Source organism: Pongo abelii, chromosome 6 (assembly GCF_028885655.2).
Source record: "Pongo abelii isolate AG06213 chromosome 6, NHGRI_mPonAbe1-v2.0_pri, whole genome shotgun sequence".
Taxonomy (NCBI): Eukaryota; Metazoa; Chordata; class Mammalia; order Primates; family Hominidae; genus Pongo; species Pongo abelii.
This window is the reverse complement of record NC_071991.2, coordinates 131,997,924-132,070,012: the sequence shown is the minus strand read 5'-3', so window position 1 is coordinate 132,070,012 and position 72,089 is coordinate 131,997,924. Positions and strand designations below refer to the sequence as shown.

Genomic DNA, 72,089 nt, shown 5'->3' with positions numbered 1-72,089 from the left:
CCTTTAGTAGATTTCAGGATGCTGATAGGCTAAGATCAAATTAGATGGTGTGGTATAGACCAAGTAGAAATGACTTTTCTGTACCAATTAACATATGTGATTCTTTGATAGTCCCTAGAAATAGGCCTTTTAATGTAGAGTAACTAGTAAATTTTATGCTAGAGTCCTTAAAAATAAAAAAGATTACAAAAAACCAGTCATAATTCTTGATGGTATGATTCACTAACTTCTATCCTTCTGTATTTTGAACTTTTAAATCCAGGCCATATAGCAGTGGTTCCCAAACTTGTCCGTAATAAAGTTTTTACTGGTTCACAGAGCAGTTAGAAAAATTAACACATAGAGTAAATATAATAAATAAATATATAAATGTATTCATGAGTTGGGATATGCTAGTTAAGCTAAATAATAATGCACCTCTAATATATAACCCTCAAATCTCAATTGCTTAACACAATAAAGGTTTATTTTGTGGTTCTATCACAGTCCATGAATGTGAGGACTTCTCCAGTGGTCATTCTGGGACCTGAACTCCTTCCGTTCAGGGGCTCTGCCATCTTCTAGAACCTGGGAAGGGAGGGTAGACAGGACACACCTGCACCTAGCCACCTGACCCAGAGGAAGCATGCATCCCTTCTGCACTCCATTGCTAAGAACGAGTCACATGGCCCCACCTAAATGAAGGTGGGGGGTGAAAAAATGCAGTCCAGCAGCATATGCTCGAAGGAAAGTATGCAGACATTAGCCAAAACCTAGCTGGAATATGCCACAAGGTTAAGGCTACCTATCATCCTTTCTTGGAAAGGAGGCTCTTTTATCCTTAGTCTATGTTTTTATCCTCCTTTTGTTAATATGGAAAAAGTCCTTTCTTTCTGCAGTGGAAAACTGCAGCCTCAACTTGGGCTCAAGAGATCCTCCCGCCTTAGCCACCTGAATAGCTAGGACTTCAGGCACACACCACCAGGCCCTGCTAATTTTTTTTTGTGTTTGTTTTTTGTACAAATGGAGTCTCGCTATGTTGCCCAGGCTTGGCCTTTAGCCCCTGGCCTCAAGTGATCCTCCCACTTTGGCCTCCCAAGTATTTGGATTACAGCATGAACCAGGGTGCCTGGCCCCTAATTTTAAAATGAATTTCAAAATACTAGAACCACTGGCTTACAGAACACTCCAATATTAGAAAGCTACTGCCTGAATTTACTGACTCACTTCATAAAACTACTTAAAACTTTGAATGGTATAGCATTTGGCCACAGGTAATCTTTGAAATTGCAAAATATTTTTCTGCTATTTCTTTCTAGAGACTCCAACAGCTACATAAGTGCAGGAGAACCAAAAACAAAACAAAGCCCTTTTTTTCATTGTTTGGTTGGCAGGAATAATTCATTGTTTGGTTGGTAGAAATAATCACATCATTGTAATATTCTAGTATTCTCCACTCATCAAAACCATGTGCTCCCCCAAGGGATCTGGACACATTACCAGGAAAGTGGATCCCGTTGGGATTTAACATCAAATGTTGTAACTTTAGTAAAATTATGTTTGCAAAAGCTTTTCTAATAAATATAACTGTGCTTCAGAAGAATGGTCAACAGTGGAAGCAGCCATTACTACTGGACACTTTTTAGCCGTATTTCTGTCCTCTGCTTACCTGGATCTGTTAGGATGGTCTTTCCCTATCATTACAGACATCTCAGTGATCCCACAGAGTGTCCAATTTTCTATCTAGCACCAGAAGCACCCTCCTGAGAGGGACACAAATCTATACTGGCACAGTTCTCAGCATGTGGTAGCTGCTCACTACATGCTGAATGAAGGACAGCGATCATCTCTTTCTGGTATCGGCAGATTGGCTCCTATGTTCTTGTTTGCTGTCCGTTTATTATTTGTACTTGCAACTCTGCGAGTTGCTTCACTCTTCAAAACAGGCTTGAGTATATCACCACCCAATCTCTTACAACCATCCCTAACAATCATTCTTGTTGTTGATTGGCTGATCTAAAGATTTGTTAAGTCAGAGTGGGATAGAGTGACAATTTGTAACACTTCTTTTCAATTCCTAAAGATCACTGATTTTTCTCTGTATTGGGTTATAGACAATAATGTGCACTCTTCCCCTAACCCACTGATTTGTTTCTACTCTCCAACAACAGTAAAAATTATAGCTATCCTATGTTATGCGTCTTCTATGTTCCAGAAACAATGTTGGGTGCTCGACATATGTATATCATCTCATTTGACACTGACCTTAACTCTGTGTGTGGGTGTTATTAGCCCTGCTTGATAGATAAGGAATCTGAGGTTCAGCAAAGCATGCCTCAGTAACTAAAAGTATCATATTATTTTCATAATTATATTGCAGTGTGGCTTTGAGGTTTGGCAGATGTGAGCTTGAACCCTAGCCCTGCCACTCACTGTAGTGGGACTTTGGATGAGTTGCTCAACTCTCCTGGACCCATTTCCCCAGGGTGCAAGGAGTCCCAGTGAGGGCCAAGCACTCCCTTTGGGTGTAAGGAAGAGGGTTTGCAGGTGCTACCATGGAGCGTCTAGTTCTTGATCTGTTCAGCCCTCTCTAGGGTACTCTGGGAAGGTCAAGTTCTCAAACTCCCCAAAGGCTCAAAATCCCCAAGAATCCCCTTTCTGAAATTTGGGGTTTGCTTATGACTCCCTAGGAGTAGCTGAAGTTTTTCTAAGAGGACAGGAACTTCTCACATTTCCTGAAATACTTTTCAGAGGGGTCTCCAGGGCTCACCTATTGGCAATGAGGTCCCATGGTTTCTCAAAGTTAAATTGTGATAGGTTTGGCCCTTCCACCTGTTCTAATGAGCAAAGGGACTTCTTTGCTTGGTAGTTAGCCCTGTGTAGTGGGTGTATCCCAGGTCCCTACAACATTCAAAGTACTACCACACAGTGTTTACTAAGGTGATCCAGGAAAATTTCTTTAGCCATTATATGCAGAAAAAAAAAAGTGGAATGAAATCGCAGATAGGCTTAGCCAAGAGCACATTGAAATTCACAATACTCTATCAGAAAAGTCTCTACAGAAACAGTACTCCTGTAGGCTCTTGGTTATAAATATTTAAAGGTCTGAACACACGGCATGCCATATTTGTCTATCACCTCTGCAAATAAAACAACCTATTAATTTTCCATTAGTACTACACGTTTCCTAATTTATACATGCCTCAAATTGAGCTGTCCCTCCCTTATACAGCGGTTTGGCTGCTCCCTGGGGTGACCTAAGTGAGTCAGCTGCAAAGGAGACTGATGCTTTTATTTGCAGTTTGTTCTCAGCCTTTGACCTCAGAGAAACTGCTTTCGTAAGAGGGTAGGACTCTGCTTGGTGGGGGTGGCAGGGGGCAAATTCTTTCAGAACAACCCTTCAGTGACGTCTTGTGACCTGCAACGAAAGGCCTATGAGAGTAAGGGCCTCCTTTCTCAGCACGCCTTTCTCCTCACCCTAGTAACACCTCAGACCATGTTTACACTAGAATTAACATATTTCGGGGAAGCATGCAAAAGGAAATCAAATCTACCTTTGCCTGGGCTTTGAGAATTTCCGAGCGATTTCTCACCTCCATTCTGCCTTATGCTTAGCTCTCTGAACACGGTGGCTTAGAAGAAGAAGAAACACTGAGATCAAACTCTACTTCTCTATTCTGAACACCTTCTGTCTGGAAAGAAGCAGAGAAAAAAGAAAGAGCTGGTCCTTGTTTGTCGGTGAGAAGAACGGACCACATCAGTGGTTCTAAACCTGAAGCCTAAGAGTCAGCTGAGATGCTGGTTAAAATCCAGATTCCTGTGTCCCATCCCCAGTGGCCCTGGTTCATTAGTTCAAATTCCCCTGTGAATGGCTTCCAGACTAGCTTCTAGGGAGACATGGTGATCACTTAGTCCACCCTAGCTGATACAGCCTAAGGTTTTATAGGTCATTGACCCCCGCTATTCCTGGCAGCCTGGGGCCAGACAGCCAGTTCTCATCAAGCCTTTAACCAGTCACTGCCTCACTGATGTTAGATGTGACCTGGGCTTCCTGGTCAAATTCCTGATCATCCTGTCTTCCTCAATAATAACATCTCAAAGTTCCTGTGTTCTTCTTCCTCTGTAGTCTGAGATACCTTCAAAGCAAGGCAAAGAGAAACAAGAGAAGCTGGTTTATAGCTGAAGGGAAAGGCTCTTTGATCCATCTTTCTCTCACCACTGCCTGCTCCTTCTGTTCCATTCCTTCCTGTAATAGGCACAGTCATCATTTTTATATTTTTTAAATAAATAAAAGCACAATCATGTCAGGGCTGAGCAGCACCTTTGAGAGGATCTGATCCCCTTCCTTACTGTTGAGGCAAGAAAACTGAAGACAGGGGTTAAGGAACTTGCCAAACGTCACAGCCAGCAGAGGTAGTGGTGGGATTTGAACCCAGGCAGTCTGGCTCCAGCACGTAGGCTTGTAACCAGAATGTTCCACAATGCATAGATGCAATAAGAAAGCTGATCTAATAGCACAAGACAGGCGAGCATAACAATGTCGGGAAGACCGATGCGGACGGCAGGGGAAAGGTTATCCTTGTGCTATTCTTGTAATTTTGTTCAACAAAATTGTCAGCATGTGGGCAGAAAAAGAGGCAAAGCCACACACTATCTTAACCATTTGTAAGCACAGACTATATCACAAAGGAGATTAAAACTCACATGGTCGGATTCTGGCCTCTCTCACTCCCTTCCCCTAACTCACAAGAAGAGTCAGGCAGCCTGGGCTGGACCGGACCTCTCATGGGCTCCAGCAGCCTGGAGTTCTTCTTCCCATGCTGCCTCTTCCCAACTGCAGGGGTATTGTTTCTTCTGTAAATCGGGGAGAGGATTGTTCAAGGGGATTACTGAAGGTGCTTTCCAACTCTGAAGTTGCAGGTGTGTCCCACCCTTCAGTGGCAGGGGTAGCTTTAGTGTAGCTTTCTATGCAGCTGAGGGGGACAGTAAATGCATGATCACGTGCATTTTTACAGACTGGTTTTGTGTCGATTCATACCTCAAACTCCATGATGGAGAGAACTTTCATAGCCCTTGTAGCTCCTCTCAGCGTCTAGAGCAGGATTCTGCCAGTGACAGGTATTTAGCAAATATGGCAGAGTGGCTGTTCCCAGGGCCAGAGCCACCTGTGGGTCACCCAGAATCTTGATAAGGCTCCTCCTTCCATAGAGCTCCTTCCCCACTCCTCCTATCGAAGACTGGATTTAGGGGGCTCAGGATTCTACAAACAAAGCTGAGTGAACCTGTGACCCTGTCATCTCACAGTGACTAGACAAGAAGATAGCCTATCTATCTCCCTGACTCCTTGGAGGCTGCTCCTCCTGGTCTTTATAGAGGCCTGGCTGGAGATAAACTATTGGCCGTTTTGCTTCTTGCTTGTTTTTGCCTTGGGTCTTTCATGGTTTTCAAGGTGTTCAGTCTCTTGAAAGTATTGCCCAGTTCTTACCCTTGACAACAGCACCTCATCACCAATAGTCAGTAAATTTCATTTCTCCCATATCCATATTTCCCTTGCTTCCAGGGTAGGGGAATGGGTTTTGGCCCTGGTTTCATACAGCTGCAGAATGATTTCCAGAATGACGTCCCATGATGGCGATGTGAGAGGAAACAGGCACGAACTGCCACCTGGGAGTGATTTCTGGTGAGACATTTCATCTTCCATGGTGGATGGCTTAGCAGTCAGTCTGGTGAAAGCCAAAAGTTCATCCTCCAGGAACGTTCTGGAGGTTGTGCAGCCTGGAGGTAAAGGGTTATTCTAAGCCAGTCTCAGAACTTTGGACCTTTGATGTCTAATTCAATGGTTAGAACATGGGCTAAATGCTTTTGATCCCTAGATGGGGCCAGTGAGCTTGGTTTAATTCAGTGGCCTAAAGCCCACCACTGACTATGTTGGTGAATTTCAGTGTAGTTATTCAACAGGAAGACCAAAAGGAGAGGCTTCACCTCAACTCCTCACAAGCTAGTGTGCTATCCCAAAGCAATTTGAAATGCCGACATTGATTTGGCAATGACGTATATGAAGGAAGAGTTATGAAGCTCAGCATCAAAGACTGACGTTTCTACTTCTTCCATGCTTTCGTTATGTTAATGTCGCCTCCTCCACATTACCTTCAGATGGAAAGAAAGAACATCACATGAATGGTCAACTACAAAAATTAACTACTTTCAGTCCTGGATTATGTAAAAAATAATGTATATGGCAAATCATGAAGTTCAGTATTTTCCAAAAATATTTTTTACTGCCTTAAAATACCAGAAAAGCAAAAGAATAAAGATGTTCTATTCAAGAATGTAAGTTTATAAATAAGTGGGGAAAGAAAGGAACATGAGGCCGGGCGTGGTGGCTCACGCCTGTAATCCCAGCACTTTGGGAGGCCGAGGCGGGCACATCACCTGAAGTCGGGAGTTTGAGACCAACCTGACCAACATGGCGAAAACCTGTTTCTGCTAAAAATACAAAAATTAGCCGGGCACAGTGGTGGGCACCTGTAATCCCAGCTACTTGGGAGGCTGAGACATGAGAATAGCTTGAACCCAGCAGGCGGAGGTTGCAGTGAGCCGAGATCACGCCATTGCACTCTAGCCTGGGCAACAGAGGGAGACTCCAACTCAAAACAAAACAAAACAAAACAAAGCAAAACGAAAAAAGAAAGGAACATGATCAGGGAACTGGGAGGACCTGGGAGACTGTGAAGCCCACGTGGATGAGGATCCAAGCTCAGAGAGGCCGTGTGTTTTCCTAAGGTCACACAGCTTAGACAAGGGTTAAAATAAGAGAACATTTAACCCATTTATACCTGAGATTGCAATTTTTGAATTTTTGCAATCAGATCTTGGTGATGACTTTAAGCAGTAGTGTATAAATAACTCCCACGTGCTCAGCATTCCAGTAATGGAACACGAAGCATAAATGGGTTTTAAACAAGTAAAAAGAAAAACTCGCTTTTCTGATTCCTAGTATAGTGCTTGTCCCTCTACATAATGTTGCTTTCTGGATTTTTTTTTTAGATTGTTCATCCATTTTGGAAGCCTAATTGGCAACATAATGGAATTTTCTGAAATCCACAGAGAGAAAAAAAGAGCCAACTTCATTCAGTCTTTTTTGTTGGCTTGTTTTGGTGGAATGTATAAACAATTCACCAACAGACATCATTTCGTAGTCTGAAAGGAGTAGAGAATTACAGAGATATTGTGCTCAACCTCTTCAGTAGAGGAAAGCCCTGTGACATCAATGCACAAGGCTATGGTTGAATTATTTTGGATTTGAGGTATGTGTGTGGGATTTGGGGCATGAAAAGAGGTAAGAGAGGAATTAAAAGGAATTGTTGCTTTCTGGAGAGCCCCGAGGTCAGATACAACTACAGTGAGCTGATCTATGTCTCTTCTTATAAGGAAAATACCATCACTCAGCTACATGTCTAAGAAAGAGAAGCTTTCTGTCTAAAAGAGGACCACAATGAGTTTGTTGAACTAAATGACTCTTTGTGAAGGAATGTTGTAACAAGGAATGGCTAAATGTGATTTGAAATCAGCTGGGTTATTCAGAAAACTTGCCTAATTACATGAGTGCATCCAGCCATTCACGGTTGCCCACGTAGTGCAAATCCTTTTGCTTCTCCATCACTGGGACACCTTTCCTTGGGGCGAGCCTCTTCTCAGCCTTCAGGATCCAGCTCAAATTGCACCTAATAAAGTGTAGCTTTCTCATACTGGCCCAAGGCCAAACTCCTCTGTCAGCTTTGCATCTATACCTCAATACAGAATTTACCAAAATGATTCCTTCCTGCCTTTGTTTCTCCATTTGATCATCAACTCCTCAAGATTAAGGACAAGGTCATATTTATCTTTACACCCTAGTGCTTAATACAGTGCCTGTACATGTGATGGTTGATTTTATGTGTCAGCTTGGGGGCACAACAAATGTCATGCACTGTTGTTTGGTCAAACATCAGCCTAGACGTTGCAGAGAAGGTATTTTAAAAGATACAATTAATATTTAAGTGAGTTGACTTTGAGTAGATTACCATACATCATGTGGGTGACCCTCATCCAATCAGTTGGAGGCCTTAAGAGAAAAGACTGAGGCCCTACAAAGGGGAAGGAATTCTGCCTCCAGACTCAAGTCTGCAATGTCACCTCTTGCCAGAACTTCCAGCCTGCTGGTCTGGCCCTGCAAATTTCAGACTTGCAGTTCCCACACTTTCTTTTAAAATGAATCAATCTCTGTCTCTCTATCTTTCTGTCTCTCTCCATATATATGTATATGTCCAAATATATATGTGTATATATTGAATCAACATCTTGTTGATTCTGTTTCTCTGGAAAACATGGAGTAATACAGTACATGTTTAGTAAGAGTTTATTGAACCACCAACTTAATAGCAAGGAAAGGGAAGACGGCAAGTAGGGCTGAAGGCTGGACGGGACAGGGAAAATGCTGGAAACTATATGAGTAGATAGATTGAATAACCAGGGAAGAAACTGCATGCCACTCTTTTTAAAATGATGATGTCTACCTTTATTATGCACCTGGGTACCATATGTGCATGGAAATATTTTAATGCAATTGGATTTCCTTGAATTTTAGAGACTCTCATGTAAATATCACTGCAAGTAAGGTAGAATGAGATTAAGATATTGAAAAAGGGATTTAGGCCAACATAAAGCACATATAATAAAGGGTATTTATGTTTTATGGAGGATTTTCTGGAATCTTTAGAATCTTTGGGGATTGGATTAAGTCCCTGGGATTCCTAAACCCTTAGGAGTCCTCAAACTATTTTCAGTATTTTAAAAGTCACATTGAAGTCCTACCCCTGCCTGCTAAGCCTGCACAGTCTCATTAAAATGTCAAATTTTGTTTGCTTTGGGCTAGAATTCTGTTAACCAAGTTTGATGGTGTTGGTTACGTTTTGCTGCCCAATATCTCTAATTGGCAATTGCACATATCTTGGAATAACTTTTTAAAAATGGAAGCATGGATCAACCAATTTTAAAATACAGGTTGTTTGATAGCAAAGTCTTTTAAAACAAAGGAGGCACAAAAAGTGGAGAAAAAGAGAAAGGTAATGAAAGGAGTTTCTAGTGATGGGCAGGTGAGGAGCCTCATAATGGATAATTACTGAGCTCCTGAAAGGCCCAAGAGTTGAGTAAAGTCAGTGCAGTATCTGGTTAGCCACAAAGTTCACAGTGGTCCAAAGTTAAATGCCCTGAGGTTGCACATCCAGCCAAACTCATGGACAGATGCCACTAGAGAGATGGCTCAGAGAAGCCACCACGGTAAGCCAGAGCATCCAGGTGAGATGCAACATGCTTACGGCAACTGCAGCAGCACTGTTCATTCAGCCTCGACCAAGGGAGGCCAGGAGCTCCACAACTCAGCCCAACTTTGGGCCCCATCTCTGCCCCTCACTAGGCCTTTGACTTCTTTGTGCCTCAGTTTTCTCATTGGTAAAAGAATTGATAATGATGGGTTCCAGGGTTGTTGCAATAAATAGTGTAACATATAAAGCACCCAGACCAATGACCGGAACAAAGCAAGCCTCCAATGCAGGTGGATTCTTGTTACACGTTAGGCACTGTGCCAAGAATCTTGCACACACCTTTTTCTAGTCCCCAGAACAATCCCCCAAGGAAAGCATTATTATTGTCTCCATTTCACAGATGAGTTTAAGGAACTTGTCCAACGTCACTCAGCTCATCCGTGGCAGAAACTAGACTCAAACAAAGCCTTGATGTTACCAACCAGGGTGTGCCTGCCCGGGGACACCAACTTACCTCACTCACTGTTTGCCCTGGGGCAAGTCGCCTGGCCTCCCTGAGTTTGCATTCTTTCACCTGTAAAAGTAGAGGGTTATTTTCCAGTTTCAATAATATATGTATTATGGTTATGTGTGAGGTCATCATTGGGGAAAGCAGGGTGAAGAGCACATATCCACCCTCTAGACTCATGTTGTAACTCCTCCTAAGCTAAAATGATTCCAAGTAGAAAGTTTACAAACCACTGTAGGGATACACTACTTGGCAATTTTCCTTGTGTTGGGCACATACATGGTGCTCAATCAATGCTTCTCGATGTGATTTGTTTGATTTCTAGATGCTAGACTGTGACCAGTACTGACCATATTGTTTTGTGTGACATGAAAAACAGGTCTCTACAAAGTCTCTCGATTTAAGTAGCAAAAACAAAGAATCTGAGTCGATGGAAGCATTTTATTCTTTAAAATAGTATCTCTCGGCTGGGCGCGGTGGCTCACGCCTGTAATCCCAGCACTTTGGGAGGCCGAGGCGGGCGGATCACGAGGTCAGGAGGTAGAGACCATCCTGGCTAACACGGTGAAACTCCGTCTCTACTAAAAATACAAAAGAAATTTAGCCGGGCGTGGTGGGAGGCGCCTGTAGTCCCAGCTACTCGGGAGGCTGAGGCGGGAGAATGGCGTGAACCCGAGAGGCAGAGCTCGAAGTGAGCCAAGATCGTGCCACTGCACTCCAGCCTGGGCGACAGAGCGAGACTCCGTCTCAAAAAAAAAAAAAAAAATAGTATCTCTCATGGTATTAAAATTTTATATATTTAAAATTAAAAAAAAAAAAAAACTAGGAGGTTGGAGGCAGAGATCTTTAAGGCCCCTTCCTGGGGTAAAACCCTTGTTCAGGATAGAACAAGCCACTCGTTGCAGGTCCCCTCCCCAACTCCCCTCAAGCAGAGGCGGGGTTCTGTGCATGCCCCGCCCAGTGCCTGAGGCTGCCAGTCACACCTCCCTGTCTCCTTTCAGTTTAGACACTGACCTCCCTGGTAAACATGTGTCCGTCCAACTTCTACCCTTGAAATTACTGTAGCCGCCTTCGGGAGCAGCTGGAAACCCTTTCTGCCAGGCGTGTTTTGTCTGATCACATCTGGCCAAGGTGGAGGTGAATACAGAACTGAACAGCTCTCTTTCTGTGTCTTGGGGAGCAGTGAAAACCTGGGCTTCTTTTTTCTTATTTTAATCCATGGCCACACTGTAAAGCAGCCCATTTTAAAAACTCAGCTGTCAGAAGGAAGTCAGCAAGACCATACCAGTGGGGCCAGGACCAGGCTGAACAGAAATAATTGACACTGTTCTAGCTTGGTTCCTTCGCAAATAGCTCTCACTGGGAGCTGCTCCTCAAGGCCAGGCCTCCTGGGTCATCCTGGGCGTCAGATGGAAATGATTTGGGCACATCCGGTATGGCCTGAATCTGATCCTTAGGGTAACATCTGAGAAAGAAAAGAAAGAGAAGGAAGAAGGCAAACTGATTCCCTTAAAAACTATGCATACTGAAAACTTGATATTTAATGCTCGTCTCTTAGAGCTGTATTCCTAATTATTGGTTTGTAAGACACAACATGATTTTCCCCCTAATTCTTTCCAAAAATGCATTCCATAAATTGTTAGCATCCCTGCCAATGGCCTCAGTCGACTCACATACCAGCTTTAAAGTCAACCCCTTTTAAACCAATGTATCAGTCCCTTGAGTTAGGGGATTATTTCCAGATTCCTATAGCTGCTGGCTTTTTTTTTTTTTTTTAAGTTGAAAATGATCATGTTTCTTTGTAGCTGTTAATTTTTAGAGAGAAATAGACAGTGGCAGCAGTGCACATACACAATAGTTGTGACATCCTCTAAGGCCCCTTAGCACACTCTAAGACACTCCACCACCAAATTCCTTGTTGCATTGGCTCTTTCCTAAGGGCTTAAAACTCTCTGTGTTCAGAATGTCCAAGAAATTTCCATACATGTTATTGAGGTTTTGCCATTGTGATTTGTCATATTACGGAGAAGTGGTGAAACATGATGGCTTAACACATGGGCTCCAGAACAAACTGCCCAGCTTTGAAGCCCAGCTTTGCCACTTGTCCCTGTGTGACCTTGAGCAACTTACACTGTGCCTCAGTTTTCTCATCTGTAAAATGGGAATCATATTAGTACCTACTTTATACACAAATATGTATAAAGTGCTCAAGCAGGGCTTAGACAGAATTAGTTCCACACAAGTGTGAGTTACTATTACACAGTGTTTTTAGGTAGGGCTTTGCACCATCAGGGACTGCTCTGATGACTTTTAACTGTCAACATGGAAGATGACCAGAAGAATCTGGGGACAAATGAAAATGCATGCAGAGAATGAAAGGAAGGATGCCGAGTGGCTTTGTGACTCTTCTGAGGACATTAAGTTTATTTTCTTTAAAAAAGACTGATGAAGGAGGGAATTATAGACTGTAAGGACCAGGGAGTGCTCAAAGACCATGAGGCTCTCCTCCTTATCGTAGAGCCTGTTGTTAGGAAGTTGAGTGCAGAACTTGTGCCAGCCCCTGGGGTCTCTCAGTCCCCAGGCCCTAGGCCCAGTTCTTCCCATTGCTTGGTGCTGCCTGTCCTGGGGGAGAGACGTAATGCAAGGACCGGGTCCTCAGCTCTCCTAGTGTCGATTCTACAGCACTCAGATGGTTGACCTTGTTTTGAGTTTCGTCTTCTCTGATTCCCTATATATCTTTTTGCAGGACCATTTTCTCAAATGCAATTTTCTCACCCCACTCCCACGCTTATGAGTCTCTAGGGCTTCCCTCCTGTGTGTGGTGTGGCTTTGGACCTGATTCTAATTTTTATGGAGGCTTAAAGAAGCAGTTTCATTACTTCTCATTTTTTTATGTCACTTCTTATACCATCTAGTGCTTAATAATTTGCTTTCCCAAAGAGTAGGTGCTCAGTAAAGGCTTTTTGCCAACAGAAGGGACATAGGGCCACTAAAAAGTTGCTTGACATAAGTATCTCCAAGGCTACTCAGCAATTTAATAGCAGGTATAGGAGAAGATCACAGTTTCCTCTTTGTTCTCTCTTGTATCTGATGGGAATAGGACATGGAAGGGTGATACCTCCACTTAGATAATACAGGAGACGTGTTTATTCTGACCATTTAAGTCATCTATGACACAGTGTCAAACAATATTCATTCTCAGGCTCCAATGGGATGGCAGAGATAGAAAAGAACAAAAGGCAGCCTAGGCTAGCAAGGAGGGCCTGAACTGGAAGTCGGGAAGTTATGTGATTGTTAGTAGAGGATGTAATGATTAGAAGCTATTCTTAATCAAAGAATTCTTCATAAAAATTCCTAGAACTTCCATGTCTTCAGAAGCTCATGCAGCTAAGAAAGAAATTATCCACACCCTGGGGTAACCTAAAGCCCATCAGCTCCCTGGCTGCCACGTGCAACCCAAGAGCGGAATAAGGCTCATGGGACCTGTGCCGCATACTGAAACAAGACTGCCAGCTTCCCAAAGTGCTCAGTGATGCTCCTCCAACTGCAGCTACTCTTTGATGACCTGGAGGGGTGTTTAGTCATCATCTGAGCCAGTGCAGTTCAGATCAGCCCAGGGTTCTGATGAGGCACCACACAGGCAGGGGGAGGATGTGGGGAGCTGAATGGCAGAGTCCTGGGGCCCCTCCTTCATTTCCACTGGGCAACTGTGCTTTCAAAGAAAGTGTTGTGATTTAGAAAGAAGAAAACCTTGATTTAGAGCCACTGCTTTGGGGAATTAAGTCTCAGAGATAAAGTAATGGGCTGCAGGTCATTCAGCCAGTTGGTAGCAGAGCCTGGGGTGGAATCCAAACCTTGAGCGCCTCGTGCCCAGACCCCTTCCACTTCATTCGCTCGTGATGCCAAGTGTCTCATTATACACATACATCTCAAATAACGATGCTAGAGGATGCTCCAGTAACACTTTTTAAAAAAAAAAAAAGCATTACAAAAGAAAGCACCAAAATGTCCACAAAAGCATACACAAGGTTATTTATCTCCAACAGCCCAACGCGACAAGATACCTTCATACCCAGCTTGCAGGTGGACTGTTCTCTCTCCTCTACCCAAACTGAAGATAAAAAAGGCCAGCCCTTGGCATCATCAGCTAGTCAATAACTTAGTTTTCCAGGTCTTTCTTAACAAAGACAGTCCCTCCTCCTCTTTAGCCCTTTTTTCACTGTCAAATCAAGGACGAATGTGCCACCAATAAGTTTACCAGAACCTCCATTAACTGACTACTTTTCCATTGTGAATAAATGTCTTCAGAATTCTCTGTTCCTTAGTGGTATGTGCTGTTAAAATTTTATCTCTAATGATTTCAGTAAAGACATTTTATTAAAGGAATTTCGAACATCCATGACAGAAACAAGGGAAGATGCTTTTTCTCAGTGGTTGGTGAAGACCTGGTGATCATATTAGGTGTTAATTCAAGCTACACCTCAGGTGGCTTAAGAGCAAGTCCTGTTTTGATCTTTTAAAGGCAGAAATCCCTCCCTAGTCATCGGGACCTACGAGTAGAACTTGAAGCATCCTTTGTTGGTTTTTCAACCACAGGCTGCCCGAAAAGCCTCTCCACGCCTCTTGCCAGGATTCTGCCTGGTAGGGAAAGACACAAGGGCCATGATGGCACCCTCCTCCCTGGCCCCTTTCCTATTCTACCAAAAATCTTAATTTCCCCCTGCCTCTGCCAACTCCCCTGTGGTCTCAAGTGTTCCAGGAAATGAGGAGTAATTCTTTAAATCTTGCTTTAAAAGGGGAAAACCATGTGACTCCTCCCTGTGGTGGGTGAGGGGTGGGGTGGGGAGGCTGAGGGGGCTCAATGGTGCCTGTAGAAGTCCAGGTTCAGGTCTCCTCGGGGAGGAGCCAGTTCTGTCCCTTCCACTCAGCATCAGCCAGCCTGGAGACCACATCAGATTGGCATAGCTCCCTGGAACAGTCTCCCCTTCCCTCCATCCTCCACCACCGCGCCCCGCGCCCCCCCACCTCCTGCCCCCACCTTCTCTTAGCTCTTCCCTCCCTCTGCCCCCAGGCTCCTACTTGCATTCTTTATATCTTCTGGCATTTTTCATGTTGTTTTACGTTGTATTTAATAATAGCTCCGCATTCTCTTCTTTATCTGAAATCAAGGCTCATACCTGCATCATGCGTTCACTTTGGGAGTAAAATTTATGGCCGAGCTTGCCATGGGGTTAATTGCTTTTCATTAACTTCATACTTCTTAATTATTACAGATTATTTGCCTGTACTAGAAACAGTTCCATCCTGTGCTCCAAATTTACTAGCCTTCAATTGCAACCAGAAACGGGAAGTCTTGGATTGCCCGTGCTTGGGGAGTGAGGTTCCTGGCTTTATGCATCGGAGTCTGACCAGACTGAGGGTAGGAAGAGGGTGGGTAATTCTAGATCTTTAGACTTCAAAGACCAGATTAGGGCCCGTAGGCCAAATAAAAATTGAATTTAGCTTTTCTGAGCCATAGACTGTTCTGTGTCTCAATTCTCAAATCTATAAAGTGGAGTTAGAAAGACAGAAAGACACGATGTGCATGTTTAATAACAAGTTTACTTTAAAATCAGTTTGAAAAACCTATACTTCACATAATGAGTGGGGTTTCAAAAGCAAGAAAGAGAGAAAAAGTATACCCACCAAAGGGGAGGGCAGAATAAATCCCAATGGAAAATTTATGCCTTTCTGCGGTTGGAGTCATTTGGTCAAGAAATGATGAAATTACAAATTTCTGAAAAGGGCGTGTGTGTCGGAGTTCCTGAGGTCCAGGTCTCAGCATGGTACTTGGGCAAGGCCAGTACTGAACTCTGAGGAAGAATAAAGAGAAGGAAGTGGTCACGACCAGCATTCTTTGCCAAAACAGCAGTGCCTCCATGGCCTCATACTGCCCATGAGTCTCTTCATCTCATGGATTTGGAAGCAAGCTCTCTCAGCAAGCCTGTACACCCATTGTCCCTTGCAATGTGATTCGTCCTTTAACTCTTTAGATGGGAATGGTTGGTAAAAAGGGAATCGCAGCTGGAGGTTTGTGGGAAGTGGCGTATTCAGACTACACAAAGGCCCTGTGTGTGCAGCCACAGCCGCAGCTGTGGGAGCTAAGGGCCTGGCACTGGGGAGCAGTAGGTATTTCTCAGTGCAGAAAAGCATTCCTGTCCGTGCTCACAATCCATCTGGTATTGACTTTGAACCCACACGCAGAAAAAAGGAGAGAAGTCGGCCCAGCAGCTGAGCCCAGAATCAGCTGGGAGGACATTCAAAGTTCCCTGTAAGGGAGCGTGGATGGACAGAGGAGGACAAGGATTTGTAGCCACTTCTGCAATCACTCTGACCATTGCCAAGTGGGCTAGCAGCAGCAGATGTTCCAGCAGGAGGGCAGTGTCTGTGCCCAGCGGCAGGGCCATTGAGTCCTTGCTGGAACCGTCCCACAATGTGCGCTGAGTCTCATTCTCAGCTGACTGGCTTTCCAAGCTTAACTCTCTTGGCTTTCCCAAAGAGTCTGTGAGCCACCCAATATCCTTTAACAAATTCCTTTTCTGTTTAGACTAGCTAGATTGGTCTTTACAGCTTTTAATGGAAGGCCCTGGCACTGATAGCTTTCAAAGGCTGGAGCTCTGTGGCTTTTAATACTCCATGCTAAAGAAAACACAATTTTTTGCTTTGTTTTATTTTCTGCAAATAAAATGTTTTGTTCTCCTCTTCCTATGTGTGTATTTATGTAATTCAGTTAGGCTTTAATACACAAGCTCTGAATTCTCCAAATATCAAAGCAGACAGTTTAAGAAAAGAAGGAAAGCAAACGCCTATTTCTCCCACTTTCAAAAGCACACACTTAAATTTTGTGTGGAAAAAAAATCTAAGCTCTCTAGCTCCACTCGGTGTCCTGTTGAACTGGTGTGGCACCATGTTACTCTTTAAGAGAATGAAAATGAAACTTGCTCACTGTAGCTTCATTGAACCACTTTATTCTTTGACCAATTTTGGATGGGCATTTTAATTAAAAATTTTTTTTCAGCCAGGCGCGCTGTGGGCTCACGCCTGTAATCCTAGCACTTTGGGAGGCCGAGGCAGATGGATCACAAGGTCAGGAGATCGAGACCATCCTGGCTAACACAGTGAAACCCAATATCTACCAAAATTACAAAAAGTTAGCCTGGTGTGGTGGCACACGCCTGTAATCCCAGCTGCTCGGGAGGCTGAGGCAGGAGAATAGCTTGAACCCAGGAGGTGGAGGTTGCAGTGAGTTGAGATCAAGCCACTACACTCCAGCCTGGGTGACAGAGCAAGACTCTGTCTCAAAAAAAAAAAAAAAAAAATTAAACTAAAAACAGTATAGGACAGTAGCCAAGAGCATGGGCTTTGGAGTTGGGTCAACTTGGATTTGAATCTTGCTGCAGCTATATACTAGCTTTGTGACCATGTCTTGCTACTCAGGTTTTGTGAGGCTCCTCTGTAAGATGAATATAATAAAAATGTTCACCTCACAATATTATTGGAGGATTAAACAAGATCCAAGACCTGGCTTAAATTGCCATTAGAGAATGACCCAGGGGAGTTCATTCATTGTAGCTAAATGATAAAATTTAAAATCAAGATTTAAATGCTTTCAGAAGGGGTGCATTTAGAAACATTGAAGTCTCCTTGTTACTCTCTTTTTAAATATGATAAGAATTACAATTCTTATAGAGATTGTGCTACACAATGATCTATGTTTACACAAGAACGTAAATGTTGTCTTGGAGAGATTACATGCTCAGATGGCAGAAGCTCTTCAGTGGCAATGAGGGCTTGGGCTACTGGACTACTCTTCGGCTTGGAAGACCTTTCCTATCTTCCGTTCACCCTACCATGGCTCAATTTGGCTTCTGCCCACCTCCCCAATCCCATCCTACACCACTTCAGCCTTCATTACTGACCTTAGCTGTTGTCTGTTGCCTAAACACCTTCTTCAAGTTGTTCAGGTTACACTGACCTTACCTGTTATCTGTTGCCTAAACACTCTCTTCTGTCTCAGGACTATTGCATTTGTTACTCTTTCAGCCTGGAGCGCATGTACAGGTACACACACACACTTACGCAAACACACACAAAATCATTCAAAGTTCAATATATATGAAACCTTTTCAGAGAAGACTGTCATCACCATCTTTGATGATGCGTGGTGACTTTTAGCCATATAAAATGGCTTTATATATTTTAAAATACTTTTTGTTATGAAGGTATATTTTTCAAGACATAAAAAATATACAAAACATATTTTATATAGCAGTTTATTAGCTTGGTTGAGTTTTTAAATATTTAGACATTGCTCACAGTAAAACATTGAAAGCACCTAATTTTTTTTTCCTGTGGGACATTTAAGTTCTATCCAAATGATGCAACAGTGTTCAGCCATGGAATAAAATTGTTTGAAGTCTATACAACATGGATAAATCCTTATGATAAAGACAAAATAAAATGTGAATATAAATCAAGAATGTCTAAGTGAAACATGAATATAGAAAGAAAGAAATAAAATAGTTCTTAGGATGGGAACATTAGGGAATCTTTCCCACTTATTTTCAAGATGTTTATATGGTTATATTTAACTCTATAATTACAGGTTAAAAACAGGTTGCAACTCCATAAGTAACCTGTTTCCGTACCATTACAGCAGCTGCCTATGGAGAAGGGCTCGGAGCTGACAGGCTCCTTAGCCTCACCTGCCTTCCTGTCCAGCAGTGGTAGGATTTCCTTCTCTGCTTCCATGCATTGGCATGGTAGGAAGAGAGCTGCAGAGAACAGACAGGCCAGATCAAATGCCAGCCAGGAGAAATATTTTAGGCTGGGCACAGTGGTTTATACCTGTAATCCCAGCACTTTGGGAGGCCGAGGCAGGTGAATCACCTGAGGTCAGGAGTCTGAGACCAGCACTGGCCAACATGGTGAAACGCCATCTCTACTAAAAATACAAAAAATTAGCCGGGCATGATGGTGCGTGCCTGTAACCCCAGTTACTTGGGAGGCTGAGGCAGGAGAATCGCTTGAACCTGGGAGGTGGAGGTTGCCGTTACCCGAGATCGTCCCATCGTGCCATTGCACTCCAGTCTGGGCGACAAGTGTGGAACTCTGTCTCCAGAAGAAAAAAAAAAGGAAGAAAAAAAGAAAAAAAAAGCCAGCTGCGAGAAATATTTTAAAGAACAAATCTAAAAAAGTGGGCAATTTGGCTCCCCAAGTGGATAATTCTAGGGAATTCTGGAGTTTAAGTTTGCATGACTTTGGCTGGCACCTAGACTTAAATCCATTTAGTTCTCCTGCCAGTGAAGCGAACAGACAAGCTAACAAGCCAGATCCAGCAAGAGTCAATCACAGGGCTCCACAGGAGACCATTACGAACCCTGAAAGATGAGCAGATATTAGGCAGGCAATGAAAAGAGGGCAAGGTGGGGTGGGTGATGGAGGATAGTTCAAGGCCAAGGGGACAGCGGGTGCAAAGGCAGAGCCTAGGAAGGGTGCTGGACCTCTGAAGGTCTGCACGAGGCTCTGTGGGGCAGAGCCTTGGAGAATTACCCTGACGACTGTCTGGAGGAGACTAGAGGAGAGTAAAAGCGGAGGCAAGGGGATCAGCTAGAAGGCTGCTGAAATGTTGAAAGAGAAAAGATGAGGGCTTGACTCAAGGCAGAACAGTGGGGATGGAGAGGGGATGAATTTGCAAGGTAAGAGGTGACAGAATCAGCAGGACTTCATAACCATCAGAAGAAGGAAAGTCAAGGGTGATCATCAAGATGCTGGCTAGACATCTGGGTGCACTGGTGGGGCCAACATTGCCAAACAAGTGTCTAGAAACAAACGAATACTTGGTATTCATCCGTATTTTAGATGGAAACCTGCCTGCCCCTTTCCCATATTCTAATCCATGGACATCTATGATGTTTATATTTACATCTTATGGTTACATAGGGTAAACTCTATAGTTAATAATCAGAGAAAGAGGTCGCACCAGGGAAGGAATTCCAAGCCTCTTTAGAAACAATCTTTTGTCATAAATATCCAGAGGCATTTATGAATAAATACTGACCCCCAGTGTCTATGTACAGAAACAAAGATTTTAAAACCGATATAAAATACCAAGACTCTTGGGAGAGTACCTGGAATTCTAGCTACAAGTAACATTCCCTGCAATCCAATCCCAGGATCCTAGCAGGCATCCTCAGAGATAAAAATACTGACTAGCTAACCTATGGCCAGCGGCCTTAGGTCTGGAGAACTCTAATGAGTATTCTACAGAATGAGTGTCGGGATGGATTACATAGCCTCAATTGTGGTGCAGAGCTATGTGTTGGCCTTTGCCCCCTCTGCTTCAGAGGTTACATATGTCAAGGTCTAGGTTAAATTACTTCTAAGAGTCTTCCCACTAAGGGTAGACTTTATGCAATTAATCTGACTAATACAAACTCCAGCTCTGTCTGATTCCCCATCCAGTTCAACACAACATCCAGAGAATTTTCCTCTCAGGAAGATACAAAGCAGTGTGGTTGGGCAGACATTTACTTTTCAATACTGTGTGGTTAGGGTTAAGTTCACGAGAATTTTTTTTTGTGTGTGATGGAGTTTCACTCTGTTGCCCAGGCTGGAGTGCAGTGGCGTGATCTCGGCTCACTGCAGCTTCCATCTACCAGGTTCAAGTGATTCTCCTGCCTCAGCCTCCTGAGTAGCTGGGATTACAGGCACGTGCCACCATGCCCAGCTAATTTTTGTATTTTTAGTAGAGACAGGGTTTCACCATGTTGGTCAGGCTAGTCTTGAACTCCTGACCTCATGATCTGCCCACCTCAGCCTCCCAAAGTGCTGGGATTACAGGTGTGAGCCACCGTGCCCAGCCAAGTTCACAAGAAATTTTCGAGTAAACTCTGTAGCAAAAGAACTCCTTCAGCTGGAGTGGCTTCATCATGAGAGAGAAAGTGGCCCTCTGACATCTTGGCCAAGAGTTGCTATAGTTTGCTATCAGATGGCATCTATTTTTTGTAAACTAGAAAACAGGCATAGACTCTTCAAAAATATGCTTATGTCACTGTGCCATTCTGGACTACATGGAGGTTTTTTAAAACTTGGCTTTATAAAGAATTAAATTTATAGGTCAGGTAATGAGGCTGTCTTGAAAAGGTAGAGTCTCCTTCATGAAAATAAGACATTTTTCATGAATTTTGTTTTTAAAAAATGAAATAGACTTCAGTTTAAATAGCCAACTATGACATGATCAAAGGCAAATTTTTAATGCCAACAGAATCCATTCTACTCTGTTGAGAGCAGCAAGAAGCATGCCTGACAGGCCACTGACCTTCAGCAGTCTCGATCCAAGGGTGTGTGGAAGAGTAGAAATGATAACTGCTTTAGTGTCACATGGAATCAAGCTGAACTGTGACAGCAAGCTGAGTGACACAAGGGACACTTTGGAGGTGGCTGCTATAAGGAGCTAAAATCCAAGGAAATGGAGGCCCAAAGATTAAGTTTAGGAGCCAAATGTTGGCACCAAGAAGGGACATCACCCAAAGGTACTAAGGGGAATAAATAGAAGGTTCTGCATCAAGAGAAAGGAATTCTATTACTATTTGTTAACTGCAAGGTGATGGCAGTCATAATCGTGTTTCGGATTTGTTGTTTCAGCACACAAGCTCATTGCTGGTCTGATGCAAGCTGTAGCCTCAAAGATAATAGAAATAAAATAAGTACACAATTTGTTTCTTGACAAGATAATACAGACTTAAGAAGTCTTTCTCTTCGGCCAGGTGTGGTGGCTTATGCCTGTAATCCCAGCACTTTGGGAGGCCGAGGCAGGTGAATCACTTGAGGTCAGGAGTTTGAGACCAAGCCTGGTCAACATGGTGAAACTCCATCTCCAATAAAAATACAAAAATTAGTCAAGCATGGTGGCGGGCACTTGTAATCCCAGCTACTTGGGAGGCTGAGGCACAAGAATTGCTTGAACCTAGGGAGGCGGAGGTCGCAGTGAACCAAGATCACACCATTGCATTCCAGCCTGGGCGACAGAGCAAGACCCTGTCTCAAAAGAAAAAAAAAAGAAGAAGGCTTTCTCTTATCTTTCTCTTACTTAACAGAGACTGAGGTTTCAAGAATAAAAAGTCAAAAACCAGGCACCTCACTCTGAATAAGACATGTTTTAATGACTATACTAAACACAACATTGTTAAACTTATCAATTTTTTCTTCTGTCACTTTATTTTTTCTAGTTTTTTTTAAAAAAATTCAAACCTACAGAAATGCTGAGATGATAGTAGAATAATACAACATTACAAATCATTTCCTCAATTCACCAACTATGACATTTACTATACAGTCATGTGTCTCGGTCATGTGCTGTTTTGGTCAACAGCGGACTGCATATACGATGTAAGATTATAATGGGGCTGAAAAATTCCTGTTGTGCAGTGACTTATAGCCATCCTAAGGTCATAGCATGAGCCATTACTCACGTGTTTGTGGTCATGCTGGTGTAAACAAACCTACTGCACTGCCAGTCATACAAAAGTATAGCACATACAATGTTGTACAGTATGTAATACCTGAGAATGACAATAAATAGCTGATAGTGTTTTTTGTATTTACTATACTATACTTTTTCTTATCTTTTTAGAATATACTCCTTCTACTTATTAAAAAAATTAGTTAACTTTAAGACAGCCTCAGGCAAATCCTTCAGGTAGTATTCTAGAAGAAGGCATTGTTAACATGGGAGATGACAGCTCCATGCATGTTAGTGCCCCTGAAGACCCTCCAGAAGGACAAGATGTGGAGGTGGAAGACAATGATACTGATGATCCTGACCCTGTGTAGGCCTGGGCTAATGTGGTATTTGTGTCTTAGCTTTTAACAAGAAAGTTTAAAAGGTAAAAAATAAAAATAAAAAATTTTAAATACAGAAAGAAGCTTATAGCTGGGCATGGTATCTCACACCTGCAATCCCGTTACTTTGGGAGGCCAAGGCGGGCGGATCACTTGAGTCCATGAGTTCGAGACCAGCCTGGGCAACATGGTGAAACCCCATCTCTACTAAAAATACAAAAGATTAGCCAGGCATGGTGTGGCGCGCCTGTAATTCCAGTTACTTGGGAGCTGAGGCAGGAGGGTCACTTGAACCCAGGAGGTAGAGGCTGCAGTGAGTCAAGATCGCACCACTGCACTCTAGCCTGGGAGAAAGAGCGAAACTCCATCTCAAAAAAAAAAAAAAAAAAGAAAGAAAGAAACTTATAATGATATAAAGAAAGTATTTTCATACAGTTAAATAAGGTTTCTGTTTTAACATGTTATTACAAATGTCAAAGGGTTTTGAAATATTAAAAACTTTTTAAAAGTTACAGTAAGCTAAGGTTAATTTATTATTGAAGAAAATTTTTAAAATAAATTTAGTGTAGACAAAGTGTATAGTGTTTATGAAGTCTACTGTAGTGTACAGTAATGTCCTAAGCCTTTACACTCACTCACCACTCACTCACTGACTCACCCAGAGCAACTTCCATTCTTGCAAGTTCTATGCATGGTAAGTGCCCTACGCAAATGTGCCACTTTTTAATCTTTTATAATATATTTTTACTGTACCTTTTCTATGTTTAGATATGTTTGGACACACAAATACTTACCATTGTATTTGAATTACCTGCCGTATTCACTACAGTAACATGCTGCACAAGTCTTTAGCGTAGAAGCAATAGGCTAAACCATATTTTTTTGTTTGTGTAGTATACGCTATGATGTTCACACGATGACAAAACCATCTAAGAATCCATTTCTCAGAACAAGTCCCGTCATTAAGTGACCAATGACCGGTGTTTGCTTTCTGTCTGTCTCTAAAAATATAGAAACATTGTGTTGGCTGAGCCATTTGCAAATGACTTACTGATAACAGGATGCCTTACCCTTAAATTCTTCAGCAGCTGTCTCCTAAGAACAAGTAGCATACCATTGCTACCTCCAATAAATTTAATATTTATTATCACCTAATACAGAGACAGTTTTTTTTTTTTTGGCAGGGTGGCGGAGGAGGGTGTGTGATGGAGTCTCCCTCTGTCGCCCAGGCTGGAGTGCAGTGGCATGATCTCAGCTCACTGCAACGTCCACCTCCCGGGTTCAAGCGATTCTCCTGCCTCAGCCTCCCAAGTAGCTGGGATTACAGGTGCCTGCCACCTTGCCTGGTTAATTTTCATATACTTAGTAGAGACGGGGTTTCACCATGTTGGCCAGGCTGGTCTTGAACTCCTGACCTCAAGTGATCCGCCTGCCTTGGCCTCCCAAAATGTTGGGATTACAGGCGTGAGCCACCGCGCCCAGCCTACATAGACAGATATTTAAATTTTCCCAAGTGCCCCAAAATGTTCTTTGTAAATTTTTACAAGCTAAAGATCCAATTAAAGTTCACAAATTACATTTCACTATCATGTCCCTGTAGTGTCATTTAATCTGGAACTGTCTCTTCATATTTTTGTGTTTATTTCTTGGCCTTGATATTTTTTAAAAGCCCAAACCAGTTGTCTTTTAGGGTATCCTGTTAGATTTAGATAAGAAGTTTTTGGGAAGAAGACTAAGTGATAGGTACTTCCCACTGATTTATACAAGGATATGCATAAAATCACATACTATCTATTTGACTCATCCATTGGAGATTTTAAGGTTAATCACTTGGTTGCAGTAGTGTCTAAGGGATCTCTCCATTGTGAAGATACATTTTTTCTTTGTAATTAATAAGTTTATTATGATTTGAGATTATGCGAATGTTCAGTTCTCTAAAAGCCCAGTGGTTTTAGCATCCATTAATAGTCCTTGCTTGGATCCGTTATTACCAATGGAAGCTGGCAATCTTCTGTAAAGAAACAGTATATATTTTTGTCTCCTTTTTCTCTCCCCACCTTTAAAAAAATACCTTTATGGTCTTAGGCACTATTTTTTTAATTCAATGTTCTATAATTCATTACCATCATTCTTTTTCTAACTTTATATTGCCCCAAATTTGGTCCTTCAAGCAAATGTCTGGGTCCCATCAGTCTTGTAACATCTTGATGAGTCAGAAAAGTGCTCAAAGTTCACCTTATGCTTCATCTGCCTCAAACCTGGAAGCAGGCATTTCCTCAAACATGCCTGCTTCTGTGGAATAGTGTTTATGAACCAAGATTGAAGGAATTCAGTGTGTTTGTTGTTTCTGGGTTATTGTTTCTAGGCCCTTTCAGAGGACAGAGCCAGAGTTAGTAGGGAGGGGCTTGGGGGAAAGAGAGTGGAAAATACACACACACACACACACTCTCTCTTACACAAACACCTCTCATCCAGAAGCAATATACCACACGGTCCTTCCTTACCTTCCTCCATTCCGTATCTTTCTTCTCCCATAGTGAGTAACCTCACTTACAATAACATCAATACATTTATACTCATTTTTAACGCTACATAATTGTTTCAGAATTACGTAGTAAAAATAGTCTCAGCAACATTTTCATCTTTATGCACTTGAACATCAGAGTTACCAAATTATCCCACATGATCTTGTAAAAGTCGCACATAGCAAGCTAACAGGCTTCTAAATAGTAACCAGAGATAATACAGATTATATACAAGTCGAAATTCCAGGCCAGGAGACAAATAACCACTGTTACTAATGTGCACATTGGGAACTGCATTTTAATAAAAGTGGTCACAACCTGGGATGAGAAATAACTTGAAAATGTTGAGCAAAAGAGTCTGGTTGAGCTTGGAAATAGATCGTCACATTCATCTTCCTTGCACACCTTATCAAGGAAAAATACATTAGACATAATGTATTCTAACTATGGATATTTTGTTAATTTGATGCCCATATTGGTACTACACAATGATAATCCTCTCTTCTGATGCAGTACTGCTCTTTTAGAAAAACAATTCTCAGTGTACTGGGATACGGTACTAGTCTGAGAGGCTTTTTAAAAGTTAAAACTCTGGGAGCAGCTGATGTTGCTATTGCCTTTATCTTGCCACACTGACCCACATGGGACAATCATCTCCGCCTGGGCAGAGGAGACACACATAGCTGGCTCCAGGGAAAGACTAAACTGGCAGCGGATAGGCTGCCCCCTCCAAGGACCTAATTCCTAGATAGGCTTTTTTTTTTTTTTTTAGTAGGGACAAGGTCTTGCTATGTTGCCTAGGCTGGTCTTGAATTTCTCAGCTCGAGCAATCCTCCTGCCTCAGCCTCCCAGAGTGCTGGGTTTACAGGCATGAGCCACCATGGCTGGGTTGGTCATTGTCATCCCTCTTTTTTTTATAGGAGAAAATAAATCCCTAATTTCTGTCCCAGCCTCAGAACAGAAGGATGCCAAGATGAGGATAGAGAATAAGTAGCCTTCAAGATTCCTGCATCAGAAATTCTGGATAAACTGTTAACAATGCAAAGAAAACAGGTTCACTAGGTGATCCTAAGGTTGAAGTGCTGGAGTTGTTAACTAATTTTAAGTGGCATTTAAAAAAATGTCTCGGCCGGGCGTGATGGCTCACACCTGTAATCTCAGCACTTTGGGAGGCCAAGCGGGGGTGGATCACGAGGTCAGGAGATCGAGACCATCCTAACATGGTGAAACCCCATCTCTACTAAAAATACAAAAAATTAGCCGGGCGTGGTGGCGGGCACCTGTAGTCTCAGCTACTTGGGAGGCTGAGGCAGGAGAATGGCATGAACCCGGGAGGTGGAGCTTGCAGTGAGCCGAGGTCACGCCACTGCACTCTAGCCTAGGCAAAAGTGAGTCTCCGTCTCAAAAAAAAAAAAAAAAAAGTCTCTTCTGTTCATATTTTTTCAGCCAAGATCTCAAAAACAGTAAGACCAAATTGTATCATAGAGTACTGTATCAGCAAAAATCATCCTTTTCTTGGGAAGCCTGTGAGATTCTAAAGTGACTGGGTATGACAGTTGCGTTGTGTGCAGAAGCACATCATGCTGCCAGAAGGTTCCCTGGAAGAAGATACCTAGGTGCAGGACAATGGAAGAATCCAACTCTAGGATCTTGAAGTATATTAAGACATGGTCACCCCATGGGCTGGAAAACTGAGGCCAGTTCCAGAGATGATGATATTCAAAAATGGTGTGAATATCACTATGGCAGCCTAGCCATAGGTTTGGAATTCTACGAACATCTGGTAGTTGCATTCTTGACCCTGATATTTGAATTCTAGAGTATTACTTGGTTAATCAACACCACTGAAATGAAGGGGCTACACTAGAGAAACCAATAGTAGGTAATAAATGTAAAGCATCCATATTCCATGTCCTTATGCATCACAGATGTGGCCAGCTGCAGGCAAAGCAGGTTCATTTCTTCTTTTCAACCATCTTCTTTGGCTAATCTTTAAAAGTCTTGCGTTAATAATCAAATGGAGACAAAGCAGTAGCAAAAATACTTTAAAGTTAGTATTCTTCAAATGCCAATTGTACTATAAAGTGAATAAAAATAAACTAATCCAATGAAAAACCATGAAAAAATGGCAAATATCTATAACAGGTATTATAGCTACAAATGTTTTACATGACTTTATCATCGAAATATATGTGACCTGCTTTGAAACAGAGTCAATGGCTTAAAGAAACGATGACTTACGTACCCACAGCATCTAAAAACATAGTGCGGATGAGTATCATTAAGACAGATAAGCAATCGTGTCCATGGCCTACCCTGACTGCTTTGTGCTACATACCATAATCTTTTGCCATCAGTTAATGAATAAATTTATGTCACAAGCCCCAATATACCATTCCCTCTGCTTATGTGAATAAAGTTACATGCACTGTATTCTACCTTCCCTGCTTCATGCTTCAACATATAGAAAATCATGAGTGTCTGTTGTGTTGAAATAAGTGTAATTCTTTGAGTGTTACAGGAAGGTATGAGTCAAAGACTAGTACAGAAGCCTACCTAAAATTCACCAAACACATGGAGACACTTTGGGGATGCCATTTTCAGTCACTTTATTATCAGGAACTTTATTTTTAAATTAATTACAGGTACCCAAACATTAAAGTTCAAAAAATTAAAACAAACCAAAATGAGAACCTCAACAGCCGTAGTTGTTTATTTGCTGCTTATTCTTGTGGCCACAGAGGAATTCTACTAAATGTCAAATGAAGGATGTCTCTAAACTAGAAGACAAGTTAAAGGGCCTTGTTGTCATTTCTGTCATTGTGGTGGTGGTTGTTGGCTTTCTTGGAGAAATATATCTGTGACTTTCTCAACTAATGGGCCTCTGGCCTTAATTATCAAAGCATCCCTTTTCCTAGAGGAAAAGACTAGTAATAAAAACATATGGTATATTATCTAATATCCCTTACTGTTATCCCAGAAAATCTTATTAAAGTGAACTACTGATTGGAATAGTGCCTGTCAATGGTGACTCAATAATGATTTCTTGAATGATAAATACCTTTAACTTCATCTCTACTTGTTGCTCTCCCATCTCAGAAACTTATGACCTTCATTAAGCCCCACTAGTTACTAGTTTGGTGACCGACTAGGGGGCTAGCAGGAAAGCTAACTCATAAGGCTATGACATAAGCACTGAGGCATCCTAGAGCCTTATCTGGGCCACAATAAGTTACCTAGTTACCTCTACAAACTCTACTCCACAGCCTAGCTCTGGAAAATCAGGGAAAAAGAGAGAGAGTTCAGCACCCATAACACACTCCTATGCCACTTCTTTTGCATTTCTTCTTAGCCAACAGTAGAGAAAGACTATTTTTTAGCTTGTTTCACTTTTCCTTGATCTTCTACTTTCTTAATGGCTGCTTGGATCGCCTCTGGGTCACCCAGGAACTGATGAGGCCCAACAGCACGCAGGTTTTCATCCAATTCCAGAAGAATGGGGACTCCAGTAGGAAGAGTAATGTTGATGATGTCTTCATCTGAGATACCTGTTGATCAGGACAGGAAGAGACCAGGTGTTAAAACACAACTCAGGAGGAAGTTCTGTTTAATTGTATAACTGCACTTTAATCCCATTTAACTGTGTGCCTGAAACATGCAGGTACCGAGGGATTCCAGCTATAATTCCTGGAATCCAGGAACTTTCCAGAAATTACAAAAAAAAAAAAAAAGGCTTAGAGATTCACAGCAAGTGCTACATCAGGACAGTAGATACCTTTTGGGACAATCTGTTCCTGTTTCCTATCTAAATCTGAAAGGAAGGAAAATTATTTTCTCTATGCCCACAATTTGTGTTACTAGTTTTCCAAGGAATCAGGTAATCTCAAAAAATCAGAAAGTGAACCAGGAGCGTTGTCTGTATTTCTCCTTTTATGTGCTGTACCCAGGCTGGTACTAAAATTAGGACTTTTCGCTAATCTCTAAATCTAGTTCATTTGCTTAGAATGTGTTTGGTTTTCCCACACTAAGTGAGCTTGCAATACCCTGAGCTAGATCCAGTCCAGCAGGAATGCTTTCCTAGGTGCTTAGAAAGCACAGTCAAGGGAATCAGGAAGGGATTTTACAGCATGCCTGTGAACAGGGCTCACTCTCCTATGGTCCCTGAACATTCCAGCTGCTAAAAAAGGAAGGTATATATAAAACACAAGCCACCTTTGGCCCTTTTTAAAGTACAACTGAATTACAGGTAATTCAACTTGGACCAGAAGAGCTGTAGTTGTAGTAGCAGTGGTAGTAATAATATCCTTTATTATTATAAGTACTTTTAACAATAAACAGCTAACATGTCCTGAGTTCATATTTCATGCCAGGTACTCTTTTAAGCATTTTGTATGTATTAACTCATTTAATCATCATTGCAATCCTATGATGACATATTATTTCTCCATGTAACAAGTTCTGGCACAGAGAGGTTAAGTAAACACTTATCACACACAGAGTAAATGGCAGAGCCTGGATTCAAACCTAGGGGTCTGTACCTGCTGTATAATGTAACTCCTCTCAAGTTTCTGAGTTCAAAGTGAGCAAAGGGAAGGCGTGAGAAAGAGATGAAGTTCAACAAGCTAAAAGACAACTGAAAGTATTCAAATTATCTACTTTAAAAACACTCCTTTATTAATCACATAGACTTCTAAATTCTAACCATATGCTTCCTGTTCTATGTTAACAGAAAGGACCTAGGTGGAACAAGTTCAAGGGAGTCCAAGGATTTGTCTTTACTTGAGGGCGGCAGAATAAGTTGTTATCAGTTAGTAATCAATGCACCTTTTCATTTTAATTAGCCATTGATCCTAACTGTGAGCACCAGCCAAACAGTCACAGAATCGTACCACTGGATCCTTACTGCTGGGGTGGCTTTTTATTAGAATTTCATGTCAAGGCCTAGAAGAGCTACCTAATAATAACTCTTATACACAAACTATCCATACTCAAACAACTATGAAAAATGGAAAGGATCTTAACTCGGAAGACACAGTCTCTTCCAAGTAAGTGTACTGTCCCATCACCCCGCCCCCGCCAGTCCCCCTTCAATGTACTATGCAATTTTAGGCAAGTAACTTCTCTGGACCTCCAATTCTCCTGTCAATTAAAAAAGAAAGAAAAGAAACACACACTCTTCCTTTGCCAGAATTTTAAAGGGTTGTGGGATAAAAGGGGTGGCTTAAAAGAGAACATACATGAAAAAAGGGTAGCACAATAAGTGTCTCTTCTTTCTCCATCAGGAATTCCCTTCTAGGTAGAAGATTTAAAGGGAAGGCTATTAAGATACTCCTTTGCCCTGCCAAGCCCTACCCTCACACTGCAACCTTACAGAAGATTACCATCACAAACTACAGATGCTGAGAACAAATCTATTCAGACCAGACCTCTAGCTGTTTAGCAGGGAGATGACTGCTCTAGATTCTAAGCACCTGGCTTCAACAGGTTAGAAATGTCAGCTAGCCGCACAACAGCCACCACAAACATCCCTTGGAAAGAGCAGGAGGGGAAGTCAACAGCCTGTTGTTTGGAGTCTGGTGACCACTGAGCCTTTCAAATCCAACAGTGCTCACTCCCAAATCCAGGGGAAGCTCTGGAGGTCTCCAAACCTAACTCATTCATTAACTAGTAACTGAGGGCCCTTTATGTTCCTAGTACTCTGTGGAAGAACATGTGTGAGTGACCTTGGCCAAGATTTTACCTCCAATCAACTATTTCTTCATTTATAAAATGAGAGCGGATAGTCTCTCTAGCACCAACATTCCTTTATTTTATTCTTAATGGTTAAGAAAAGCAGAGGCACCTTAGAGACACGAGCATGAGAACACTGAGTACTGTTTATATTCATCTACTGTGCAAGGACCATGCTTTCTGTTTCCAGAGTCTGTAAGCATATTGCTCACTAAATTGGAGAGAAAAATGGATTTTATAGATTTCTCCAAATAATCTAAATTTTCAAATTAGTAAAAAACTGATTTGTTAAAAGATAACAAAAGTGACCATGTTTGACTAAAGTTTACCAGGAGAAGTAGAAACTATGAGTGTACATATCTATCAGCATCTCGGATTCACCACTCATAGATGTGTGCCTTTGCAGTGTCACCAACTATTAATCTTAAGTTCTTGAACCTAAGACTTTATTGTAGAATGACTGAACATTATACTTCTATCCAACATTGTATTTAAGATCCTAGCCAGGGCAACTAGGCAAGACAATGAAATAAAAGGCACCCAGATTGGAAAGGAAGAAGTAAAACTATCTCTATTTGTAGATGGTATGATCCCAACAAAAACCTGTTGGAACTAATAAACTCAGCAAGGCTGCAGGATACAAGCACACTATAGAAAAGGAAATTGGGTTTTTAATACAGTAGCAATAAGCAACATATAAGATTATGGATTAGACGATGTAACACTGTTAAGAGGGCAATATTGCCTAAATTAACATACAGATTCAATACAATCCTATCAAAAATCTCAGCAGACTTTTTTGTATAAATTGACAAACTGATCTTAAAGTTCATATGGAAATCTAAGGTACTCAGAATAGCCAAAACAACCTTGAAAAAGAAGAAATAAACCAAGGGACTCATAGTTCCTGATTTCAAAACTTACTACAAAGCTATAGTAATCAAGATAGACACAGATCAATGAAATAGAATTGGGAACCCAAAATAAACCCTCATATTTTTTATCAATTGATTTCCAACAAGTGTGCCAAGACAATGAAATGCAGAAAGAATAATCTTTTCAACAAATAGTACTGGGATAACTGTATATCTACATGTGAAAGAATGAAGTTGGACCCCTAACTCATACTTTATATAAAAATTAACTCAAAATGAATCAAAGACTTAAGAGTCAAGAGCTAAAATTGTAAAAATTTTTAGAAAAAAAGCCATAGGAGTAAAGTCTTCACGACCTTGAGTTAATTAATGGTTTCTCAGATATGGCACCAAAAGCATACACAATAGAAGAAAAAAATAAACTGGATATATAAAAATTAAAAATGTTTGTGCTTCAAAGGACACTATTAAGAACATAAAAAGGCAACCCAGAGAATGGGAGAAAAATTTGCATATCATATATAGTCTAGATACAAGTTCCTTATCAGATATAAGAACTGTCTCCAACAATAAAAAGACAAGACAAATGATCAAATTTAAAAATGGGCAAAAGGTTTAAACAGCCATTTCTCCAATGATATACAAATGGTCAATAAGTACATAAAAATAGGCTTAATATTACTAGCTATCAAGGAAATGCAAATCAAAACCACAATGAGATGCTACTTTGTACCCTCTAGGATGGCAACAAGAAAAAGTCAGATTATAAACAAGTGTGAGTAAGGATGTGGAGAAACTGGAATCATAATACACTGTAAAATCAGGTATGCAAAAGGCTATAGCCTCTTTGGAAAACAGTCTGGCGATTCCTTTTGTTAAACACAGATCTACCATATGACCCAGCAATTCCACTACTAAGCATATACACAAGAGAAATGAAACATGAGTCTATACAAAACTTGTACACAAACTTTCATAGCAGCATTATTCATAATAGTCAAAAAGTGAACACAACACAAATGTCCATTAACTAATGAACAGATAAATTAAATGTGGTATATCCATACAATAGAATATTATTTGGCAATGAAAAGGAATGAAGTACTGATGCAAACCACAACAAGGTTCTTGGATGAATCTTGAAAGCATGATGCTACTGAATAAAAGAAGCCAGTCACAAAGGACCACTTACTGCATGAGTCCATTTATATGAAATGTCCACAACAGATGAATCTATAGTGACAGAAAGTAGATTAGTTGTTGCCCAGGGCTGGGTGGAATAGGGGAGGGACTGGGGGGGTGATAGCAGCTAAGGGGCACTGGGTTTCTTTTTAGGGTAGTGAAAATGTTCCAACATTGATTGTGGTAATGGATTTACAATTTTGTGAATACACTAAAAGCCATTTAATTGTATACTTTAAATGGCGAATTGCATGGTATGTGAATTACAACACAATAAAGATGTTAAAAAATAGTAAACAGGGCTGGGCGCGGTGGCTCACGCCTCTAATCTCAGCACTTTGGGAGGCCGAGGTGGGTGGATCACCTGAGGTCAGGAGTTCAAGACCAGCCTGGGCAACATGGTGAAACCCCATCTCTTACTAAAAATACAAAAATTAGCCAGGTGTGGTGGTGGATGCCTGTAATCCCAGATACTTGGGAGGCTGAGGCAGGAGAATTGCTTGATCCTGGGAGGTGGAGGTTGCAGGGAACCAAGACTGTGCAACTGCACTCCAGCCTGGGCAACACAGCAAGACTCTGTCTCAATTAAAAAAAAAAAAAAAAAAAAAGGAAACAGATCCAGAGTGGTTAAATAAACCTGCTCTACTCACAGGACTATTAAGGCAGTAAAAATGGACCTTTTTAAACTACCAAATCCCCAGGATATAAACCCTGGTCAGGTGACTTATCCATGGTTACCAAATCCCCAGGATTTAAACCCTGGTCAGGTGACTTATCCATGGTTATTTCCACGACTACCGAGGAGGAGAGAGAAGAATGTTTATATGAATGCTCTGCCCCTGTGAAAGGCTGGGTCCTAAATGGACATCTGCTGATGCCATCCAGTGTTCCCATGACTGGTGAAGGGAATGAATAAGTTTGTCTGATCCCCTGCTAACACACTGCGATTATGATGGGCCATGTTTAGGGGTTGTTGTCTGTGACTTTAGAAACGAGTTCCAGGTCTTCAGCAAGGGGCTGGGGTATACATGGGATTCACTTTTTTGACCATGGCCTCAGATCTAACCAGATCCAACAGGTCCCCTGTTTAATAGCAGTACTCTCAAGTTTGGTCCCTTTTGTGTGGGACCAAATTAAAGAGCCAAATAAACAAAGGCCGCCGTAATATTTCAACTACAAAGGAAGGAGAGTTCAACAAAAATAGAAATGTTTCCAATAAATAAATAAAATCAACATTCCACTTTAATGACTACTCAAGCCATTCACACAGCAGACTAATTACTTACAAATATTTAAAATACTTAGACTGGTTAATAATCAGTCAATGAGACTTAAGTGACTAAAATTTTATTTTATTATTATTATTTTCTTTTGAGATGGAGTCTCACTCTGTCACCCAGGCTGGAGTGCAGTGGTGCAATCTCGGCTCACTGCAAGCTCCGCCTCCCGGGTTCACGCCATTCTCCTGCCTCAGCCTCCAGAGTAGCTGGGACTACAGGTGCCCACCACCACACCCGGCTAATTTTTTTGTATTTTTAGTAGAGATGGGGTTTTACCATGTTAGCCAGGATAGTCTCGATCTCCTGACCTCGTGATCGGTCTGCCTCGGCCTCCCGAAGTGCTGGGATTACAGGCATAAGCCACCGTGCCTGGCCGACTAAAATTTTAAAACAGCAAATTAGGAAAAACCACAGTGAAGCCACTACTCATTACTCAATTCTGGCATAAGTCACATTCATCATCCTGAGAAAGTTAAGCAGGCAGAGCTCCTAAGGCCAGAATAATGCATCTGAACTATATTAAACTAAACTGAATTAATACTATCAGCCTTACGTATATACAGATTTCACATCCAGCAAGTGTAGTATTTTTGATCCAAGTTTTGTTGGGAAAAAAATCCATGTATAAGTGAACCTATGTAGTTCAAATCCATATTGTTCCAGGGCTGGCTGTAAAGGGAAACACCACTGAGTTCTCACCCTGTACCTACCCCTCTCCACAGTGGTGTGGAGTTAAATACAGTTGTCCTTACTTAGCAGACCATATTACTAAATAATTTCCGGACCCTAGCAGCCAAACCATAATAGTGTTACTTACAGTTGAACAAACATTTACTAAATTCTTGCAATGGGCAAGGCACTGTGTTCTACAGTAGGGTGGAGAGGAGCAGGTGCAGGGTGAGAACCCAGTGGTGTTTCCCTTCACAGCTACCCTTGTCTTTAAGGGTCTGCCATTGCCTTTAAGTCTGTGTTAAAGTCTTTAAGTCTTTTAAAGTCTTTAAGTCTGTGTTAAAGACTTAAAGTCTGCCTTTAAGTCTTGAATCTTCATGTAGAAGCACCTAGGAGCTAACTGTAGTCAATTTAAATAATGGGATATTTTAAGGAAGAAATAATGAAAGTTTGGGGTAATAAGTCCAGGAAGTAGCTCAAGGCCAAAATTGGGGAGAAAGTCAAACAACTTTATTTTCTGCATAGAGGACTAACTTCAGGAAGTCAAATTTGCACCTACCAACCCCCTCCCCTAAGTCACCATAGTAGGAACAGGAACCAAAGACAAACTGTTATGTACACTGAACATCTACTAAAGCATCTTCTGGTAGAGGTGCTTGTGCAAATGCTCACTTTTCCCACCAGGATTATAAATTCCTTGAGAGCAGGAACAATATTTGATCCATTTCTGTATCACCCACGCTGTTAGAACACAGTGCTTTACCCACTGCAAGATTTAGTAAATGTTTATTCAACTGTAAGTCACACTTTTATGGTTTGGCTGCTAGGGTCCAGAAATTATTCAGTAATATGATCCACTAAGTAATTACAACTGTATTTATTATGTGAATCTACTTTTTACATATAATTAAAGGCTATAAGGAATAAAATGTTAGGCTGGGTGTGGTGGCTAATGCCAGTAATCCCAGCACTTTGGGAGGACGAGGCAGCCAATCACGAGGTCAGGAGATCGAGACCATCCTGGCTAACACAGTGAAACCCCATCTTTACTAAAAATACAAAAACAAAATTAGCCGGGAGTGGTGGCGGGTACCTGTAGTCTCAGCTACTTGGGAGGCTGAGGTGGGAGAATGGCATGAACCTGGGAGGTGGAGCTTGCAGTGAGCCCAGATTGCACCACTGCACTCTAGCCTGGGCAACAGAGTGAGACTCCGTCTCAAAAAAAAAAAAAAAAAAAGGCCAAACTAAGCTTCATAAGTGAAGGAGAAATAAAATACTTTACAGACAAGCAAATGCTGAGAGATTTTGTCACCACCAGGCCTGCCCTAAAAGAGCTCCTGAAGGAAGCACTAAACATGGAAAGGCACAACCGGTACCAGCCACTGCAAAATCATGCCAAAATGTAAAGACCATCGAGACTAGGAAGAAACTGCATCAACTAACGAGCAAAATAACCAGCTAACATCATAATGACAGGATCAAATTCACACATAACAATATTAGCTTTAAATGTAATGGACTAAATGCTCCAATTAAAAGACACAGACTGGCAAATTGGATAAAGAGTCAAGACACTTCAGTGTGCTGTATTCAGGAAACCCATCTCACGTGCAGAGACACACATAGGCTCAAAATAAAAGGATGGAGGAAGATCTACCAAGCAAATGGAAAACAAAAAAAGGCAGGGGTTGCAATCCTAGTCTCTGATAAAACAGACTTTAAACCAACAGAGATCAAAAGAGACAAAGGCGGCCATTATGTACATAATGGTAAAGGGATCAATTCAACAAGAAGAGCTAACTATCCTAAATATATATGCACCCAATACAGGAGCACCCAGATTCATAAAGCAAGTCCTGAGTGACCTACAAAGAGACTTAGACTCCCACACATTAATAATGGGAGACTTTAACACCCCACTGTCAACATTAGACAGATCAACGAGACAGAAAGTCAACAAGGATACCCAGGAATTGAACTCAGCTCTGCACCAAGCGGACCTAATAGACATCTGTACAGAACTCTCCACCCCAAATCAACAGAATATACATTTTTTTCAGCACCACACCACACCTATTCCAAAATTGACCACATACTTGGAAGTAAAGCTCTCCTCAGTAAATGTAAAAGAACAGAAATTATAACAAACTATCTCTCAGATCACAGTGCAATCAAGCTAGAACTCAGGATTAAGAATCTCACTCAAAACCGCTCAAGTACATGGAAACTGAACAACCTGCTCCTGAATGACTACTGGGTACATAACGAAATGAAGGCAGAAATAAAGATGTTCTTTGAAACCAACGTGAACCAAGACACAACATACCAGAATCTCTGGGATGCATTCAAAGCAGTGTGTAGAGGGAAATTTATAGCACTAAATGCCCATAAGAGAAAGCAGGAAAGATCCAAAATTGACACCCTAACATCACAATTAAAAGAACTACAAAAGCAAGAGCAAACACATTCAAAAGCTAGCAGAAGGCAAGAAATAACTAAAATCAGAGCAGAACTGAAGGAAATAGAGACACAAAAAACCCTTCAAAAAATTAATGAATCCAGGAGCTGGTTTTTTGAAAGGATCAACAAAATTGATAGACCGCTAGCAAGATTAATAAAGAAAAAAAGAGAGAAGAATCAAATAGATGCAATAAAAATGATAAAGGGGATATCACCACTGATCCCACAGAAACACAAACTACCATCAGAGAATACTACAAACACCTCTATGCAAATAAACTAGAAAATCTAGAAGAAATGGATAAATTCCTCAACACATACACCCTCCCAAGACTAAACCAGGAAGAAGTTGAATCTCTGAATAGACCAATAACAGGAGCTGAAATTGTGGCAATAATCAATAGCTTACCAACCAAAAAAAGTCCAGAACCAGATGGGTTCACAGCCGAATTCTACCAGAGGTACAAGGAGGAGCTGGTACCATTCCTTCTGAAACTATTCCAATCAATAGAAAAAGAGGGAATCCTCCCTAACTCATTTTATGAGGCCAGCATCATCCTGATACCAAAGCCGGGCAGAGACACAACCAAAAAAGAGAATTTTAGACCAATATCCTTGATGAACATTGATGCAAAAATCCTCAATAAAATACTGGCAAACCGAATCCAGCAGCACATCAAAAAGCTTATCCATCATGATCAAGTGGGCTTCATCCCTGGGATGCAAGGCTGGTTCAATATACACAAATCAATAAATGTAATCCAGCATATAAACAGAACCAAAGACAAAAACCACATGATTATCTCAATGGATACAGAAAAGGCCTTTGACAAAATTCAACAACTCTTCATGCTAAAAACTCTCAATAAATTAGGTATTGATGGGACATATCTCAAAATAATAAGAGCTATCTATGACAAACTCACAGCCAATATCATACTGAATGGGCAAAAACTGGAAGCATTCCCTTTGAAAGCTGGCACAAGACAGGGATGCCCTCTCTCACCACTCCTATTCAACATAGTGTTGGAAGTTCTAGCCAGGGCAATTAGGCAGGAGAAGGAAATAAAGGGTATTCAATTAGGAAAAGAGGAAGTCAAATTGTCCCTGTTAGCAGACGACATGATTGTATATCTAGAAAACCCCATTGTCTCAGCCCAAAATCTCCTTAAGCTGATAAGCAACTTCAGCAAAGTCTCAGGATACAAAATCAGTGTACAAAAATCACAAGCATTCTTATACACCAATAACAGACAAACAGAGAGCCAAATCATGAGTGAACTCCCATTCACAATTGCTTCAAAGAGAATAAAATACCTAGGAATCCAACTTACAAGGGATGTGAAGGACCTCTTCAAGGAGAACTACAAACCACTGCTCAAGGAAATAAAAGAGTATACAAACAAATGGAAGAACATTCCATGCTCATGGGTAGGAAGAATCAATATCGTGAAAATGGCCATACTGCCCAAGGTAATTTACAGATTCAATGCCATCCCCATCAAGCTACCAATGACTTTCTTCACAGAAGTGGAAAAAACTACTTTAAAGTTCATATGGAACCAAAAAAGAGCCCGCATCGCCAAGTCAATCCTAAGCCAAAAGAACAAAGTTGGAGGCATCACGCTACCTGACTTCAAAGTATACTACAAGGCTACAGTAACCAAAACAGCATGATACTGGTACCAAAACAGAGATATAGATCAATGGAACAGAACAGGGCCATCAGAATAACTCCACATATCTACAACTATCTGATCTTTGACAAACCTGAGAAAAACAAGAAATGGGGAAAGGATTCCCTATTTAATAAATGGTGCTGGGAAAACTGGCTAGCCATATGGAGAAAGCTGAAACTGGATCCTTACACCTTACACCTTATACAAAAATCAATTCAAGATGGATTAAAGACTTAAATGTTAGACCTAAAACCATAAAAACCCTAGAAGAAAACCTAGGCATTACCATTCAGGACATAGGCGTGGGCAAGGACTTCATGTCTAAAACACCAAAAGCAATGGCAACAAAAGCCAAAATTGACAAATGGGATCTAATTAAACTAAAGAGCTTCTGCACAGCAAAAGAAACTACCATCAGAGTGAACAGGCAACCTACAAAATGGGAGAAAATTTTCGCAATCTACTCATCTGACAAAGGGCTAATATCCAGAATCTACAATGAACTCAAACAAATTTACAAGAAAAAAACAAAGAACCCCATCAAAAAGTGGGCGAAGGACATGAACAGACACTTCTCAAAAGAAGATATTTATGCAGCCAAAAAACACATGAAAAAATGCTCACCATCACTGGCCATCAGAGAAATGCAAATCAAAACCACAATGAGATACCATCTCACACCAGTTAGAATGGCAATCATTAAAAAGTCAGGAAACAACAGGTGCTGGAGAGGATGTGGAGAAATAGGAACACTTTTACACTGTTGGTGGGACTGTAAACTAGTTCAACCCTTGTGGAAGTCAGTGTGGTGATTCCTCAGGGATCTAGAACTAGAAATTCCATTTGACCCAGCCATCCCATTACTGGGTATACACCCAAAGGACTATAAATCATGCTGCTATAAAGACACATGCACACGTATGTTTATTGTGGCATTATTCACAATAGCAAAGACTTGGAACCAACCCAAATGTCCAACAATGATAGACTGGATTAAGAAAATGTGGCACATATACACCATGGAATACTATGCAGCCATAAAAAATGATGAGTTCATGTCCTTTGTAGGGACATGGATGAAACTGGAAATCATCATTCTCAGTAAACTATCGCAAGAACAAAAAACCAAACACTGCATATTCTCACTCATAGGTGGGAATTGAACAATGAGAACACATGGACACAGGAAGGGGAACATCACACTTCAGGGACTGTTGTGGGGTGGGGGGAGGGGGGAGGGATAGCATTGGGAGATATACCTAATGCTAGATGACTAGTTAGTGGGTGCAGCGCACCAGCATGGCACATGTATACATATGTAACTAACCTGTACATTGCGCACATGTACCATAAAACCTAAAGTATAATAAAAATATATATATATAAGAAAAAAAAAAGCACATATCCAAAGACTTGTATGTGAATGCTCATAACAGCTTTGTGAATAACAGCCCCACATGGAAACAACCTGAATGCACATCAATGGATGAATGGATTTTTAAAAATTGTAATATATCCATAGAATGGGACATTATTCAGCAATAAAAGGAGTAAACTACTGATAAACCCAGCAACATGAATGAATCTCAAAAACATGCTGACTGAAGAAAGCCAGTTCCTCCCCCCCTTAAAAAATATTTCGTAATGACTCCTTTCATGGGAAACTCTAGGAAAAATAAATCCAATCTACAATGATAGAAAATAGATCAGCGGTCTAGCCCTGGTGGAAGTGGGACTGAGAACATTTTGAGGTAATGGAGATGTGGTAGTGGTTACATGGGCATATGTATGTGTCTAAACTCATCAAACTACATAGTTAAAATGTGTGCATTTTAAATGATAAAGGTTTGAGATTATGAATATGCTAATTACCCAGATCTAATCACCCGCTGTCCTCCCACTGTTCATCACACATATTCTCAATAAAGAAACTATTTTTTGTAAATAAATAAATAAATAATAAAACCTGTGCATTTTATTATACCTAAATTACACCTTAATAAAGTTGATTTTTGAAAAAGAAAAAAAAAAAAAGAACAAAATGTTAATTAAAAATCCTAAAACATAAAGCCTATATATGAAAACACCCTAAGGACTTTGTCAGAGGTACAGTATAGACAAATTTCAGAAAGAGGTTAAAAGCTCCAAAAAAAAGGACGTTGTGTGTCTCATTCACATATAGGTGCTATATCCCTTGTACCATGAACAAGACCTGATTTAGTGAACCCTAGGTGCATACCTGAATTGAATAAATTCTAACTCTCTGGGTTTTCAAATTAAATCTAGTCTTTTACTGTTGAAGCCTTGATTAAACACTGTGCTCTCCTATGACCTTACCAAGAAAAAAAAAGGAGAATTAAAAGAATCTTAGCCTTGAACAAAAAGCTGTTTACATCTAGTGCCAATATAATAAACAATTCAAATTAAATGGCTTTATATGTTCTTTGATTTTCTCCAAAGTGTTCAAAATCTTTGAATTTTAGAAAACCAGAAGAGATGGTCAGAGAGACAGAAAGATTTGCTACAGGATGAGAAGGAAAGAAGAAACCCCAATTCTGTAGTGTATACTCTTTGGAATTAGAAAAAAAAAGGGAAACAACTCCAGTCAACTCATTCGTTTAATAAGGTGCCACCCATTCATTCCTCACTTTCCTCTCCTGGTCAGGTAAGTCACAATTCAAACCCCACCGACAATCTGTGATAAGAGTTCTGTATTCCTTTATGGCCAATAAGAGCTGAAACAAGAGATTCAGAGTTTCATAAATGATCTACCTATTTTTAACTTTAATTCTTTAATATCTGAATACTATATATGTAAAGATAGGCTAGGGTGATTTGAATATTATAACACGATAAAATAAAAGCCACTAATTTAGAATAAGGCAGAGAGAAGAATCCATTCTACGTTTAATTTTGTAGTTAAAATAGCCTATAATGTTTAAAAAATAAAGGGTTCTATAAGTCAATTATTATAAAAGAAAGCTTAATCACACCAATAGGCAACTACTTGCCTCACAGAAGAGAGGCCTGAATTGGCTGCTTCTGAAAATATCACACTAAAATGCCAAAGGTAACCAACTCATCAGTCCCCATCCCCACAGCTAGTCCCAGCTGACCTTTCCTCCCTGAGTCTCTAATTTTATCTCACCACTTCTGTGCCTTGCTATGTATGCAGCTGCACACAGGTCTTCAGGGATCAAGTCTGTCTTGCATGAGTGTCTTGTGTGTCACTCTTACTCCAAACTTGAAACTGCATAGTCCTGTGCTTAAACCCAGACTAAACAATCCATTTCCTCTGGCAAGATGCAGAATACATCCAGTGTTTCAGTTTGGTACCTGGCTTTTCCTTGGATGCACGCCAGCAGGAAACAAACAGGAAGTGACTGTGCCAACCACAGAGAATGAAACACATGCCTGTCTGGAACACTACAGTACAGGATGCTTTCAGATACTTAGGTCTGCGTTAGATGTTTTCACGGTGGTGCTTTGTGAGAAGTGTGTCTGAACCAGTCAGAGGTGGGCCCTGCTTTTTAACCTGGACTTATTAGCACAATAATGGTACTTCTAAAAGCCAGTAAAGCAGTCCCTTAAGTAGGCATTTTTTTACTATATAATATTCTGTATGTCTTGTTTTGACTTCTTCCGAAAGCATTAACTACCATCAGATTAAAAGTAAAGCAATCTCAAAAGCATATATGATTTATGAGCAGAGATATTACATAAATAATATCATTTGACAGGGGAGAGGTCATCCCCATCAGCCAGGAAGCCTGCTTTAGGCACTGACATGTGGTTTCCGTGTTTGCAATTCTTATACAAGAGTGTTATCTAGCTCCGAATCATTATCACTTGCCTCCCAGTGTACCATTCATCTGCGTTGACTCCAGGAGGTCCTTGTTGACCCGCTCCTAGACTAGGTTGTTACAAGAGAAAAAGGAGGGGATGGAAGGCCCAATTAAGGCTAAAGAAATTGATGATAATAAGCAGAGATAGTCTGGGATAAAAAAAATTAAAAAAACCTTTATTAGAGGAGCTTTCAACCTATAACATTAGCAAGATTCTCAAACATAATTTCTCATGAAGAAGGACTTTAAAAGGCAGTTCCCTATAATGACTGTGGTTTAGGTGCTAAAGTCAGAAGCGGATGGCTCCTGAAGCCTTGAGAAAGCATAACAAATGCCCTCCAGGTTAGTTTTCAAAGGCACAGATAGGTTCATATAGCAAACCTTCAACCCTTCACTTAATTCTCCTAATTGACTAACGTAGTCTATTACTTTGTGAACAAAAGATAAGGTCCCAATTACGGCAATGGTGAGTTCACTGGATAAAGCAAGTCTTTTTTGAGGTATGATTTACATACAGCAAAAGTCACCCTTTTTAGCATACGGTCCTATGAGTTTTGACAACTGCATACAGTAGTGTAATAATCAATCAGGATATAAAACAGCTCTATCAACCCCTTAAAATTTCCTTGTGCCCCCAGCAGCCTACCCTTACCCCACCAATCTGTGTTATTTCCCGATAGTTCTACATTTTCCCAAATGGCACATAAACGGAATCATACAATACACAGCTTTTTTAGCCCAATTTATTTCACTTGGCACAATGAAGCTGAGGTTCATCCATGATGATAGGTGTATCAATAGTTTGATTCTTTTTACTAAAGCAGTTTCTTTAAGCAAAACAGCTTAGTGATCAATGATTGATCAAATGAAATAAAAAATATGACCTGGATATACTAAACAGCAAAGTAAAACACAGTATTGAACCATAGCTTTCCAGTGAGTTCAGAGCTATGTTCTAGTTCCTACATAAAACAACATGTATATGTAAAATGCCTAAAACTGTACTTGGCACGCAGTATGCACTGAATAAAGGTCATCCTGTATAGCTATGCTAGAGTGCGCCATTCAGACCACAATGTTATAACAGCAGTAATAATTTAAGACTCAATTAGTTGCATTAAATTACCTTTTTATAGTTTACCTGCCATGGATGTTCTTGACTCAGCTTCTTAAAACACAGTATTCCAAACAAAGAATAGGTCAAAGGAAAGGCTACCTTTTAGAAAAAAGTTTTAAAGCCCAGGTGATAACTGTGTGTGGAGCCTCAGTGAACTGAGTTTTGAGTAGAGTTCTTGACGCCAACTAATTACCATGATCACGGCCAAGGAATCTAGAGTCTCTTTAGATTTCAGTTTCCTCCAACAGCACCTGTCTTTTCCACAAATGGAGAAAGCATCAGTCAGGGTATGACTGCCTACAGTGTCATAATATCAAATATCTGAGAAACAACTAACATCTTCAGGACCAACACTCTTTACTGTTGAGGTATATGGATGATACCTCTAAGAGTAGACCTAAGAGGAGATGAGTAATACTAGCATACTCTTAGTAGAAAGATCTTAAAGCAATTTGAGATTTCAGCATAGACCAATATTCTAATCAGTTATTTAACTGGGGTCATGATTCTTCCCACCCCAGTTTTCAAACAATAAGAAAGTATTTTTCTGATAGGATAGTATGCTGTCATTGATGCTATCAGTTACCACACTCCTCCCCAGTAGGTAAAACATTTTTAGCTTGTCAAGCAGTTTAGAGACAAAATAGGGAAAAATTACTCCAGTCCCTTGAAAGAGCCCATTTTATATGGGAGAAGTTTACATAAACATCTCTAGAAAGCACGGCTTGGAATCAGATGAATCTGCAGCCACAAGTGTTTTTACTTTTATAATAAATGCAAAGAAATTTAGCAACTTTTGTGCTTACAGGAAATATAAAACCCTGGTTATGCCCATTTCTAGATTCAATTCTTAACAGTAGTGAAAGCTAACATCTTCATTTTTACGTTTTTATTTTTCTAAAAGGGGGTCTCACTATGTTGTCCAGGCTGATCTCAAACCTAGGCACAAGCAATCCTCCTGCCTCCACTTCCCTAGTAGTTGAGACTACAGGTGTGTGACCCCACACCCAGCTCAATATTTTTATAGTGAGGTAACCACATAATTTATCATCCAGACTGGGGCACTTTTGAAAGCAAAAGGAGATGCTATTAATAATTACATTCGGACAACAGGCATTAACCACAAAATGGGCATGTATGATCATGTAACTTGATAGTAAGCATAAATTGGCAATTAAGATGGTAACTTATATTTTGTACCACCATAAACACATACACATGAACTGGCAAAGCAGTCCTTCCTATAGAAGAAAATCTTTATTTCCCCCCTAAACAGTAGGGGAGATTCACTTAATTTTTGGAGTCTTGAAAAGTTAGCATCTAAATCCAATGAAATGTTTTCTTTTAGGTTGGTAAGTTATCAAGAAGTACACAAACACCTGTAACTTGAGCTGTGGAAAGTTAGACATGCAATACAAGAGGACTAACATTAGACTAACACGCCTATTCTGGCGAGTGAATACATCTACAATCAATTTTGAAAGGGCTAAAATCTCACTAAATTAACAGAAATGATGTGAAAAAAATATGACATACTATTTCTTCTGATCTTGAGAAAGTCACTTATGCTTAATTCTTACAGTTGTGAGATAGAATACTTGGGACCTTATTTTTCAATAGACACTGTAAGAGAAACTTTACTAACGCAGATTGGCATTTAGGGACAATAACTAACTTATGCAGTGATCCTGAAATCCAATCCAGCCTATTTCATGCACATGACATAATTTCTTCCATGTTAGGTGTGGGAGTTAAGTCACAGTAGAGAACTACAGCAACATCTAAGAACTCCATTAGTGTTAACTGGAGTACCACCAGGAGGTACTATAGGCCAAAAAGGAACAAAGTCATCATATCCAGAATGGGTGAGAGTCAAGATTACAAACCATCCTTCTATTTTCCTGCGGACAAATCTGGATCCTCACATCCACTCCATTAGTTTTCTAGGCTATGGTCTTATCCTAACTGCATGTTCTGGCTTTTCTGCCATTTTTTCCCTCTATCTGCCATCCTCCTTGGTCACCAACCCCATCATTTTTATTCTCTACCTCTCTCATAGATACCCCCCTCTCCGGCAGCCCATGTCTTTTTCTGTGTTCACATACTTCCTACTGAAGTCATTTCCTACAATTTACTTCTTTCTACACCAACCCCACTGTTTTACATCAATTATCCCCCAAATAAAAACATTTTCTATAAAGTCTGTTTATGGTAATAGGGATAGGAGTTATAATGTAAGGCTACTTTAAAATGTCATTAATGGCCAGGTGCGCAGTGGCTCATGCCGTAATCTCAGACTTTGGGAGGCTGAGGTGGGTAGATCGCTTGAGGCCAGGAGTTCGAGACCTGCCTGGCAAACATGGCAAAACCCCATCTCTACTAAAAAATTACAAAAATTAGCCAGGTGTGGTGGTACATGCCTATAATCCTAGCTACTCAGAAGGCTGAGGCATGAGAATCGCTTGAACCCAGGAGGCGAAGGTTGCAGTGGGCCAAGATCGAACCACTGCATTCCAGCCTGGGCAACACCGTGAGACTTTGTCTAAAAAAGAAAAGAAAAGAAAATGTCATTAATCTCTAAAGGTCATTCAGTTTCATACTTCCAACTTAAAAAAATAAAAATAAGAAATAAAATAAAATAAAAAGCCCTTTAGATGAAGGACTGGAAGCTGCCTGAAGACCAATGCCTGCTTATTTCCCAATGAGCCCTGTAAGTCCACTTCTGCCCCAGTGGTCAAAGCTGCACTTTGATTTTCCCCAGTATTCTACACTCCACAGCCATGCATTTCAGTTTTGTTATCACTTCCATTATGTTTGCCACCCCCCATTGTTTTCTAGGCCAATGACAAATCCTTTAACCTTTCAATTCCATTGATTATTTTTCCAGCTTTAAAGAGACATAATTCACATACAATTCGCCCACACAAAGTGTACAACTCAATGGCTCTTAGCATATTCGGAGTTGTGCAATCCTCACTACAATCAATTTTAGAATATTTTTATCACCCCAACAAGAAACTCTGTACCCATCAGCAAATCACTTGCAAAATCTTCCATCCTCTCTACCCTCTAGGCAACAACCACTCTACCTTCTGTTTCTAAATATTTGCCTATTCTGGGTATTTCATATAAATGAAATCCTATAACATGTGATCCCTTGTGGCTGGCTTCTTTCACATAACAGAGTTATTTCAATGTTCACCCATATGGTAGCATGTATCAGCATCACCTTCCCTTTCATTGCCAAATAATATTCCATTGTATAGATAGACCCCATTTATAAGTTGATGAACACTTGGGTTGTTTCAATCTTTTGTCTATTATGAATAATGCTGCTCTGCAGGTTTAGGTACAAGTTGTTGTGTGGACATGTGTTTTCATTCCTCTTGGGCATTGTGATGGTTTGAACTGTGATCCCCTCAAAAAGATAGGCTGAAGTCTCAACCTCCAGTACCTCAGAATGTGACCCTATTTGGAAATACAGGGTTTAACAGAGAATAATCCCATTAAAATGGAGGTCACTGGTGGGAGGCGGCAGGCTAATATTATTGGTGGCCTTATAAAAGGAGAAATGTGGATAAGAAACACACACACAAGGAGAATGCCAAGGAGCGATGCTTCTGAAAGCCACAGAACATCAAAGATTGCCGACAAACACCGAAGCTAGCCAAGGCAAGGAAGAATTGTCTCCTAGAGTCATCAGAGAGAGCATAGCCCTGCTCACACCTTGATTTGGGACTTCCAGCCCCCAGAAAACACATTTCTGTTGTTTTAACCCACCCAGTTTGGGTGTTTTCTTACGGCAGCACTGGGAAGCTAATACAGCTATATGGGTAGGCGTGGGATTGCTGGATCATATGGTAAGTCTATGTTTAGCCCTTCTGAGGAACTGCCAGATTGTTTTCCAAAGCAGGTACACCATTCGATTAAATTAATTAAATAAATTGCTAATAGTTTCAAAACCTCCCTCAAATGTAGAAAAGCAAGTTTTGCCATGTCTAAACACAACCTCTACATGTAATTCTCTCTTTGCCCCCACCATGGTTATAGTCTTCTTTACCATCATTTGTTAAACTTTCCGATTTCCCTCAAAAAGAACAGTAAAAAATAGTTAAATCATCAATGCACTAGCAGGAGGGGATGTGTACAATGAGCTGTGGCTGGGCTGTAGAATCGTTTTAAAGAGATCTATAATAAATTTGAAGATAGGTGAAGAGTCAATGGTATTAAACAGCAGGAAACTTTTTTAAAAGGGGGACTTCCAAGCTAAGAAGGTGGAGAAAGAGGATCCTAAAGGAGATAGTGGTATTTTCTTGAGAGAAGGGAGCCTGGCCACAATAAATCTGAGACCCAGCTCTGAAAAAGGAGTTGGCACAGTTGAATAGAATATGCCTCTGGCAGAAACTCTGAAATTCTGAATTTCAGTTTGTTGTCTAGTAGGAGCCTCACCTCTTCTTCAAACAATAAAATACTATGGTCCATTAATGATGAAGTTATATATCACTAATAATGAAGTTAAAGATCTAATTATTCGGAACAAGAATAGAACCTTTTATACAGTTGAGTAAATAAGATACACATGTGTGTGTGTGCGCGCACGCACATATCAAGTGCCATGTCTAGCCAATAAAATTTTAGTATCTAATAGTCTGTAGATTTTAGGTCTCTGCGTGACTAATGGATGTCAGCTATGCAAGTAATGATTTAGTTCTTGGTCATGTTATAAAAATTAGGGGAAAATAATCACATGCTAAAGATTATTTCATTTTTAACTAATAATCTATTTCTACTTATTTCACATACAAGGTCAGCCTTTTTATTTGTCACAGCCTCTTATAGAAAATTAAAGCAGAATGAAAATGAATGATGGAGAAATTTCTTCTATTTATCACCAGTAAGCTAACTGCTGACAGTGATGAAAGGCAGGAAAACACCAGACAGGGCATATCACGCAAAAAGCACAACCATCTGGAATGAGTGGAGGCAGAGAGGGAAATGAGAAATCCACAGAACAGTCAGAAATCCAGAAGGTGTCACAGTGCAATCACTGATGCTCAAAACCGGTGAACCTGAATCCTCAAGAGTTCACTTGGTTCACGTTACTTAAAAAGAAGGTAACAATACAGTATGTTTTAGTATACATGTAGAACATGACATAAAGTAGTTAAAATTATGGCTGCCGATGATTTCCAAAATTTTAGAGTCAAGATAAATAAACCAAGTATCCTTTTAGTTTCCTTCCCCCTAACTTTCTTCCAGTCAACGACTAAGCCTGTTCTGAAAAGAGGATTGAAACAAAAGAACTGCTCAGGAAACCTACGTCTGGAAACACAGCAATCATTGTTTAAAGTTGGAAGAACATGAGCAAAACTGAAGTCTAGATAATTTACTTGACTTGAAAAACTCTAATTTACTTTCAAGGCCATTTCAACAATTCCTTCCTTTCCTAGCTTCCTTTCATTTCACTACAACAAACCATACAGTCCTTTAGACCAGTGCTTCTCAAAGTGTGGAACCCCAATCAGCAGTATCAGCATCACCTAAAACTTCTAAGAAATGCAGATTCTCAGGGTGCACCCCAGACCTACTGATTCCGAAACTCTGAGGGTGGGACCCACAATCTGTGATACACCAACCTCTCCTGGTGACTCTGATATTTGCTAAAGTCTGAAAACTGCTGCTTCGGGTAACAGGAACGGAAAACACACAAGAGATCTGATTTATAGAACAAGACAATTCTTAAATCTGAAGTGACAAAGGGGGATAGAGGAGTCTATTGTGTAAATAGGGCCTCATTAGCTTAATTTCTAGATTAAGGCCTAGATATCACACTTGGCAACCTCTAATAAGTGGTATATAAAGCTGGTACCTTCTAGGTGTTTTAGGAGTGCCCTACTGCTATTTCCATGAGCAGATATCAGAATGGTTTTGCCACGTAATACTTCAGGAGCAATCCTTTCATTCCAATAGGGAAGGAGTCTCTCCAGAACATCCTTTAAGCTTTCCGACCGTGGCAGTTGATCCAAGGGCACATCGCATACTTTATACCTCCGGTCGTTGTAGATTTCGTGGTAGTAAGGATGAGACTCCTCAATGGGAGGCGGGGTTACATTGTAGCTTCTTCTCCAGAGCCTCACTTGTTCTTCACCATGATTCAAAGCCATTTGCTCCCTGTTGAGACCGATCAAGGCCCCATAGTGACGCTCATTTAGACGCCAGGAGCTTTCCACGGGCACCCATTCCTGCCCTAGCTCTTCCAGGATCAGCCAGGCTGTGTGAATGGACCGATTAAGGACAGATGTGAATACAAGATCAAACTCAAAGTTTAACGCTTTGAGTTGCTTCCCACAGTTCCGAGCTTCCTCCATTCCTTCACTGTTGAGTTTCTGATCCACCCAGCTACAAAAACGGTTCTCCTTATTCCAAGCACCCTCTCCATGTCTTAACATAATAAGTTTGTACTTGGACATACTGATGGCTGAACTTCCCAGGCGTTTTCAAATGGGCTAATATTCAAGGACAGCAATACATCTAGAAAGACAAGAACAACAAGTCTAAGTTATATTCTTCATTCAACTGACAACCTAGGGATAGAAACATCGCTTTACAACACCCAATTTCTAAAAGAAACTGAAATCCCTTTGAACAGTCAGAAATGTGACAACTCATACACTGGGACACATACAGGCATATTCTATAGATATTAATAATTCATTACAGGGAATCTAGTTGACTTAAATTTTCTGATGTTTGGATAGCATGTTAATTGTATGACATAAAATAACAAAACACTTCATTCTAATGGCATGCTGTGTTTCTGCCAGATACAAAGGCAATTTATGCTTACAGTAGAAAGGATTTAATATAATGAGTTACAGACATCTGAAAGAATGACTAGTGGCTGGGAACTCCCAGCTCCCAGCAGCTGACTCTACACTGAAGGCATCCTTTTCACTTTGTTTTCTTGTGTATTTACCAGTCTCACATTCTTATTATAGAAGTTATTAAACATGTTATTTCAGTGCACCACTGCATATATCTGGTATGTATCACTGGCTGGTGGCAACTTGCTCTTCAATGCCACAGGCTACAACACAAAAGAAAATCTAAGGTATGCAAAACACATCAGTTCAACATTCAGACAAATTAAAAGTGATTTAAAGAGACATTAACACCAAATATGGTACACACCTAAATAATCTTGCACCTGCCTCAAGACAGAGTTTTCAGCAGGAATAAATCCAGATGCAAAATAAGCTATCAAATGCAAGCAGCTGAGGGATGCTGCCTGTACAAACAGATCTGGTCTGTAGGAGTGAGAGGAACCACACTGATAAAGAGGCCCCGCCTCCTCCTCCCCAGCCCTCCAGATATCCTACACACACCAGCTACATCTTAGCAGGGGGAGAATCTAGTAAAGGGAGACCAGCAACTCTCAAGCTATGCTGAACTCCTTATGTTTAAGCCGCTGGCCTGAAGATCTGCTGGGCCCACTCTGTCCTTGGAGAATCTGCTGACATGGCTGCTCAGCCCGCCTCTCCTCTCCTTGTGGTGGACACATCTGCACTGACACATGCTTAGTTTACGTGCCCGGCCTCTCTATCTCCGCTCCAGTGTTTTGCACACTGGGTTGTAAAGATTATACGAGCACTACGGCCTGGTCTTCTGCCACTCTTGGCAACTTCCATTAACTGGAGATTTTCTCTCCCACTTAAACTGTGAGTCACCCACAGTAAAATAACAATCCATGGCAAAATGGATTGGAATCTAGATCTAGTTTCTAACCTTTCTTTAGTAATTCCTAGAGATTCTGAAAGGAAAACAGTCTTTAAAATAAGGCTTTATATTTCAATGGAAGGCAAACAGAGGACTTAAAGGAAGACATCAAATTGAGGTGATTTGCAAGTATCGTCATGTGTTGCTTAATGAAGGGAATATGTCCTGGCAAATGCATCATTAGGTGATTTCGTCATGCAAACAACACAGAATGTACTTACACAAACCTAGATGGTATACATATTGTTACTTATGTTTTTTCATATGGAAAGCCAAGTATCCCAGCACAATTACTGAATATCAATCATTTCCCCTACTCGATCTGCAATGCCAATGTCAAGTGCCACATATCAGATGTCTATAAATGCTCCATTACCATCTTACAGGGCCACCATCATTTACGCGATCCATGCTTGACTGAAACATCATTAGGTGGTGCATGACTGAAGTTGAAAGGCTACAGCAGTTAGGATGATGATTTTCCTTTCTTGTTAAGTACCAGGTTGCTGTGCATGTGCAGCAGGGAAGTGCCAGGGAACCAGAAGAGCCTGGGCTCAGGACCCAGATGAAAGCATCCCACAGAGCTGATAATTCCCAAGGAGGAAGTCTCTGTCCTTAGCCTAGAAGAGGCATCAGGGTGGCAGAACAGAGAAGGGAACAAAAGGTATCCAGGCAGTGTTTTGCCAGATGACTGCCTGTGCCCAGGGGCAGAATAGTCATGAGTCTAACAAAGTTCAAGCTTCAGAGCCCCTCACCTGAGAGAAACCAGGTGATGAACATACACACACACACACACACGGAGGGGTGTGTGTAAGTGTGTTAATTTGCAAATGGAAGATATTTTTGCAGTGTTTCTTTACAAAGCCCCAATCCGCCAAGTAGTAGAAGCCTCAGCTCCAGCAAAAACTGTATCTACCCTTTGAATCCATTGATCATTTTGTTTTGTTAGTGGTAGTGGAGGAGGTGGATGGAGAAAAAAGAAGCTATCAACTGTTCCTCTACCTTCATCCTCAGTTTATCTTGTCAAGTGAGAAACCTCCTTAAGTTAATGAAGCCGTTCACTCTTCAGTTAAAGAAGGGCATGGTTAGACAAATTTTGTAGACAGAAGCACCTTTCCACCATCTTTTGACTATAAACTATATCAAGGGGACAAAACAATGTAGTAACAGCAACATGAACACTCAGGCACCCACCACCAAGCTTTGTGGTATCTTATTCTCCTATATTTGCTTACTGCATTAAAACAAAGTTCTGTTTTCTTTTTACTAAAAAAAAAAAAAAAAACAAAACAAAACAAAAAAACACACACCAGAACAGAGGAACAGTACTGCAGTCACAAAAACTATGCAAATACGCATCCTTCCCTCACTCTGAAGCACAGGAATACATTTACGCAGGTGAATACATGATAAAGTACTAAACTAGTATGTCTATCTCAAGAAAACAAAAGGTCACTTTCCTCTCTCCTCCCTAATACTATCAACGGACTTTTCCCACTTAACTGCTGGATACTTACAAAGAAACTGCTGAGGATTAGCTTGCAAACATAGAAACTTCAATCAACATCCACTGGAGCCGATTTACCCAGTGTTTACCAAGAAACACACAACGCTGTAGCCAGTGTGATTGAAAGTTTAAGGCATGGATTGCAAACTCAAATGCCTACAATGGCCAGGCAGCTGTGTGAAGCAGAGTGCAGCTGGACGATGCAGAGTGATGGGCACAGTGAACTGCAAGGAACATGCACGCTTCTCTGAAGGAGGCAACTCTTGTGTAAACAGTAAAAGTTTTCTGATAACCTCATCTCACTGAGCCAACAGCACTGTTCTTAGAACTTTTCTGGAAAACAAAAAGAAGATGGGATTGCTGACATCGAAGACTAGGATGACTGCAAGACGTAGAGTCAGACCACAGAGAACCTTTGAGTAAATAAATGTCTTTTTTAAAAAAGCTAAAACAATCATTTCAAAATCTCCTAAAAATTCATGTAAAAAATAAAAGGAGTACCTACTACTTAGCTCCAGCCCATTGCCCTGTGATACTGAGCAATTGAGGTTTCTAGATCTTCCAATTAAAAAAAATGAAAACGTGTATTTTCATCTGATATCTGATTTAAATATTAGCAACTAATGTATATTTGTAAAATGTGAGTGAAACAAAACATTTCTTCTGCAGGCTAGATCGTGGCTGCTAGCTTATGACCTCTGACTTAAAGGGAAACCTCCCCTAGGCCACAGATAAATGGTGCAGCCACCATACCCCAGGAGATGGTCAGAACCCAAGCGTCTGGACCACTTAACCAGCTTTCCTGTTATTGCCCAACACAGCCTTTCAAAGGACAGACCCTCTAATCCCCATAATGCTCTGGGCTTCCTTCTCCCTGACCCACCTTTACAGCTCTCCCTCACCAAACCATTTGCTGGTGCCCTGCAGAATTCCTAGCTCTGTCCTCAAACTCCCACTCAGCTTTGAGTGTCAATTGCACTGAAAAAGAACTGAACTGAAAACTACCTCTTCCCAGGTGACACTGCTTCTCTCTCTAGTGGGCGGTGCTTATTCCTCATACCCTAGGGTTAGGTTCAGGTGATGGGCAGCATCCTGCTTCCTCTGCTGACCAAATCGCCCCTCCCCCACCATCCTAGGGAGTTGGGGAGCTTCAATGTTGAAAGTCTTGCTATATTCAGTTGAAGTTCTCTTGCCCTCATTTATTAACAGAAAACTAACAATTAAACTCCTTGAAAATTGAGTATCTTATTTTAAACCCTGAATTCTTCCTATTGGTCTTAGGAAAATGTTCAGAATCCTTCATGTGACCTGCAACACTTTTGTTTTATTTCCTTGAGCATGTCAGGTTCTTTCTTGCCTCAGTAGTTTTGCACACACTGTACCCCATGCAGAACACTCACCCTTCATCTCTTCTCTCCATTGCCACTTCAGTCTCACCCTGCTTTAGGTTAAGCTCTAGTCATCCTTTAGATCAGTTGTGTCCAATCAAGATATAATGCAAGGCACAATGAAGTTTTAAATTTTCTACAAGCCACATGAAAAGGTAAAAAGAAATAGGTGGAATAAATTGTAATATTTTATTTAATCCTATAGGTCCAAAAGCTATCATTCAGACATGAAGTCAAAGGAGATCATTTTGGAACTTTAAGGTGTAACGACTGCCCTATTGGATTGCGGACTTGCATGGGGCCTGCTGTAGCCCCTTTGTTTTGGCCAATTTCTCCCATTTGGAACAGGTGTATTTACCCAATGCCTGTACCCCCATTGTATCTAGGAAGTAACTGACTTGCTTTCAATTTTCTAGGCTTATAGGCAGAGAGGGCTTGCCTTGTCTCAGATGAGACTTTGGATTTAGACTTTTGGGTTAATGCTGGAATGAGCTAAGACTTTGGGGGACTGCTGGAAAGGGCATGATTATGTTTTGAAATGTGAGGACATGAGATTTGGGAGGGGCCAGGGTGGAATGATATGGTTTGGCTTTGTGTCCCCAACCAAATTTCATCTTGAATTGTAGTTCCCATAATCCCCATGTGTCATGGGAGGGACCCAGGAGGAGGTAATTGATTCATAGGGACAGTTATCCTCATGCTGTTCTTATGATAGAAAGTGAGTTCTCACGAGGTCTGATGGTTTTATAAGGAGCATTCACAGAGTGCTCACCTATGAATGTTACTTCCATGTTACTTGGCACTGTTTGAATCCTCAACCACCATTCCATGGAGTGGCTACTATGATTACTCCCATTTTACAGATGAAGAAACAGGAGGAGAGGTTAACTTGCCTTAGGTAACAGAGGCTGTAAATGGCAGAGCTGGAATTTAGTCTCAAGAAGTCTATATCTATGCCCTGAACCATTGTGCTACACTGTCACATTGAAACCTGAGGCTCAGTCTTCAGTTCTTGGAAACCCTTTTCTCACTGCTTTAATCACATTAAAATGGATGACTCATAAATTGAAAGCCCCAAATACTCAGTCTCCCTAGCCTGACCAATTAATTCATTCTTCAAACATTTTGCAGATCCCATTTAGGCATGGCCCAATGCTAGGCCTATGAGGAATATGTAATCCAACAAGAATTATGTCTTCAGTACGTGTGTGTGTGTGTGTGTGTGTGTGTGTGTGTGTGTGTGTGTGTGTGTGTGTGTGTGTGTGTGTGTGTGTGTGTGTGTGTGTGTGTGTGTGTGTGTGTGTGTGTGTGTGTGTGTGTGTGTGTGTGTACCTAAAACTCAAAGTAATTCACACCATGACAAAGCACTTCATTAGTAAAAGAGAGGCGGGATGGGAGAGAATATTTCTGAGTAAGGCTTCGTGGACACAGTATTTTTTAAGCTGGATTTGGAAAGGCAAGGTTTAGATTTACAGAAAAAAGTAAAGGAATTCCAATCTAGGGGAACAGTGAGTGAAGGCAAAGAACAGGTACATATGGAAAACGGTGAGCCCATTCAAACTGGTTGGAGTATAGCTAGAGTAACCATACATCCTGATTTGCCTAATAAGCAAAAAATATTCTTTCCATAAATGCTACCATAAAATTGAAGTTATGGTTCAAGATTAGCATTCTTTTGGCAAGGTCAAGACAGAGAGGGTGGTTAGGAGAAAGAGGCACATGCATCATTATTACAGAACAGTATTGTCTTAGGCCTGTTTCCCCAACATAATTACTACTAGGGCCCCTTTCACACTTAAGTGTCCCATTTGGAAAATTATATGGCCACCGTAAGTATAGGGTATAATAAGGAAGCAGGAGGAGACTAGCCTAGAAAGATAAGAAAAAATAGTGACCCAAAAAAAGCCTTGTGCCAAAGCATGTAGGTTTTTCTATACATATTGGGACATCATTAGAAGTTTAGTAGCATGCATTTTAGCAGGATCAGGTAGTACTTACTTACAGAAATAGACAGGAAAACCCAGGAGTATGAACACTAGCTGAGGGGTTTTTGCAATAATTCTGGTAACACAGAATAAAAACTTGGACCAGAACAATGCCCGTTTAAGTGAGATGAAGGAGATAAATGTGAAAGACACTATAGCTTAGCTCAGATGTTAGCAACTTTTTCTGTAAACCACCAAATGGCAAATTTTTTAGGCTTTCTAGGCTATACTGGTCTCTGCCATAATTAGGTACAATTGTATAATTCTGCCATTGCAGCTGAAAGCCACCATACATAATATATAAGTGAATAAATCTGTTTCAATAAAACTTTAGGTATGGACACTGAAATTAGAATTTCAAATAATTTTCATGCACATGAAATATTAATTTATTTCAACCATTTTACATGTAAAACCCATGCATAGTTTGTGGGCTGTTCAAAAACAGGTAGTAGACACATGATCCAGCAAGCCCACCCCTGGGTATACATCCAAAAGAAAGCAAATAAGTATACTGAAGAGATATCTGCACTCCATGTTTATTGCAGCACTATTCACAATAGCCAAGATATGGACGCAATCTAAGTGCCCATCAACAGATGAACAGATAAAGAAAATTTGGCACATATATACAGTGGAATATTATTCAACCATAAAAAGAATGAAACCCTGTCATTCACAACAACATGGATGGAACTGGAGAGCATAAGGTTAGGTGAAATAAGCCAAGCATGGAAAGACAAATTTCACATGTTTTCACTCATATGTGGGAGCTAAAAATTTTGAAAATTGAATGTATTGCAATAGCAGAATTATGGTTGCCAGAGGCAGGGAAAGCTAACAGGAGTGAGGGGGTTAAAGTGAGGATGGTTAACAGCTACAAAACTATAGTTAGAATAAATAAGATATAGTATTCAGTACCCCAATGGGGTGATAATAATTTATTGCATTTTAAAATAACTAAAATAATGGAATTAGAATGTTCCCAATACAAAAAAATAAATGCATGAGGTAATAGACAAATGCATGAGGTAAATCAATTACCCTGATTTGATCATTACATATTGTATACCTGTACCAAAACATCACATATACCTATAAATACATACAACTATTATGCACCCATAATTTAAAATTAAAAATGTAAATTTTTTTTAAAAAGGTATAGGCCAGAAGCCCTCAATATGTTGATCTTGGCCTAGCTGGATCCCAAACTTAGATCTACTAATGACATCAGCATTTTTAACCTTTAAGCATCCTGTCATAGAATAATCCCAACATTATGAAATCACTCGATTTTATTCTTGGCCAGAACGGCAAGTACCATGAGTAATGGAATCCCATTCATAATTGTTTTTATTCCCCATAGAAGGCAATACTGAAGACATTTAAATCAGTCTGAGTACTTGACTTTTGCTTAACTAAATTATTTAGGAATGGGTTCAAGATTGAACTATAGGGGAATAGGATTCATCCTATTAATCTCCTTCAAAAATATCATCTGTCATTTTGACACACTTTACCCCACTAGACATCTTCATAAATTATCCCATAGTGCCTCACACTTCAGGGGAATGTATACTTGCTCAGGAGTAGGTGCTATGTAATTGCTTTGACAATAAACAAATCAAAGAACATACTTTGCAGGTGACTTATAACTTTCAAAGACCTTTCACTATAAATGTATAGAAATTCCATCTAAGTTAGCTATAAAGCAAAGAATATTCTTTCCATAAATGCCACCATAAAATTGAAACATAAAATTATGATTCAAGATTAGCATTCTTTTTTGGCAAGACAGGGACTATAGATAGGGGAATGACGTACTTGCAAGGCACTGCATTTACTAAGGTTACCCCTCTAATATTTTTGAGATCCCTAAGTACTTTCAACAAATGTAGCATGATCATCTGCTGCTGCTTCCTACTCCTTCATTAAACTATATAATTCCACATATGAAATTATGTGAAATATAATTTCACATTATATTTCTCCCATAACTGAGGCTCCTCTGTTATAAGTACTCCCCATAACTGAGGCTCATCCTGTCTTCCAAACTGACACTCCTGGGACTTTGCTTCCTCCCTTCCTCACGTGTTTGAAAGTTAATAATGCCTAAGACCCTACTGGTACAACGCACGGACAAATAGGGCAAACTACAGGGTAAAGTCCAACTTAAAAACCTAGTTTTTCTTGTATTTCCAACGTTTGAGCAAGAAATTTGATCAGCAATATAATGTTGAAGTTATATAAAATAAGACAGATAGAACCAGAGTCACTTAGATTCAAAGCTCACATTTAAATATTAAATAGTCAGTTGCTACCCTAGACACTCAGATGACATTTTCCTTGGTCCAAACCCCTTATTGTGTGGCTTTGAGCAACTTTTAACCCCCACTGCAATAGGAATCTAACTTTATAGAAGATGTGCCGGCTATTATTTGAGGACAGAGAAAAAGAACCATGTCTTTAACAAATTAAAAAGGAACAGTTCTCAAGGGAAATGAAATCTGGGGCTCAGTTCCTTAAGGCTTTTAATGTTTTTTTTGAGACGGAGTCTCACTCTGTGGCCCAGGCTGGAGTGCAGTGGCGCGATCTCGGCTCGCTGCAAGCTCCGCCTCCCAGGTTCATGCCATTCTCCTGCTTCAGCCTCATGAGTAGCGGGGACCACAGGCGCCCGTCACCACACCTGGCTAATTTTTTTTTGTATCTTTAGTAGAGACAGGGTTTCACTGTGTTAGCCAGGATGGTCTCGATCTCCTGACCTCGTGATCTGCCCGCCTTGGCCTCCCAAAGTGCTGGGATTACAGGCGTGAGCCACCATGCCCGGCCAAGGCTTTTAATGTCTTAACAAACTATGCCTTCCCCCAAATCAAGTTCACTATTAGAAGTTCAAACACAACTGTACGTAAAAGTGTTCCATGGTCTATTACTTTTCCTAAGGCTTTGTAGAAACTTTTTCATCTGTACTTGCAGTTATAAGAACATCTTTTTACCAGGAGCAAATGTTACCACTCACAGGTGTTTTCCAGACACTAAAACCCTCTCATTCACCAATCTTACATCTACTAATATTTCCTACTGATTGCTTGTTACAAGAATAACCAACCATAACAGGCAGGCCCCTACTCATGGGGAAGAGATATACATGTGTAATGAGATGTGCATTTGCTCAGGGCATGTTGCATGTTCCAGCCTGCATGGCATCACCACTGTGGACAACACCCACTCATGACGGACCCCTCCTTCCTATCTCTGGTCACTGTCTTCCCCAGGGTAGTAGCTTTTATCAACACAAACTGTTTCCACCAAATCCCAAAAGTCTAAAGTAAAAACAACCTAGATATGAGCCCAGCTTTGCTACTGACTGACAATGTGATCTTAAGTAAGCTATTTAAATTCTTTGAACCTCAGGTTCCATATCTATAAAGATGAGGATCATGAAACTACTGTTCTCAGGGGGCTATCAGGAAGATTAAATGAGATTACGGTGAAGCACTCTACCAAAAAGTGAGAGGTAGAATGGAGCAGACTTTGACTAACTCATAAATAATGGCACAGATCTTAGGCCCATCAAAGCAATTCTACCTTGCGGATGATATGAGCAGAAGCAAAAGCTGGGAATAAAGTAAAATGAAGGGAGGAATTAGAGGAGAAATGCTTAAATTAGGTGGTAGAAGGAGGAATGCAATCAAATATTGTGGGATGGAAGAAGGTGATGGTAAGATACCTCAGAAGCTTACCAAGTACTAATATTCTGCAATCCAAATGCTTTAATGAAGTGGTTAACATTTAATTTATATTTTACAAAGTATGTTTTCCTCATATTTGTGGCCAAGTTTCAGCAGAAGGGTTTTGTTATTAAGTAATACTTTTTGTCCTCTTTTGTCCTGCCACCCATATAAACATCTTTCATATCAGATTTCATTCCAAGGATGTTTCAAGAAACCATTCGGTTCAAACACTTTTGTGACCTCTGTTCTTCAGGCCCCAGACACACAAAGATGAAGGCCAGGTGAATTTAGGTGCATCAATCATTACTTAAAATGTGCCTCTTAATCTCAACCAACCACAGCAGGCAAAAGAGGAAGACTAAAAGCTCTACCCAAACACTAACAGTGGTTGCTTCTAAGTGACATTTTTCTGCCACATTATACTTCTGTATGCTCCAAATTTTCTATGATAATCTGGTTTGATTTAAATATGAACACAAAAGAGTATATCCTTGTAATGGGGACAAAAATAGGAAGATCAATAAGACCTAGTATTTGCTAGCACAACAGGGTGACTATAGTAAAAAAAAATAATTTAATTGTAAATTTTCAAATAACTAAAAGAGTATAATTGGATTGTTTGAAACATAAAGGATAAATACTTTTGGTGACAGCTACCCTATGTACTCTGATGTGATTATGCATTGCATGCCTATCTCAAAATATCTCATGTAACCCATAAATATATACACTTACTAGGTACACACAAAAATTAAAAATTAAAAAACAAGAATATATCCTTGAAGCTGGGAACTTTTACTTGCTAATAGATGGTACAGAATTTACTGCAATGAGATTCTGCTTGTATACTAATCATTTTTACTTTAAAACAGACTTTTAATACAGAGTTTATGCCTCAGATATAATTTAATGCAACATCTGCTTTCTAAAGATGCAAAAATCGAGGTGGTAGGATCGCTTGAGCCCAGGAGGCAGAGGTGGAGGTTGCAGTGAGCAGAGATCGCGCCACTGCACTCCAGCCCGGGCAACAGAGCGAGACCCTGTCTCCAAAAAAAAAAAAAAAAAAAAAAAATGCAAAAATTAAGAGTCACAGTTGAAATGATTTGTTTAAGATCACACAAATAGTAACAGCTTCAGGGCTAAAGCCAATGTTCTTGATTTCTAACTCAGAGCTCCTTCCACTATGACACTGTTTGAATTATGCTTCTCTGAAGTCCACCACCAACTGGGGAGCATCTGCGGTGTATGAGGTGCTACTGGAATACAAAGATGGCTAAGAAAGAGTTATTCCCTGGACTCACGGGAGGCAGTTTAAACAAAAAAGAAGGCCGGCGCGGCAGCTCACACCTGTAATCCCAGCACTTTGGAAGGCCGAGGCGGGCAGATCACCTGAGGTCAGGCATTCGAGACCAGCCTGGCCAACATGGTGAAATCCTGTCTTTACTAAAAATACAAAATTAGCTGGGCGTGGTGGCGCATGCCTGTAATGCCAGCTACTCGGGAGGCTGAGGCAGGAGAATCAATTGAATCCGGGAGGCGGAGGTTGCGGTGAGCCAAGATAGCGCCATTGCACTCCAGCCTGGGCAACAGAAGCGAAACTCCGTCTCAAAACAAACAAACAAAAAAAAGAAAGAAAGAAAAAAGACAAGGCCAGGCGCGGTGGCTCACGCCTGTAATCCCAGCACTTTGGGAGGCCGAGGAGGGCAGATCACCTGAGGTCAGGAGTTCGAGACCAGCCTGGCCAACATGGTGAAACCCCGTCTCTACTAAAAATACAAAAATTAGCCAGGCGTGGTGGCCTATGCTTGTAATGCCAGCTACTTGGGAGGCTGAGGCAGGAGAATCGCTTGAACCCGGGAGGCGGAGGTTGCAGTGAGCCGAGATCAAGCCACTGCAATCACTCCAGCCTGGGCGACAGAGCGAGACTCCGTTTCAAAAAAAAAAAAAAAAAAAGACAAATTGACATGAGTTCTGCTTTCACTATTAAAAAAACCTTTAGTACCTACAGGTGAAACTTAGCTTTTGATTTTTCCCCTTCTTGGAAAGAGTCTGCATTTAGTCAACTAACATTCTAGTACCACTCACAAGCTAAAGATCTTCCGTAATTTGCAAGGGAGGCAGTAGAGGAATAAGAGTTATAATAAGTTAGCTAACAACCAACTATTCTTTAAAGCTTAACTGTAATTATGCATTTCATTTACCTTCTCTAGTGTAATACCAGCCCGTCCCTTAGAAAAGAGGAAAATACACTTATGTTTTTATTTCTAGTGGTTCTAAGAACTTGTGATTTGGCTCCAGATGCCTACATGAAAACACTGCATATATTCACCTCCTTCTCTTTTCACCGCATTCGAGTTTTTCTGTCTACTACACAAAATGATAGATAGGGCCAGGTCTGCCAGAGCCCTAAATACAGCGGCATCGCCCTGCTTCCTTCCAGGGGATCCTACTATTGGAAGGGCTCTGCCACACAGTGCCTCAGACGTCCAGAAGAGAGTTTATCTTCCCTCCAGCTTCTACATATTCTTGCCATAAGGACAGCACTACGAAAGCGGGCTCCTCCTCTCAGTTGACAGAACTGTGACTGCCTGTGAGGCTCATTCTGAGAAAGGGACAAGGGAAAGGGACCGGGGCGATAAGTGAGGGTCCCAGCTTGAGGGCTGGAGTGAGCACCAGACTCCCACCAACGACTAAACCGGAGGAAGAAACTGGCCTTCCCCGCACCCAAAAATAAAACATCACATCACTAAAAAATGTAAACGTTCGCAACATTTTCTAAAACAAAACCACTCACCTGCAAAGGGGCTACCAGCAGCAGCAGCCGCTCCTCCGAGCCGCCGAGGAGCCACCGCCTCCTAGGACTCATCACTGCCCCCGGCATCGACGCTCTTTTCTAGCCCCTGAACCAGACGTGGGCAGGTCCTAGGGCTCTGCCTATTGGAAAGTTGAACTGTCACTCATCCACGGTCCCGGCCTACTCCCGGGACCGGAGAGGTCTCTTCCGTTTACCAAATCCCGGGAGTAAGAAGTGCGGCTCTGATTGGTTCGCTATAGAGACGAGCACATACCTGAACCAGTAAGGAGTTGGCTTCGGCGCCAGCGGGCAGGCTTGGGCCTAGGGAAGTAGAAAAACACACCCTGGAGCGTCGCTGGGCCAAAACCTCGGGTCCGGGGAGCATCTTAGCGGTTTGAGGTTCTAGAAAGCGTTTAACGATTTAAGAGGAACACCTGCGAGTGAAGACAGGTGTCAGCGGACTCTTGGAAGAGAGGAGGTGATGTTTCTTTTACTTATGGGAAATTTAGGGATTGAAACCTGAAGACGAAGCCGAGCTATCCTCCCAGAAGAAGCTCCTTTCGCACAAATTACTCGTGGTTGAAAGTCTTAAGTCGTGATTAAAACAAATGCCTTTAAAGTGCCCGATTTATAGGCAGTAACGCATCCTTACTTTCTCTTACCGCTTTTATAGGGATTCCCCTTAGGCAGTTTGCTGACAGTGTTTTAGGTGGGGAAGAAAAGTGATGAATGGAATGCCGTAAAAGCTTGTTGCACAGAGGAAGGGAGGCTGGAGTGGAATGAGAGAATGACAAATTTGGAGGCGACAATAATTGAACAAGAGAAATGTATGAAAACACCGGAAACCTGGCACGAGGCCTTAAAAGCTTCTAAGCAGGCTTGAACTACCACACGAGGTTTTGAAGCATATGTGTCAGAACTTTTGGGTGGGCGGGAAAGATAAGGAATGTTATGGGAGATTCCCTTCTTAGAAGCTATCCTACGTAATGTTTCGTGTCCTCCTGTGATTTTTTCCTGTTTCATCCTCCTAACAAATGCATTAGGTTTGTGACAGGCAAGCAAGTCCTCAGAATAATTATACATACAGTTGAAAAGATTATCTTTCCACATTTGAAATTCTGTGACACACTCTTTATTGAACTCATTAAGACTTAATCGTAGCCAGTTCTGTATCTCATTTATCCGTCTTAGAGCATGACAGTTCCTCCTGGGATATCAAAGAACAGAACTTTACTTCCGGGACGGCGCTAATCCAAGGCTTGACAGGTCCCAGCAGGTGACAGGTCCCATCTAGTGATAGTTAGAATTTAACTTGCACAAGATTAACTAGAGTTCAGGCCAGAACAGCTGGAAGAAGCAGCTTCCAAATCTTATACATTTGCCCTCTTGCTTTTTTCTCAATATCAGTTGAGGACAAAGTAAGGAGAAAGCTTTTCTTCTACAGTGTAATAAAGCTCCTATTCAGAGTGCCCACCATCCACACTCTGGAGGCTAAAGACAGTCATTCCCAAGTGGCAGTCTTGTGGCATTTGGCATTTAGGGCTACTTAGTCTGGACTTAAGGGCGCCTACTCATTGGATTTAAGTTTACAGTTCTTATGGACACCCATGGAATGCTAGCTTGTCACATAAAACCTTAACAATATCAAACATCACTTGCCTTTTAGAATCATTCACAAGAGTATGTGGCTTATGAATAAGTCATTTTGATATAAGATGGAAGCAGTTGTATCAGTGATTCTGTCTAAAAGGAATTAAAAAGCAAATTTTCATCAGGAGCAAGCATGTTTGTAAGACAAATGTGCGCAGAGGCTAACAGAATTTCAGGAGTTACTTTTGCCCTATGGCAAGATTGTTCTCCATACTTAATTATGGTACAGTATCATATCCTGAACCCTGTGTCCTGGTCTATTCGATGAGCTGTCTCCCTTATGAATTTTTAAATAACGAGGTCGTGGTTCACAAATATGATCATAAATCCATTTAAGGCAAAGATGAACTCCAAAGAATATTAGACTTGTACAAACTTAGTACTTGACAGGGCTTTGGAAATTAAACTCTAACTCCTTGTTGTACAGATAAAGAAACTGAAGCTTAAGTGATGTGTTCAGAATTACTTGGTTGGGGACAAATCTTGGGCTAGGACCCAAGGTTGCTAATTCATATAATTCTGGGAAAATGCTTCCTCTTCCTGCTGCCTTCTCCTCCTCACCCCAAAAGCAATGTATTTTTTTAAATTAAGATTAATTTTAGGATTCACTTCCATTGAAGACCAATCATGAGGACTTCAGTTCTGATACAGCAGGTGATATAGATACTATGAAAATAATTGAGTGTCATCAAACAACTTTTGATGGAGTCTCACTTTTATCCAAACAAGAAATGAAAAGCAATAAATTATTATAGCTATGTTGTCTCTTTGTCTTCCTTTCTGTTAGAAGTGTGTATCAAAAAGTCAATATTAACCCATGTGATACTTTGAGTTTTAGTTGAAAATTGTCTTCCTTGTGACCTGAATAAATCACTATTTTATTGATAGCATACATACCTGATCAAAATAATTTCACAGTTATGTGCACAGAGCCTCTAGCCTTTTCCACGTATGGCTGAATTGGTCCACTGTGCATCAAAACATCATCCACGGACCTAGGCTATTCTCCCTTTTGCTAGCCTAGCAAAACCATTGGCTCCCTCCTTCCAGCAAACTCCAGAGTTAGCTAGTTTTATATCCCATGTACAGGAGTGTCTCCTTTTCTTCACAGTATCAGGACACACCATGAGTTGGTTATTTGCTGCCAGTGTTTAGTCTCCAACTGTACCCTACTTACTTCAGGGTCAGATTAAAATTTACCACTCATAACCTAGTATAATAGACCTATGTGTGGCCCCCATCATTGACCTCCTAAGTACAAGACTCCCTTTTCTGAAACTAAAAACTGGAAATGCTGTTATGGATCAGCCATCCAGACCTCTCAGAAGGGACCTTAAAGTCTGTCCTTTCTTTCAAAAGTTAAAACTTAGAATTGTCATCTTCCTCACAGAGTAGGGTGAAGAATCATGGAGGCAGTTTTGGAATAGCTTTGCAATCTTTGAAGCACCTTGTGTCTGTCACTTTCCAGCACTGGGAACTTAGGGGCTTAATTGGACTCACAGTTCCGTGTGGCTGGGGAAGCCTCACAATCATAGCTAACTCTAGAGTTTGCTGGAAGGAAGGAGCCAGTGGTTTTGCTAGGCTAGCAAAATGCAGAATAGCCTAGGCAAATTTCTTGACCTCAGCCTCAACGTCTTTATCTGTTAAATAGAGATAATATCCAAATCGCTAATGTGAAAATTAAATGGGATAATGTGGTGTGTGCCTGCCACATGGAAAGCATCTCATAAATGGTAGTTGTTATTCTTAACAATTATGGTAATGATAAATGTAAAGCATTTTACCTACTTTATTCAAATTACTCAGTAAAGTCTTGGCATTGCGCTTGCCTCTTTTTCATGCTCTCCACTCAAGTGGAGACCTGGACTCTTGCAGAGGACATGAGTCTGGGATTTCCCCAGATATCTTGCAGCTACCCAGAGAGGTAATGGGCAGGAAGTGAATGCCAGAGAGAGTACAGACCCAGTGGCAGAGCCAGGAACCTCTGGTATTGGGAAGCCTGATCTATGTGAAATTCCCCTACAGTAAAACTAAACATTGAGTAAGCACCTTGGTGTAGGAAAAGAGCCAGGTGGATTTTTTTCCCCCACTACTTTCAGATCTGGGACAAGGATAGGGGAAAAAGGTAGAAACATGAGGAATCAAGAGAGGTGCTTTCCTCTTTTACAAATTCTCTAGTCCGCTAAGGAAAAACCCATGTTTCTTTAAATGCTTGTTGTTTATATGGTGGTAAACACAACCTCTGCCCTATGGAGTTTTTTTAAAAGCTTATATTTATTAATTATAAATTTATGTTTTAAAATGTTTATTGTATAAGGTTTAGGAAAGAAAAAACTTAAAATGCCTATAATCCTACCCTCCAGAATTTATTTTTAACATTTTATATATCGTATTTTTCCCATAAATCAATTACTTAAAAAAAAACCTGGAATCTTAGTATATATACTGTTTTGTGGCAATCTTTTTTACTTAATTTGTTATTAACATGTCCCAATGTCATTTAATATTTTTCTTCCGTGTATAATTCCATTACGTGAATGTGCATCCAGGTGGTATGTCCAAGAGTAGAGAACTGTCCAACCAATTCTCTACTCTTGGGCATTGAACTTGTTTCAGTTTCCTAAAAAGATTCATTGATTTAAATGGGCTGCTGCTTTCTCTAAATGATGGTGCTCTGGGAATGTCTACTGAACCAATGGCAATGCCTACTGGCTCCACCCTTTCTTCATGGAGACTGCTAAAGTGGCCAGGAATTTTTTTCTCTATGCTCTGATATTACAGAGCTAAGAAAGGTGAAGATAGTAGCCTGATAGCTACTGAAGGGTTTCCCCTTACCCTCTGTCTCCACAGAGTTTTCTATTCTTTAACCTGAGGAAAAGGTGTTTAGCTGAGGAGCCAGGGTGGGGAGGTGATGTGGAGGGGATGGTGGATGGAAATCAGAGTTTGTATTAGTCCATTTTCACACTGCTGATAAAGACATACCCAAGACTGGGCAATTTACAAAAGAAAGAGGTTTAATTGAATTTTCAGTTCCATGTGGCTGGGGAAGCCTCACAAACATGATGGAAGGCAAGGAGGAGCAAGTCACATCTTACATGGATGGCGGCAGGCAAAGAGAGAATGAGAACCAAATGAAAGAGGTTTCTTCTTATAAAACCATTAGATGTCGTGAGACTTATTCACTATCAAGAGAACAGTATGGGGGAAACCACTGCCATAATTCGATTATCTCCCACCAGGTTCCTCCTACAACAGTGGGAATTATGGGGGATACAATTCAAGATGAGATTTGGGTGGGGACACAGCCAAACTATCAGAGCTCCATCAGTAAATCCTCACAAAACTCCTGGCATATGTGTCCCCATTTACAGATGGGGAAAGTAAAACTGGGAGAGATAATTTGTCTAAGACTGCACAGCTAGTTACAAAACTGGAGTTTGACTCTTAGCCTTTGTTCTAAGCTCTTCCCACCATGCACTGCTCCTAAAAACTTATGGATATAACTTCATTCTTCTTTTCTTTGGAAGATTTGTCAGTCATCTAAGATGTATTTATCTGCTCCCTAAAAACAAAAATTAGAAAACCCCTCCTGACCAGGATTTTCTTCTGCCTATGGGCTTCCCCAGTCAGCTAGCTCTTGGGTAAAAGAACATATCCTCATTCTTTGATGAAGACTCAGATAACATAGCTTTTCTCCTACATACATGCGTATTTTCTTAAAGAAGTGACCTCACTGTACAAGTTGGAAGGTCAAACTCATAAAAGGAAGTCTTTATGAACCCTGCATCAACTAAAGAACATTACACACATATTTGTTTCCTTAGCTTTGGGGATTTATGAAATATTTTCTATATAGCAATAAGCCTATTTTTCTGGTATGGTTTATACACTGGTTCTGACGTAAGTTCTGAAAGAAGCTTCTCAGAATTGTTGACGCCCATGAAGCATCTTTGAAATGGGTGTGTAACCTCATAATATAACACTTAGAAGGCAGTGACACTTACGTGGAAGTGTAATTTCTAGAATGTCTCATTAAAGCCTCTTTACACAATCTAATCCAAATCAGTATCAATCAAGGTATATGTTTCAAATATTTTTTTCCATCCTCCTCATCCTATTCACAGCCACACCACACCCCTACACACTACCAACAGCTTAGCCCAAGCTACCATCAACTCTTGCCAGCATTTTCTCAGTAGCCTCCTAACAAGTCTTTCTGAATCCACTTTTACTCTCTTCTAGGCAGCCAGGGGTGGGTGATATGGTAGAATACCTTAGTGATTGTGTCACAAGTCACCCCCTACCACTCCCTAGCTTAGAACAGTGGCTTCCCATTGCTCCTTATAGTGACCCTTCCTTCTCCCTATGATCATTTGGCCTTCACACGTGTGTTTTCCCTACCTAGAATGCTACCTCCTTCACCTCCCTCTCTTCTTCCTCCCTTCCCCACTCCCTGCCCCTTAGTCTAATGATTCCTATTCAACTCTGATATTTATTGAGTGGTCATTCTCCTGGAAAAACTTGATCCTACCTGGCTTATATCTCCTAGGTTAATTACATGTTTTCAAGGCACCATGCACTTCTTCTTTATAGAACTTTACACAAATGTACTTACACTGTATATGATCTGTCTCTCCATTGGTCTTCAAGCTCCCTAAACATATGGGCCCTGTTGCTTTGGTTTACCACTTGTCCACAATGTCCGGCATTAGGTACTCAATTAATATATGTTAATAAATGAATGCATCAAAAAAGAAATAGATTAAATTTCCTCTGTCTTTTTTTTTTTTGCTAAATAGTACTTTTTATGTATAGATTCACACAAATAAATAAGTACATGTCTTTTTAAAAACATTTATGCCTTTAGACCCTAGGAGTTTACAATAAAATGTGATATATATAAACTTACAAGAATAATGTTAAATTTTATGTGTGGACTGAAAAGGTTAGCTCTGAAAGAAACAGAAATCATATAGCTCAACTCCCTTATTTTATAGTTGAGAAAATAGAGGCTCAAAGTAGACGAAAGAATTGCTTCAGTACAAAAGCAGTTAAAGCACAGAATGAGAATCGAAGTTTCTTATGTATAGGGTAAAATCAACCTTCTTAATTGTTTTCTCTTGTTTTCTTCCAGAGAAAAACAGATGTAACATGCAACTGGGAGGCCTTCCTAGGGCAGTGAAAGGCTGGTCCTAGCAGATAAGGTTTCAGGGGCTGCACTACGTAGAGAAAGGCATATGATTACTTAGTCAAAACAAGTGCCAGGCCACAGATGCTAGTCAGCTGAGATGACATGAAGCCTAATGGGTCTGAAAAATAGAGGGGAAAAATTTTTAAGAAATCTAAAACAGTATAAAAATCACAACGGAGAGTAAAAGGCTATCTATTTAAAGATGAAATCATCTTAAACTTCTAAACTAAGCCCTTCTATGTAAAATACTTTTTCTTTGGGTGTAAGCATTTTGGAGGCTACCTGAGATTCTAAGGGGCACCCTTTTTAAAAATGTTCTCTACTGGCTTTGAGAGCTGTTGTTTCTATAGCAACTTCTAGTTGTTATTTTATGTCTAGAGAGAGGCTACTTTTTTCCTAAAGAGCTATGATTCCAACATGAGTGAGACAAAGTTCTTTATGTTTCCCATTTAAGTACTCACAGAATCCTTATAAAATAAAATCCTTATAAAATAAATTTAATAAAAATTTTTTTTATAATAAAATTTAAACATATAAAATTTAAAATTAAAATAAAAATATAAAATTTAAAAATAATAAAATGTAAGAAATAGCTTGACTGGCTTCATTTATTAGTAACTTTTGAAATAAGGAATAAAGAGAGTAAATAATTAATTGTTTATATCATCAGTCAGTACCAACCACTAAATTCCAGTCTCTGCCAGGTGAGTGTCCTAGTTTCTGATGTTGTCACTCTGTGAGGTATCAGATAAGAGGAACAGGTAAATTGCTGTTTGCAACCAGAAGATGTAAAAATCAGATAGGGAAGAAAAATCACTCTCATATGATGTTCTCTTTACTAAGTTACGACTTATAAAGTGAGTAATGGCAAAGGCTTCAAAGCTTGATAATTCGAAGTAAGATGATGTTTAGATTGTTAGGATCCTGGATCACTCTATCACAGCTGAAACAAAGAAAGAACTGCAATGCCAAATGACATACATGTCTTCACCATCAGAATACCGACAAGTGTATAAAGGCCTGACATTGATATATTGCTAGAGTTTCCCTTCTGTAGATAATTGTTTTTACGCACAGCAGGAGAGGACCTGTGTTCTCAGCTCCAAACCCAGCTATATTCGGTAAAACAAGAATAGACAAATCTCTAACAAAATATTATGGAAAATGCTTTCATTTCTTTCTTTTCTGAAAAAAGGTAACTATAGCATATTCTCTTTTCCTAAACTCATCTATTTCCTTATGCTTTGCTGCGTCTCTGCCCTCTCTAAAAATGGGAGACAAAGGAGAGAAAAAAAGGATAAGGAAGAATAATAAGTAAAATCTTCAGAAGTGTACAGGATCTGGTCTCAACTAGCACATCAATAAGTAACCAATTATTCATTGAATTCCTCCTAATGTTCAAGAATTTGTGTTAGGAATTTTGGAGGAAATGAATTAATATTTTTCATGCCTACTATAAACAAGTCACTGTGCCAAGTACAAGAGATATATAAATAAATTAAACATCCTCCTTGTCCTCAAGGAGCATGGTCCAGTAGGGGAAAGACTAACTCAAGTGTTAATTACAGTCCAACAAATACAAGTGCAGGTAGAATGATTAAGGGCTCACAGAGTATTTTGGGGTGGAAAGGGAGTGCGTAAGTGCAGGGATGTAATAAGTTTAGATATTTGATGGAAGAGGTGAATTCTGAGCAATGTTTAAATATGCACAGAATTCCAGTCAGAATTGCATAGTAGGTTTCCACTTTAAACATCCAGAAGTATTAAATAACTTTAAAAGAAAATGCCTAAAATATATTCTAGGGTTCAAAAACAGTATAAACATTTCCATGGACCAAAGACAGAATAGAAACACAGAGCCAAAGCCCTGATGTGCTCTGAGACCAGAGGCCGCTGTAGAGGATGCTATTTCCACTCCTCCCAGGTAGCATGGTCTAGCATGTACTACACTAGAAGGTGGTTGTTTAAGGGATGGGGCTTCCTGTTTTGAAAGAGGCTGGGGATTCTGAACTGCTGCCATTGCTGCCTGGG

At 40.6% G+C, this 72,089-nt stretch overlaps 1 protein-coding gene and 1 long non-coding RNA gene across 4 annotated transcripts; one reads left to right on the top strand and one right to left on the bottom strand.

Moving 5' to 3' along the window:
* Positions 1-27,780: 27,780 nt before the first annotated feature.
* Positions 27,781-63,470, bottom strand: BPGM (bisphosphoglycerate mutase). 3 transcript variants are annotated; one of them, XM_054559836.2, is made up of 5 exons: positions 63,218-63,320; positions 54,717-54,840; positions 53,327-53,649; positions 49,903-50,564; positions 27,781-28,744 (listed from the first exon to the last, which is right to left on the bottom strand). In XM_054559836.2, the coding sequence occupies exons 4-5, from the start codon at positions 50,501-50,503 to the stop codon at positions 28,566-28,568; spliced, it is 780 nt and encodes a 259-aa protein (XP_054415811.1). In that variant the 5' UTR covers positions 50,504-50,564; positions 53,327-53,649; positions 54,717-54,840; positions 63,218-63,320; the 3' UTR covers positions 27,781-28,565. The 3 variants fall into 3 exon arrangements, with proteins under 3 accessions (XP_054415811.1, XP_054415812.1, XP_002818526.1); XM_054559837.2 differs by lacking the exon at positions 54,717-54,840 and having other exon boundaries at positions 63,218-63,305; XM_002818480.3 differs by lacking the exons at positions 53,327-53,649; positions 54,717-54,840 and having other exon boundaries at positions 63,218-63,470.
* On the top strand, positions 63,388-65,625 carry LOC134761686 (uncharacterized). Its single transcript, XR_010140757.1, has 2 exons — positions 63,388-63,695; positions 63,891-65,625. It is a non-coding gene; the product is annotated as an uncharacterized LOC134761686 (long non-coding RNA).
* The last annotated feature ends 6,464 nt before the right edge of the window (positions 65,626-72,089 follow it).

Coding starts and splice junctions, on each gene's coding strand:
- BPGM (XM_002818480.3), bottom strand. CDS start 50,503: ATGTCCAAGTACAAACTTATTATGTTAAGACATGGAGAGGGTGCTTGG. Junction 28,745..49,902: donor ACTCCTAAAACACCTAGAAG/GTACCAGCTTTA, acceptor CCTGATCAACAG/GTATCTCAGATGAAGACATC.